Source organism: Haliotis cracherodii, unplaced genomic scaffold (assembly GCF_022045235.1).
Source record: "Haliotis cracherodii isolate W230 unplaced genomic scaffold, xgHalCrac1.p SCAF_4, whole genome shotgun sequence".
In the NCBI taxonomy this organism is placed as follows: domain Eukaryota; kingdom Metazoa; phylum Mollusca; class Gastropoda; order Lepetellida; family Haliotidae; genus Haliotis; species Haliotis cracherodii.
The window spans coordinates 23,621,557-23,693,645 of NW_027266297.1; the positions used below are offsets into that span (position 1 = coordinate 23,621,557).

General features: G+C 39.6%; 1 protein-coding gene across 1 annotated transcript; it reads right to left on the minus strand.

Annotated features, from left to right (window-relative positions):
• Positions 1–3,429: 3,429 nt before the first annotated feature.
• Positions 3,430–58,280, minus strand: LOC139478563 (uncharacterized). Its single transcript, XM_071261096.1, has 2 exons — positions 56,720–58,280; positions 3,430–8,900 (listed from the first exon to the last, which is right to left on the minus strand). The coding sequence occupies exons 1-2, from the start codon at positions 57,041–57,043 to the stop codon at positions 7,074–7,076; spliced, it is 2,151 nt and encodes a 716-aa protein (XP_071117197.1). The 5' UTR covers positions 57,044–58,280; the 3' UTR covers positions 3,430–7,073.
• Between the last annotated feature and the right edge of the window lie 13,809 nt (positions 58,281–72,089).

Sequence of the window (72,089 nt, forward strand, 5' to 3'; positions counted from 1 at the left end):
CGTTTTAAATCCCCTCCTTTTTACTGTCGGGACATATCTTTTTCATTTTCTGTGTGATTCAAGGCCGAAAAAGGTTATATTGTTATTGCGTTATATTTCAGGCGTGTTTTCGAGGTTTTTTTACATGACAATGGTACTTCTAAACGTACATTCTGGCATTACTGAAGGACGACTGCAGCATGTGAATGGTAATCTGATTACCAGGGACCACATCATGTATGGACGTCGCCTCATGGCGATCATTTCCTAAAAGCAAGAAAAGATTATTTTTTTCGATAATCCGATAAAGCACCATTATTTAGCTAAAACACTGCAGATAAATGTTTTGATCCAATCTCATTAAAATCAGATCTTAGTTCTCGCTACCGCTAAACAAAGATCTGAGGACATCCCATTACGGGTCATGTCAGACCGACCTTGCGCGAACTTTGACCGACCAATTGGGGTGACCAATCAGAAGGGAGCTTCCTCGTGTTTTACGGCACTAATTTCATATGGGCGACTACGCTTCGAAACATATTTTGACAAATTCTCGATTACAAATTTGAAACATGAACACCTATCGTGTCTGAACCACACTTTGATGTACAGCCTAGCATCACCTGTATTGTCTGAACCACACTTTGTTGTACAGCCTAACATCACCTGTATTGTCTGAACCACACTTTGTTGTACAGCCTAGCATCGCCTATATTGTCTGAACCACACTTTGTTGTACAGCCTAGCATAGCCTATATTGCCTGAACCACACTTTGTTGTACAGCCTAGCATCACCTGTATTGTCTGAACCACACTTTGTTGTACAGCCTAGCATCACCTGTATTGTCTGAACCACACTTTGTTGTACAGCCTAGCATCACCTGTATTGTCTGAACCACACTTTGTTGTACAGCCTAGCATCACTCACATTGTCTGAACCACACTTTGTTGTACAGCCTAGCATCACTCATATTGTCTGAACCACACTTTGTTGTACAGCCTAGCATCACCTGTATTGTCTGAACCACACTTTGTTGTACAGCCTAGCATCACCTATATTGTCTGAACCACACTGTGCTTGTATGGCCCTGCATCACACATATTGTCTGGACTACTATAAAAAGTAATACTGACCAACGTTTTCCTCTCGGGAAGGGACCTGTTTGTCTACAATTTTGTGGGGATCGTTGTGATTGGCCTTAGATTAGGGCTTTTTTATGCCCTTCCCTATCAATGAGGAAGTCCAGCATCTCACGTATTGTTATCTCAGTAAACTTCAGATGACATTTGCTTTCATTCTTGACAAATTGACCTGTACCTCTGAACATAGATATGTAACTGTATCAATGGTCACCACATTTTCCAACAAAAGTCCCATGGACCAAGGAATGAAGCTTTTCCTTAAGTTTGCAATGTGGGATAGTTTTGTACAAAGTTGAAAAATGAAATGTTTTGACAGAATTGAACCTGGTTCTTTTCTGAGATTGTAAAAGATCAATCAAATCCTCTGCGTTTTTGATATTCCACATGGTATTAATTCCACTTGTCTCAAATACTGTCTGTGACTATAAAGAAAGTCCTTCCTTGATTTTATTAAGGATTATGGTTAATCTGTGATATGTTTGCACATTTGCAATACCCAGCAATACATCTCTCTCAGTACGGTTTTTATAGAGCTTTGGAATCTAGTACAAAAGAGGAATGAACATGTTTTCAGGTTTTAGAGCTAAGTCAAAAGTTGATAGTACTGATGCGTGGCAGATGTCTTCCTCAGTTACTATACTGGCTTTATGTGTGGCATTATTCTTTGATCAAACAATTAGTGTTGAAGCTTACTAATAATGGTTATGATATTGAGGCCTTGTCAGTGGGAACGACTACAAACTCTTCACGCAGGACTTTGGCTTTGGATGACAGCTGGCTGGGACGGAATGGGTTTGTTAAAAGATAGCCCACTTCAACCGCGAAAGTGAGGGGTATGACAATAGTGAAAACCTGATGTCTGATTTGGGAACACGTTGTTGTTAACGACAGTGATATGAGGTATTCTGTTTGTTCATTTTCCAAACAAAGGTTTGATGTTGTTGTTTCATTACAGTGATTGACTGGACAACAGGAGTGAGTATGGTTTTACGCCGCAGCAATATTCGAGCAATATCGTGACGGGGGACACCAGAAATAGTTGCTTTACTGTCTGGCCATGGCCGTCTTTGATTTCAAGAATTAACCTTCAGTTTACGTGAGTTCATTAAAGTTGGAACCGTCATAGTATGTGAGCCAAACTGTATGAACGTTGGAGTTTCATCATTTGTCATATCCCTGTTTCGAAAGTTGTAGATATACAATGTCATTTTGTATGTGCGACCCCATGTTTACACTGACAGCAATAACACGACCATCTGTATCGCGAGAAAAATGTTCCCCATATTGACAGATAATATCAGCGTATGTGAGCTAAAGATGCCTACAGAAACATCCTTGTGTGTGCCTTTTAAAAAAATGAAAGATGATAAAGATATGTACGCAATTTGCTGAATAGAAAACGTAAGATGGGACGAATCGTACTAGGTTGACCGCGGAAATCTTGGGAGGAGAGATAAATTCACTTCAACTATTGGTCGTCAAAATGACGGACACGATCAACGAGGCGGGGAGGATGTCCCAAGTTGTCAATGTACTGCGCTTTGGCGTCGGTCATCATTGTTGAGCATGGCTGTCATCATTGTTGAGCATGGCTGTCATATAATGGTTATTACTAAGATGTGTCGAATAGATGCTGAAGTACATTTATAGATTGATGGAGAATGTTGTTGACTCTCACTGTCAGTCTGGTCACAGAGTGGATAGTTTGTAATGATTGTACATTCCGTTTTGTTCACGAGGATGGGCCATGCTTTCACGGGCATACAGTCAAACGGTGCATGCGAAACACCAAAGTACAAGATTAAAGCATCTAAATTATCTTAAATGTATTCATGCTAGGGAATACACAGGGTCCCCAGAAATGTAGATAAAGTAGTCCGTCGGTGTTTACGTCCTTTCCAGAATACCTGTCTCGTGAAAAAAGTATGAAAGAGAAAATATGGGCGCTTATGGACATCAGTTTCGCGGTCATGTGACCGACCTCTCATTCAATTGAACAGCCCAAAGCTTCACATCACATGTGTATTATATATTGAATGTTGTATACGACAGTCTCCGTAGTCTAGAGGACAGAGCGTCTGCCCGGAATGGAAAGGTCGGTAGTTCGATCCCTGACCGCGCCGTACGAACAGACGTTACAAGACGGTACACTAGCACGCGCACATACATGCACGTTTCACAGGCATACGCATTTTTAAAAAGTATTCATATGAAAGAGCATAAATACATTGTAAATATAACATTCGATATATTCACGTATTAACATAAAGCATAGACAACTATACCAGGACGTACGGAATTTATAAATATAGGTTTTATTCACCAATAACGTGACACACTGATCCTAGCCGCAAGCATATATAATTTCAGACAGTCTTATCACAGGCAAACACATATCACTTTGCGCACAGTTCATCATGTGATCAAGTGCACCTGTATCCCCTCGGGAGAGGAAAGCATTAAAGTACAGCACCATACAAGCCCTAAAAGGAGATACGCCGCATGCGCTATAGGCGTCATGCAACGATAAAGATCTCAGATGTTAATATATGTTCTCAAATTTACATATGTGAAGACAAGTTCATATGTACAAGAAGACATGATCAGTCTGTATTAATTTTCATTCAAAATAATCCGAGGCAAACGTCTCACAATTTTGTACTTTTGTACTAATACAAATTTGTATTGGTCAGAGACTAGGTCTCGTCTAGTGTACATGATGTACGTTTGCTTGTGCGGTCATTTCCCGTCATAACGAAGGTTGGGAGAGAAAATATTAGGTTCAAATCTTGTAATCCAATAAGAGTGGGAAATAAGGTTTCTGTTTATGTTCATTTAACGAAATGATTTTGCTGTTCCCTTCGTTATATTGGGTGCATACATGTAACTTTTGCAGTTAAGAGAAAACATTCGTCATTCTGAAATCGTTGATATAGGTTCAGAATTTACATTTAATTTTTCAGATTGCTGAGTGTACCACTTTCAGTCAGTCTACGCCATATTTAAAGTGGTATATTCAGGCACGGATTTAATCGAGTTGTACAATCCCCGAACCAGACTATCTTATTAACAACGGGTGTAGATTGGCAACATAAACTCTGATTTCACCCATTTGAATCCATTCACAATATAGTTTGTCTACGGCACTCACTATGTGATTTCAGCACTGACTTGCCTAACCTATGCTATGCTAACAGTTGTTTCGCATACATTCGTTAACCTACAAAAAGCACATACAACACACCCTGCTGCGTGCTGAAATCCAACAGCTATATTGACTATTAGAAGAAACGCAACATTCAAGTAGCCTTCAATTCGGAAACATACACAAGGTTCCCTGCTCGATTTTCCCATAAAATAGACGATTAAATATTCCGAAGTAAAAGATTAAGATGAGAGATTTTTTTTCTCAAAATATCAAGTTGACGAAGATTTAAGAAAAGGACATGCATATATTTTTCCATCACTATAGAATTGATAGTTAATGGGCCTTGACGTCCGCATGTGGCATACATGATTTTTTCGAGTATTTATATTCTTTCTCTTCAATTTACAACAATAGATCAAAAGGTTTTCGAGCGCATAACTAGCATATTCGTTGGCACACAGCTGTGTTGCGTTTCTTTTAGTTGTCAGTATTTTGACTGATGAGATGGGCCTTTAAACAGAAATCTGGCAATGAATCATTGACATGCCTGCATCAAGATAAAACATATCTTTAAACATCTTCAAAACACCTTACAAATTTATATTCAGTATTGATTTCACCGTACGCGTACCCCTTCAAGCATTTTGCACCAGACATGAATGCATTAAAATCATCCACATTGGGATATACCTTCATGACTGGTACATTCGTTGATGAGTATCATTTGTCATTTTAAATGAGATTTACAGACACCAATCAATCATATTTCATCGCTTGAGTATGACATAACATAACTGTACTTCTAGTATGAATCATTGGAATGTACACCAAAGTAAATCGACATGAACATTTGTGATTAATTTTATCATCAGCATACAAACATGATGTGACCCTATGCATAACAAGTAACGAAGTAGCTCTAGTGTCTATCATAAATAGAGTGCTGATTACCTTAAACATGAAATGTTTTAAAGTAGGACCTTGTTAATCCAGACGAACCCTTCAAGGTTAATGTGATAGCGGGGCAAAGATATCGATAAAGGTAAATAAAAGCGACAAAACCCTTTCCAAATTCATATCTCTGCCAAAAGAAAAGTCGATTGTACGATCCCGACTATAGCATGTGTTTATGAATCACTTTCAAATAATACTTCGCAACAGGCAATCTCTTACACGTAAACGTTACAAGATATTGCTGTTGTTTGGCAATAAATCATTGCTTGTGAACTGGAGTGTATGTCAATCATAAATGTTTCATGCAGCCATCTGTAGACAAGAGAAGATACCAGAACTGTAGATCATGGCAACTACACTGATAGGCAAAATAAACTATATCCATCAGTTGATTTCATCTTATCTTTTAATTTCAATCACAAATATCTAGTTAGCAATATCATACGAAAAATGGACTGTACTGGCGCTTAGTGAGTACTCGAAGAATACTTCTACATGGTTAGATTTTATAATATATATTTTGATTTAAAACTTTGAAAACTTAAAGAAAAATTGCATAATGCACAACTGGTGATGGGTATCTTTGACATCTAATCTTTGAAATTAATAAAATTTGCTTTTTTTCGGCACAAATTTACAACATTTACATTTCAAACATGGTAGAGATCATGTGGTTGCAAATTCACTTCATTGCAGTCTTCATTGAACAAATTTATTTTACACAAAACTACCCAGCCACAGACTAGATTTTACAAACTGTTGGAGGAGTGGGTGATGATTAAATAGACATAATCAAATTTAACAACAGTTCTTTCAATTACATAAAAATAAAATTCGGTTTAGTACGAAATAGTTTTTGATGATGCGATTCCGTCAACTGATGTGCTTACAAAACTCAATATATCTATTCTGAATCTGTCCAATCTAGTTTAGTATGATGCATAACACACACAAGGGAATCGCAGCATGGAGAAGGAAACTTCTAGCACTATAAGGGATAAATCTAATTTGATGAATTATTATTATAAAAGATACTGTTGCCCACACATACATATAAGTAACGTTGATTGTCTTTTATTTTTAATGTACTCATTGCAACATTTGAACGTGATCAATAATGATATTTTGATTTATAGTGTTCATTGAGGAATACGAATATGTTGAACAAGTATAAATTAATGGTGAGTGAATAGTGGGTATCTTCCATGCCATAATATTGTTTCTTACTCTCAATTCCCATCTTGGTGTATGTTTTAGAAACAGTTTCCAACTGCTGTCCTTAATCAAAGGTGACACTGAAGTTACCTAAGAACAAAACTGAGATGATAATATTAAAAGCATGACCGTTTAACGTATTCACTTTCACTCATACGATAATCACATTACTAGATACAAAGATTAAAAGCATGTTATAAATATTCCTGTTTCTGAGGAACTGTCATGGCATTTGTAATCACAGATTCATGTAAAACCGAAATGCTTGGTGAAACTCAAAACCTTCTCGCTGCTTAAATTCCAAGTTAAGCGAGACCAAAACACAATGTTCTCCACAAGACATGATATTCTTATTATGTCTCACATCTAATTTGCCATAGATCTAGAACTGTTGAGGAAATACGCTAGTGTAACATGTATTGTACATATGAACAGATCCAAACTGGTCCAATATCAATGTACCGTGGATCCATCAAGATACACATAACATTTAATCTTTGAAAAAAGAATCCATCGTCTCTTGTCAGGCCTTAAATGTTCAAAGGTAACTATATTTTAATTGTCCCTTTGTGACTACAGATATCGAAACGAAAACAGAACAAATAGAAAATAATTGTTAACCATGAGACAAGAGTCATACTTCGGTTTGACGGAAAGGCAAAGAAGCACAACTATCAGTCTTGAACAATTCTTGTTTTGCCCCCTCCTCCCTTTTTTGTGTATCACATTCCTTCTCCTGAACCCTGTCACATTCTGATGTACTTTCATAGCCAGATGATCGGCGGGAATGTTTAGCTTTGGAATAGTCGTAAGAGATGTCATTTCGTTTTAGAAATGCAGGTATCACCTTCACTGGTCCATGAACAGGGCTTGGTTCACAACTTGACGCAGTGTCGTCGAAGTCGGTTGAGATCCAGCTGCTGTCGGAGACGATACTATGGGCATGACGTCCACACGGTGTGCTTGGGGGGGAGGTAACGTACCCCTCATCAGAAGCTATGCTGAACTTTTTCTCATGATAAGGAATCTGGAGAGAAGGTGTTTGGTGCTGTTCATGTTCAGTGTCTGACCTTGGCGTGTTCGCGCATGACTGATCACCTTTTTTTTGTTCTTCCTTTTTCCCTTGTTCTTTATCATCGTCTTTATTCTTAACTGATTCTGTTGGATTCACCTTTGATTTTGTTTCAGCTACCATAGAGTCCTTGTTAATAGTTTTTCCATTTGTGGATGAGGAACGTGATGGCGACATTCTGTCATCAACAAACACATTGTCATCGGATTTCTTTCTATCACTTTTGATGCCATTTTGCTGTCTTTGATTGTTCGTGTACGTTCGGGGCTCAACCCGTCTAACATTCTGGAAAGTTTTATATCTTGGGTCGAGAGTCAGATTGCCATCAGAGTACGTCCTTTGGCCATGTCGCCTCTCGGACATTTCAGACACATGGTGCTTCTCATTCTTCATATTCTGTAACGAGATAGAACTGCCAGGAGAACGTTTAGCAAAGTAGTTGTTCACTTTAGGTGCATCCCTACTGAGATCATGGATATTGTTCGGTACACTGTATCCCTTTGAAAGTCTAGAAACATGTATGTCAGCTTCACTTAATGTCCTAGAGTGACCATTATAATAGTGTCCGTTTCCTCTAGGAGACGGGCTTGTTTCAATATTGAAAGAATTCCTCCTTTGAATAACATTTGAAGAATTGGATATCTTCACACTCTGTAATCCCAAATGTGTAGCTTCATTCTGTACCCCATTTTGGACTTGCTTCTCAGCCTTATTGGTTTTATTCTGGGGCTGTGAAGCTTTGAAACCATGCAAAACTGCATGGAGTGGACTAGGCATGTCTTGTGAGACGTTTGCTAAGTCAACATCTTTGAATATACCTTGGTTCTTCTTATTGCAGCCACCTGTCAAGACAGCTTCACACTGAATGCTAGCTCGACGTAACTTGGGTTCAATGTTTTCATTATTTACCATCGGATCCTCGCTGATTGGATTTTGCCTGGCAAAATGCTGGTTATAACTTTCCCAAGAAGTGGCAGAAAAAGAAGAACTTCTCTGGTTTTTCCTAGTATTCGGTATGTTTGAAAGCTGATTCGCAGATATGTCATTGTTTCTTTCATTTAAACTTTCTGAACTCACAGATCTGAAGGCAGAACCAGACAGCAACGAACCCCATGACTGAGCTTTTCGGAGTCTGTCAGACTCGGTGGAAAGTTCGTGTTCAAAAACATCAGTGTCTGTCGTGTTCAGAGGACGTCTATTCCGACATGCTTCAAGACTGAAACTCGAATGTCTTCGATGTCCAACTGTAGAACCTCCCAGGTTCGTGCAGTCTTGTAGTTTTCCATTGGTGAAACCTCCTCCACCGCCGTCGTCACCTTCTTCATTGATTCTGGCCAGACACGTTGAAGACAGCCGTAAGGAGGCAGCTGACATTCTTCTCTGGTTGAGCTGAAATAAAGAAAATAATTTGTAAACAGGTATACAGAGGAAAAGATTTACCAGTGTCCTTACCTTTCCAGGTGGAGTTTCTGTTAATGTTCAGGTGTTTTACATTTAATCAAATTATTTAAAAAACATTGTTAGAACAGCTCTTAACGAAAATGAAATCAGTTCTTTTGAAAATGAAACGGTGAGGCTTTTGGTTTTTAAATGACTAGATTTTACATTTGGAAAGGATACATGGTTTTCTTCAAAGTTGTTTATTTAAATGTTGATGAAAGTTAACTGACTAGGTGCATAACCTTATATTTCTGAGCAGTTAATCAAGGCTCCAGAACAGGAAAAAGAATGAAATCCTGCGACTTCACACGTCTGATGCAAATTCTAGAACACACCAGATTATCATTTGGCAATGATGTGAAAGAAGCACACTTTCAACTCAAAGAGCCAAATATAAACTGATTATGTGTTTAAGTGTGGTAATTCCGGGACTGATTAACAGGGATCCATGCTAAGTACTTCGAAGAAAACCTAATTCAAAATTCTGAAAACCCTAAGATTAGAAGGGCGGCATTGACAAAGCAATACAGACCTCACAATTTGGTGACAAATGCTTTGTGGTTAGTGTGTATTATTTACACTTTTCGTACCATACGATACCGTTTTGAATCATTTTCAGTTGAACATCTGTCAATAACATGTCAATACGTCCTTTGTTTTAAGAAACTTCCCAATGCCAGTAATAGTCAGCATGTCTATCAGAATCCCTTAGGTTGACTGGAGTAAACTGTGACTTGGTTGAGAACAATTTGCATGTTGTTTAAACACACCTAAATCAAGTCATGATTGGTTTCAATATAGGAATATGGTATTCATCTGTATACCATTAAAAGTCGATTAAAAACATTGTGTTCCGTTTTACCTTTACCAGTATACATGCATAAGCGGTAACTCTTTATAGACTAAAACAACATTCAGAATCAGACGCATCTATTAAATCAGTATCTGGATTCCTGTTATGAACAAGGGGAATATTATACTGATTTGCCAGGTTGCTAAAGTATGTGTAAGTTTACATTGAACATATACGTCAGCCAAGTTATTGCTGTCAGTGAAAGTACACGTTTCGATAACACGTTTAAACTGTTGCATAAGAATCAATATCTTGGTCTCTACCCAACCAAACAAAGGAAGAGAGCTGATAGTGTCAACTTGACCGTGATAAATGTTAGAACCTGTTTTGCCAGTTGCCAACCTCTAATCAGTTTTTTCTGGGCCCTGGGCGTATGTTGAGGTAACAGTGACACCATGGGGTGATAGAAGAGTGTAGCTCCTATTCATTACAAGGTGCGCCACAACAGCACTCAGTGGAGGGCATGAGATAAGGGGGACAATGTAGTCTCGTGTGTGAACTGGAAATTAATAGTAAAGTGTTTTCAAGGAATATCCAGTCACAAGCATCGCTTTGTTTGTATATACTGTGCGGTACAGTGTTATGATTGTAAAGAAAATTACGTTATCGGGTATATTTTCAAGGTAATATTTTTTTAATTGCTTGGTTCAGTGCAGAAGAGGTCACGCCGTACTCTGTGGGGGATTTGTGAAGTGACGACGATAAGTGGATGTCTGTGATCGCCAATAACAACCCGAAATAATGAATTACTGTCATTGCACCACACTATGGGTTACATATCAGCGTGGGTGGGAGAAGTATATACATTTACATACACATACACGCATGCACGCAAAAGTACATGCATATGAATACACGCACGCACGCACGCACGCACGCACGCACGCACGCACGCACGCACGCACGCACGCACACACACAAGACATTGACACTCTGGATATTGGAGATCCTATCCTTGATATATGCAAACCAAGTGAATGCAGATTTCTGCCGAAAACGTGTGGTATAGACCACTACTGTTGCCCTGTGGGGATGGGATGGAAAAACAACGCACAGTCGCTAGTCGCTTGAATATCCGCATGGTTATTAATTTTGATTATTTGGCTATTCGAGAGCACAATGTTTTAATTTCTTTCGTGTATACACGAAGGGTAGTAACGGTTTTGCTGGTATGGCAACGTGAATATTAACAGATAACTCGAGAATAAACAGAAACAGCAGCATCAGATGCATCTCTTTTCTTTATGTGGTAAGTGGTCAAGTCTACCATTTCCTTTTTGGATAAATGACAGATGCAGTTTGTCCTATTTAAATGTCAATGTACATTCTTATATATTTTGATAATTTTCTTCAAGCCTTATCCGCACAGGAAAAAGTGAAACAAATCAGTTGATGGTTTGTACAGGTGTAATGACATTTGGCAAGTTCCATACGAAAAGCCGCATCTTAACCCGGATTAAGAGATGTATACAAAAAGAACACTATACCCGTTTGACCTTTAATTCTGGCAGCAAAATATGTCCCCACAAATAGCTGATTTTAGGATAAAGATTAGCTGAAGAAATGGTAACACTGGTACGCTATTAGCGTCTGGGAACAGTACACGCACTCAAACTGTTGACCCTGTAAATCAGCTTCAAAGGACCACTCGACATGGCTTTCGCTCGAAAGGTATATACAGAGGCTTAACGCTGATGAACTCTGGCGGTGCGAAAAGTATCAGCAGTGCTAAATACGTGAAGTATAATAAGAAATCTTAAATTTGTTCATATTCATAATATCGATACACTGACACAGTGTTATATTCACCCCTAAGCGATATTTTATATGAATCTACACCATCGTAAATATTTGTAGTACACAGGATACGTGACATTATTACGAAAAAGAACTAAACAGCTAATATAAAACATCTTAATTAAACATACCCGTAATTCATTTACGTAGATACAAAACGTCAACACCAGAACATAACCAGTCTCGATTATCCGACGTAACAGATTCCATTGGGTGTAACAGGCAGAACAGAGGTAACAAATATGACTGGATTACTGAAAATCAGTAATGACACCAGGTGTTCGCGAAAAGGGTAAGGGTGCCATGCCCTGCCACTCCCACAGTTTGCAGGGGCGGTCGGGTAGCCTAGTGGTTAAAGCGTTCGCTCGTCACGCCGAAGACCCGGGTTCGATTCCCGACATGGGTAAAATGTGTGAAGCCCATTTCTTGTGTTCCCCGCCGTGATATTGCTGGAATATTGCTAAAAGCGGCGTAAAACCATACTCAATCACACGCACAATTTGCATCAAAAAGTATTTGTTTATTACCGGACACTGCACAGCAGCATTCCGGACCCACGACAAACATAGACACGTTCAGAGCTTAAGTACACTTATCATAAAAGCAGAACACCATATTAGGTTTCATGGACAGTCAGAGCTAAGATCGATTATTAAAATCGTTATATCAAAATGTAATAAAGTAGTCAAATATCTTTTTGAGTAGAGTAAAAGAAGTTGGACCTCACAGTGCTTGTCATGATAATCCAATCAATGACTTCGGAACGGTGTGTGTAAATCACACAGCCTGCATAAAAGCTGCATCTGTTAGTCAAATATCTTTTCGAGTACAGTAAAAGAAGTCGGACCTCACAGTGCTTGTCATAATAATCCAATCAATGACTTCGGAACGGTGTGTGTAAAAAGCTGCATCTGTTTTCTAATCGATACCTATTGTAGATTGTAATCCCCGAACCACCCACCAACCTACCATGAAGACAATGTGCCATTGTTGATCAAGACTGACAATGCCATTCATGAAGCTACGTGCTCAGAATATGAATGACAGTTTTCATGAATTTATTTCCATTTTCACGGTGTCATTACATTTGCAATTTCTTTGAAATGTATTTCGTCTCATACATATAAGTATTACACTCTTATTGAACCGATGTTGTCACTAAATGGGACCACCTCCGTAGTGAAGTGAGTGAGTGAGTGTGGTTTTACGCCACTTTTAGCAATATTCCAGCAATATCACGGCGGGGGACACCAGAAATGGGCTTCACACATTGTACCAATGTCGGGAATCGAACCCGGGTCTTCAGCGTGACGAGCGAACGCTTTAACCATTAGGCTACCCGAGCGCCTCCGTAGTGAAGTGGATAGAGCGTCGAGAGTAAGGTAGGTGGTTCTTTCACCTGGTCGCGTCAGACCGAAAGACGTAAAAGGTGGTACTTGTTGTTACCCTGGCTAGCATAAAGGTGATAAAACAAAGATCGGAGTCAGTATAATGTGTCTGTGTGGGATATACATGTTACACTGCGGCATGGTATCTCAGTAGGTAAGCATTATAAAACGGGAAATAAACCCGGACTCCACAAGCAGCCAGCCGTCAAAGGCACCGCGATTCATTGTGCCCAGTTGTGCCCCTTGGGTACGCCAGAATCCTATGATTGTAGGTTCGAATTCCACTTGACCTCGATCATGTCTCTAGGTTCGTCAGAACCATCCACGTCACCAAACTTATAACGTCTGAGAACTGCATCACTACCAACCACATCAAGCTGACACATTGTGCCAACTCACACACTCACTACAAGCACACACACTCACACACACTCACATACACACTCTCACACACAAACTCACTCACTCACACACACTCACTCACACACTCACTACAAGCACACACACTCACACACTCACTCTCTCACACACACACTCACACACACTCACTCACTCACACACTCTCTCTCTCTCACACACACACACACACTCACACATGCACGTCGCTAAGTACGTATCATAACCTTGAACGCTAAACCACATTTCACCTCACCAGTCACTAAATGGAAAATCAACTCATTGGCGAGATCACACATACCACAGAAAGGAACATATCTAAATTAATCTCTTTTATGTCTGGTGGGATCTTGCATAAATATGAACATATTTCTAATAATGCTTCTTCTATAATGATAATAATAAACAGCAAATCTACTCGATGGTGTGGACCGTTTAGCTAAGGGGTAGTCAAACGTTGTAACAGTGGAGCAATAAAATGTATCAATAAAAGCCATGTCTTCAAACGTTTCAGTATGTCTATACATGATTCGCTGTGAAAACAGCATTGGGATAAAATAATATCCTTGTCAAATACCTATACTAGCCTTGACCAGTGGCCGACATCAAACGTGGTCATAACATTCCTGAATTCTTGCTTCTATCGATTCGTGCCTGAAAGGCGTCACTAAGATGATTTCATGTTCAACTAACTCCACTATCGAAGGTATATCCCGCGACCTGCTTGTCTACATACGTGATAGCACCTCAATTCACAGCTGGTTTGTACAGAAAATCCTCTTTCATATCTCCGAACTATCCGCCCAGAGATTGCCAAAGGATTATGAATTCTGAACAAAGAAAATAACAAAGGATCTTTAGGGCTGACTTAAGTTTATCCAAGACCCGACTACCGTGGCCACATAAACAGAATAGACGCTACGGTATTGAAGAAAGTTATTTGGGATGTTCGCTAAGCCGTGGAAATCCACTGTAGGGGAGAATCACGGAAAACTGGTGGCTGTATGAGAAGCTTTGAGAAAGTGGTGCCCACTGCTGATATCAGTGCTCATAACGCCAAATATTGACTTCCATATGTGAAATGTTCAACACATAAACACGTTTCAACTGTAAATATGAAATTATCTAGGGATATTTGACAACAGCAATGGAAACCATGCTAGTTGACACGTGATGTTTTTCGGATTCAAACAACATATGGTGGGGGTACAAATTCTCCATTCGTTCTTTGATAATTTTTAAATCTGAAAATTTGAAAGAAATCTGCAGTTTATTTGGTAAATGTATTCACGATTTTAATGTTTTCCCACGCTGTTGTAGTTGAAATCTCCTCCTTGAACTTTTCAATCACCGTTTGACATTTTACTAGAAAGACGTTTTTATTGAAGCTTATTTATTCCTACAATGTCGAATAATACATCCATGATGTTTATATGCAAGTCAACACAGGGTTCGCAATTTTGTCGTCTTGATAGAAAGATAGCATTATTTCGAAGACAAGCAAATGACAGTGGCATTTCTGAAAAATACAATTTGATTTGCGACAAACTGTAAATGTTTCTTGATCGTTTTTCTCTTTACCAGATTTGGCAATTATTCATAATTTATATTCACAGCAAGTTAACTTCCAAAACTTTTAGATTAGCACCTGAAAAGATAACAACAATTTGATTACGATCGAATATGCAATATCCGTAATTTCATTATTTTTCTGTTTTATATCTATTTGTGTTATTGTGTTATGAAACACTTAGCAATACGCAAGAACATCTATAGTGTAACATCAAGACATTATTTATGTGTGCAATTATAACTGTTCATGTGTACAAAGTAATTCTTAGTTGTCAGATATTACACTTACCAGACCATTATTATATAAATGAATCATTCAGAGGAGATACGTGATCAATACAAGGAGGGTAAGGCGAAATTGGGTTCACTGAAATTGCACTTTTCACGTGTGAGGGAGAGAGAAAGAGAGTGTGTGTGTGAGTTTGTGTGTGTGAGAGAGAGTGTGTGTGTGTTAGAGAGAGAGAGAGAGAGAGTGTGTGTGTGTGTGTACATGTGCGTGTATCTCCGTGTGTGTGTGTGTCTCCGTGTGTGTGTGTCTCCGTGTGTGTGTGTGTGTGTCTCCGTGTGTGTGTGTCTCCGTGTGTGTGTGTGTGTGTCTCCGTGTGTGTGTGTGTATCTCCGTGTGTGTGTGTCTCCGTGTGTGTGTGTGTGTCTCCGTGTGTTTCTCCGTGTGTGTGTGTCTCCATGTGTGTGTGTGTCTCCGTGTCTGTGTGTGTGTGTCTCCGCGTGTGTGTGTGTCTCCGCGTGTGTGTGTGTCTCCGCGTGTGTGTGTGTGTGTGTGTGTGTGTGTGTGTGTGTGTGTGTGTGTGTGTGTGTGTGTGTGTGTGTGTGTGTGTGATAAGATTTTATACTTTAGCCACAATGCTAACTTTGAAGAGACAAGTGAACGAAGACCATGCCTTCATTGTATGTATGCAGTAATAATTCACAAATAGTATCTATTATGGGAATCGAGCCGGGCATTCAACATGGCCAGCGAAGTCGGGAATTCAACACGACTAGCGAAGCCGGGAATTCAACACGACTAGCGAAGCCGGGAATTCAACATGACTAGCGAAGCCAGGAATTCAACATGACTAGCGAAGCCGGGAATTCAACACGACTAGTGAAGCCGGGAATTCAACATGACTAACGAATGTTTTAATCACTAGGCTGCTCTATCAAAGTTCACAAGCAGATTGAACATGTAAACTTACACACCTACATAAAGAGATACTTACAACAGAATTTGAACAAAATGTGAAATGTACAACTCGTGCAACATAGGTCAAATCTCTATTGAAATCAGCACAGCTGTCTGAAGACCCCCCGCACAACATATATTTAATTTTCTCTCTGATCTTTTCTCTGTGGATTTTCTTTTTTATTACCCAGAGCCCTGAAGATATTCGTTATCTCAACAATCTTCATCAGAGGTATGGTGTAGCCATTTGAATAAGTTTGGGTGAGGTCGCTTCAATATTTAGTCTAAGACTTCTCGAAAGATTGGCGCATCAAGCTGACATTTGATACGTTTTTTATTCTATCCTTGAACGACTTGCCACCTGTGAACATATTTCGTCACAGATTGTACATGTCTCTCTGCTGAAGCTATTTATTGGATTATTCCATGTGTTTATGAGCCTCCAAACCCACAAACATGTCCGCCTCTCCTACCGTCCGCAGTTTTATTTCCATCTGTGTTTATTTTTCCGTTTCCTGTTTTGTATGGATAACCTATGGGGCTACAACTCGTGTTCACGGACAACTGTAAGCCATGACGCTCTGAAGGAATAGCCTCAGAAAATAAACAATCAAAAGACATTATATCACATGGGCTACACGTGGTAGTGCTACTGTAGAAGGTTTCTAGTAGATTGGGTTCTCCACGCTTTGACATTTATGAATATGGGAAGTGATCTTTTAAAAAATAATAACAATACATATCGATAAACAGTCATCCCTTAACAGATATGAATTTCATAGGAGTAATATATTATTGAAGGTGGGAATAACTTGTGACATTTACACAATTATATATATATATATATGCGGCTGTGGTGAGATATTGAGTGTGATTGAAGTCCGTTTTCAGTGAGTGAGTGAGTGCGTGAGTGAGTGAGTGAGTTACAACTGCATTGGCACTATTTCTGCCAAGCATGACAAATGAACGCCGCTTTGAACAGTATTTAAGATATCTCTGCGTAGATGCGGCTGTATGAGAACTAAGGACTTAATTCTTGCACTAAACAACACACGCAACAAACTTCAGAAGGCCCTTGTGTTTTCGGTTTATTTGCATATAATGTAGACCAGTGATTAATAGATGTACGCCCCAAACAGTTCTCAAGAGCCCATTAACATTTCAAGAGTACATAACGATATATAAATCGTTCTTCGGGGACAGATAATGTTTGCTCGGGTCTGAGTCATCCAATCAGGAATTTCACACTAACAACTGCAAGAAAAGCACTTATGCAATAACCTGATCCAGCTGGCCTTCCATACTCTCTCGGCTACATATAATGGTGGTGCACTCGACATTCCAATGCAATCCAGAGACAGGCTAAGCCAAATGCTGCATTCTCTTTCAAATGGGCGGACTCCGTGAACTTAAATTGAGAGGGAAAGCAAACAAATACCGCTCATCTTTCCTTAGCTCTACGTTCGAATCTTGTACGTTTACAAGAGACAAGTTGGAGGACGTCCTGTCTATTCACGGGTTCACAATCTTGATTAACAAAGACACACGGGGTGTGCACTAACAGTTTGTGTGAAATGTAGAAGCTTTAAGAAACGTCTTTTCAAAATAATAACATATGTAAGCGGAGACGAACCAACTGGTTTCAAATGTGTAGCTTTTATATGTCATTGATTAAACCCAACACCATTCAGCATTCCACACAACTGTGGAGGATGACTGTGAAAGTCGCTGAATGAACCTACTTTTAACAGATGTGAACAACGACCAAATACACTGATTAAGATACCAATGTGTATGTATACAAGTATATCAGAAGAATATAAAATCATGTTTATTCAATTCTGGTATCATTATCTAGCATCATCACTATTTGATAGTAATTCATAAACACATGCTCATGATGAAGTTGCAATGGTACAATCGACTCTGCTTAAGCAGAGATTTCTAGTGGCAATGGAATGGGTTTTGACTCATATATGATATTTTTTCGTCATGAATGAAATATGAAATTAATGTCAGTGATGTTTACTAACAGGGGGTCGGTGACTGAATAGGATTACGATTTTCATTTTATCAAATACATTTATCGATATCCTAAACTGCGGGGCAAAAGAAAGTATACACCCAAGTTTGATTATGGCAAAAAATGAAAGAAACAAGAAACGGCTGTTTGATGATGACGTATTTCATACAGGTATCATAGATGTATTTTGGACCTAACGTTTGCAGTGTTTCAGCGACTGTTTTCAGCCCTGTGACGTTGTAATAATGTTTAAAAACAATTCACATCCAATTTTCAAGTGTATAAAGTGTTAAAATAATATATGTGTTCATTCTTGCTATCGTTTAATTCTAATTTAAAACGAAATCAATAAATGTATCAAGAACTTTCTTTTGGTAAGTTTGGTTTGCCACATTGCATTGGGGATGGGGCGGGATAGCATAGTGGTTAAAGCGTTCGCTCGTCACGCTTAAGACCCGGGTTCGATTCCCCACATGGGTACAAGGTGTGATGCCCATTTCTGGTGTCCGCCGCCGTGATATAAAAGGAGTATTGTTCAGACGCATACCATGGCCATCGCGTACAAATGGTTTTCATTATTACCTTACATGGCATGCAGGTTTTCACAAAATACCTCTTTCAAATGGCATCCTACTCTGACAGGTGACACTGATAATAGAGACACGTGTTTTCATGAAAATATGGTACCACCCAGAAATGTAGTCATTAGGTATTTACCTCACAATAGGATCACCCTGTTACCCAGTAGTCCACGCTATGAACGAAGGAGAGAGGAGCGCATTTTCAATTTTCCTTTCACAATTGAGCAAACCTCTGAATGTCGTGTTTGTCAAACCATACGGATATTTCTCGCATCAGAGATTCTACACTTAGGCTTTTTGTTGTAACGATGCCAGAAAAGCCACGTAACTTTTTTCTGGTTGTCATTTTGATTTGTATGAATAAGCGACTGTAATCATATATAATGAATGTTTCAGGGATAGTCGGTACATGATCAACATGTTTGGGACGTTCAATTTGGACTTTGAGCTGCGCGAATATATCTGAAAGAATTGTGTCTATTGGATATATGAACTGTACACAATATAATAAATACATATTAGTCTGTGAATTTCTAGCGCTTCGGTCCTGCTCCACCATGAAGCACATGTTACACATATGGTGTCACCTTTGACCACTGACTTTGTTCATAACATGCCTCTGTTCACCAAGCAGTGTATGGGTACCCGGGAGAATGAGATGGCAATGTGACTGTTAACCTTCTAGCGCCTCACAGACAGAGAAGATACGTTTGCGAGAGATGGATAAGGATAATCTTGAGAAACGTCCTGGACACATGAAGTTGAAGGGGGCACGTGTACCCATACGTCTAAGGCGCCGCGATTCGCTGTGCAGAGTTGCGTCCCTTGGGCACCCAAGAAATCTATGATTGTGGGTTCGAATCCCGATTCGCCCCGATTATGTTTCTAGGTTTGTCAGCACCATACCCGTGCTCATGGGTTTCACCGAAGTGGTAAACGTCTGAGACCTGCATCACTTCGGGCTTTCCTCCCACATTAAGCTGACACGCCGTGATATAATGAATAATGATAAAAGCGCCGTTAAACCCAACTCAGTCATGAAGCTGAAACGCTAAATACTTGTTCCCATCTATGATGACAACTGAAATAGTTCAAGAGCAGCAACATTTAAAAACCTATGTATACACACCGGGGAGAAGAGAATAAAAATCAAATGCACACTGATCAATTGACCTGGGTAATAATGTGGCGCTCTGAGCATGCACCGAGTGAATAGAGGCAAAATATGTATGTTTTACAAAGATGTTATAATAGTACATCTTCGTATAGCGATGCCAGCAAAGAAATAACATCTGAAAACTATAATACTGAGACGAAGGGTAATGTCAAATGAATTAACACTTTGCAAGATTTTTTAATAAATAAAAGATCATGATAAGAAAACTCTGCTGAAGGCAACACTATCGTACGATTACGACTGTCATAAACATGTTTTAATGAATCACTATCACATTGTGACGGTATCAGGTGTACCCAAGGTGAACGTACCCTGCCCCACCTGTGGCATCCGTCACAAACACAAAGGTAAGGGATCATAGCGTGTTGGTCAACACTCTTTACATTCCCGGTTTAAACATGTCCTGTGTATATTCTGAAGCAGCCAAGAATGTGTCTACTGTATACAAGTTAGTTTGCATGCTTTAAAGTGTCCCCAGTTACAGATGGTCTTTGTCATTGCACACCTGCATGTAATGATACATGTTCGATATATTTCAGAATAAACAAAAACAGAAAATGCTTAACTTGTCACGTTGCCAATGTGCCAGGGCCGCGAGTCATGAGGTAGCACTTCTTCGTAATTGGCTATCCTACCAAGGATATTAGCAATTTTATGCTTGTGCACAATGTAGATGGTCCTTAAAAGATTCAAGTGTAGCCTTCGTTGAGGTAGCTACAAGTTAACCGCAGGCATGGGCCCGCTAATGATATATTTCAGCTGTCATTACCATGTGTGATCCATAGACCTGTTATTTGAACACCACTTATTATACGATAGATACGTCATGCTAAGATGATATATTGGAATACATATTTGCAGAGTCATATATTTGATTGTTGTTATGTAGATGTAGGTCAGACTGACACATAGTGTTATCAAGTATGTCGTGTGAGAAAAAAGCACTATCATAATTTGTTGACGACGGGTATATCTGTTCAGGGTATTGACAATAACTATTACATATCAAACTGATTTTAATCAATTTATATGGGCGTCAAAGATAATGCAATAGTTTAACTTGTAAGAATATATTTGGAAAGACATGCTGGACAGCTGTTGAAAGAATGAATATAATCATGGTTGTATAATAATGCAAGTGTTATAACACACTAATGTTATTGACATGACGATACTAAATGACCTTATTGTTATCAAACACCCCAAGGTTGATGTAGGTTAAATGTATATCGCCTTTATGAATACATATTGTTATCTGACCCCATCCCCCACCCCAACACACCCCACCCCACCCCACCCCACCCCACCACCCCTATACTCTTTGTTAGTGAGAAGATGCATTTTTTATTAATAATATTCGAATCCCAGTTCCCAGATTACAAGTATGTTTCCAGGCAGCACGATATTCGTTCTGTTGATTTCACCAAAGTGGTAAACGTCTAAGACCTGCAACACTTTCCTCGCACATCAACATAACATGCAGTGATAAAACTCAAGTACTGTTTAAAGCTCACTAATTCACTCAATAATTAAGAGCTTGCTCAGTTCACTGGGTAAAATCGCGACTTGCAATCAGCCGAGCCAACATCTGTATTTTTATGGGTATTCATTGTTAGCCTAATGTCTATTTGTAAAATGTATGGACATTTTTGGGTCGTTCTGATCTCATAAGTGCACCGGCAGTCTTCGAACAGTGGCTATCGCTGTGACAACAGTTTAATGTACACAAGGATCAATATATAAAACACTGCCCATATCTGCGTTTCGGGGATTTGAACGTACTGGATGTTAAAGATATTTCACATTTTCACGGCAGCTCAAATACTGAAAGAGAGACGCTCAACGTGGCTCGTCCTTCGGGTGACCTTGCAAATTACTTAATGGCCGAGCTTGTTTTTCTAAGATTAGATAATTCCATTGGAACATTGGAAACCCGTTGTAGATTGCAGTTAAACCCCTAGTCGCATGACAGTGGTTGCAATGAACCACCCAACAAATATTTGTATAAATTTGCTATCGAATTCTTCACAATTGTTCCTTGATTGAATAGCGGATTACAGCTCGGCGACATCCCCACATGGCACAGCCAAAATATTTTCAAACACTACACCGAGACCTTTCTTTGACTGCGTTGGAATTGGAATTCTTGCCACTGTAAAAACAAAGACGTTTTTCACTCTCGCAGTTCATAAAATGATTACTTTATTTTTTTCTCAAAAAACACATCTCACATCCACGAGGATTTTTTCGAAAGTTATATTTTTTGGGTAAACGTTTCCTGCGTTTCTTTACAACTTGCCACATTTGGTTATTATTCCCCGCAACGAAGAGGTGCGGGGATACAGGAACGGAGTTCGTCCTTCCGTCCGTCCATCCGTCCGTTCGCTTCTCGATGGCGACAAATTGTCTCAAAAAGTATTTAAGTTGGAGAAATGAAATTTGACACACTGATATTACTGTTCACGACCCCAAATGAGTTCGACAATTGGTGTCTTAAATTATTTTTTTTATAGAGTTAAGGCCCTTGGCCCATACTTTTTAACTTTCATCTAGAATATGATGTTAAACCCATCTTACTCACACATCCATGGCGGGATATTGTAATTGTGTTGTATTCTTGTAGTCTATGGAAAGACGACGTATTGCCTATAAAGCTAATTGTTTTACCAGTTTTGAAACTTTAACAGAAACTCATTTACCCTCTTCTGCTGGGATGGGAAATGTTTTACATGAGATCTGGCAGCAAACAAAGTCGATCCGCCTGAGGGTTTTGTATTTATCACACCAACGTGTGGGTAAATGGCGGGGCCAGGAGGGTCAATTGTGCGATGACTGGAATTCAGGAAAGGATGGCTTTTTCGGAAACAAGAACAAAAATACTTCTGGATTATTCATAGGAAATCTGAATTTCGAACACTACACCATTTCAACATTTAAGAACAAAATGAGATCAAGGAAAGTGTTCTTTTCAGTCCTTACATAATTTTGTTTCTGAAGCATCACCCAATCAGCTGCTCACATGAAATTATCTAATTATCATAACTTCGTAGATGAAATAAGCCAAAATATTTGAAATTCGAATCATTAACATGTAAATCATACATTTAACTATGTAAATAGCGAATGTTTCATGCATATATTTATCAAAATACAACTACTACATCGATGGCAACTCGTGAAAACAACTTACGATAAACGTAACATTAAAGACAAAAGATAAATAATTATGTTCTAAACATGTTACACAGGAGAAATTATTATTTACTCACATCAACCTCTTACTCCTTTCTAATTACAACTGTCACCGTTAGTGTGTAATTGTAGAAAGTAATGCATGACCACAAATAAATCAAGAACTCTCATGTAAATGTTAGAGGTATAATAACTCATGTTGTAATGCCTAACGTTGTATGATAACAAGAACCAAAGAAGGACAAAGGGCACATCGCGGCCTGGCTTATCAGTGCTTGAAGTCTTAAACCTCTGAAATGACTTTTACCAGTACAACTATTAATTTTACCATGCAAAATCAAGATTGGCGTTCTCAGCTTAAGTTATATTGTCATTGTCTTGGAATTACGTGATAATTACTGAATACTAGTTTACTATTGCCAAGGCAGCGTTATGCAACACACAGATTCTGCTAGGTCTTGGTATATAGATCTGAATGAAGCACCATGTGAGAATTATGTATTTGAAGATACAAATATGACAAATAACACTTGCCCAGTGAGTCATAATGAAATTGTGTGATAAACAGGAGGTTCTTATTTTCGCCAAAGGTTCTTGTATTTTCAAACAACAAAACCGTACACAAACCTACTGTTTTCTCTTTTATTCAAATTATCATATACCTAACTGAAGCACTACCTATAGGTTATTATGTAGGTTATTGAGCACTGTCCGTGTATCATCTATTATCTATTAACTATTTTCATGTTCACTGTCCGTGTATCATCTATTAACTATCACTGTCCGTGTATCATCTATTATCTATTAACTATTTTCATGTTCACTGTCCGTGTATCATCTATTAACTATCACTGTCCGTGTATCATCTATTATCTATTAACTATTTTCATGTTCACTGTCCGTGTATCATCTATTAACTATCACTGTCCGTGTATCATCTATTATCTATTAACTATTCTCATGAACGCTGTCTACGGGTCATTCATATACTACAAAACATTGTCGTGAGAAATACCACGTGTTTTTCAGATACTGAAAACTGTCCATATGTAACTCATACAGCTTAAACCCTTTAAACGATCGCGCCATTTATGATTCCATAAGCCATTGTAATGAAGACATTGTCTACAAGATGTTGATTTATACTGTCGTGAAAACGTTTTAACAAAGAATGTAGTTTATAGACATTTTCCTGGAAATTTTCATTCATTAACTATAAACTACTGTCATGAACATAATCAACGTTTCACTTATATACCATTAACACAAGCAACAAATACGTTCCAAACACAAGCGAAATCTCCGATAAAAGCAGAGTCCATTGTAAGATTCCGACTTTATCACGAGCATGTGTTTATGAATCACTATAGTGATGATGATCAAATAGTGATGATACTTGGTGTTCGCGAAAAGGTGAGCGTATCCTTCCCCACCGGTGGCACCCGTTACAAACACATGCAAATGCAAGTCAAATGTTCACCTAAAAAGACATGAATATATCCTACAAGTCAAAATAGGGAATTGCATTAACCATTATGATGAATATTCTCTAATCCTAATTTAGTTTACCATAAACCAATATCGTGGACACTGTTCACGAGTAATTCATGAAACTATAAACTAAATATTGTCACGAAGATTATCCACGTATTACCAGTGGTTCTATAAGCGATATTGGTACCAACACTGTCCACGCAAAGCTAATTGTACAGTTGGTAACGCCTGTGTCAGCAGAACGAGGTGACCGTGGTGGGGTCACGGCCTGTTTAATGAAGGTCGTTTCAGTTTACTGTGAAAGGGAGTGCAGGTATGTATGAACTAGTCCCGACATTGGACCTTCAGGTTGATGAAGCTGGCGGACGCATGTGAGAGCAATGTCGTGTAAATAGTGTCACAAACCAGAGGCAGCTTTACACCTCAACAAGTGTGCTAATCGTGTTGGACATTGTAGCCAACACTTTCTAATTGATAGTCATTTGTTTAAGGTCATGTATCTGGTCGGTGGTCAGTTTAAAAAAATACTATGTACCGGTAAATAGTCAGATAGCAGTACAATATCCCTTTTTGGGGCACCGTGTACACACTATCAGCATCATGTGTATCAGCTGATAATAATTAAAATAAGATGACTTGTTGTATAGGGCACGACTCTATACCACAAAACGAATGCAATGCACATTTTCCTTTGTATGCGAATACTTAACATTCTGACGCCCAATTCACCATGGGCAATGATTACTCTTAGGGTGTTAATGGCCTCTCTTAATCGCAATGATTATAAGCGAGTGGGTGAGTAGCGTTACGGCGGGGAACAGCAAGAAAGGGCCTCATATATTGAACCTAGGTAGAGAATCGAACCTACTTCGGCTTGATAAGCCAACACCTTAACCACTTGCCTACTCCTCCGGTTCAGAAGTGATCATTCTATGTCTAATATATACTGTACCACGAAGTGGCACATATTGGTCTCTAATGCATGAATTCTAGAAGGACATTTTCGATACGGCCAGAAATGCTTACCCTTATCACGAACACCTAATGATCCATTCACACAATTTTCACCGCTATTTGGCCTTTTTGCGCCCAATGGAATCTGTTTCGTTGGAAAATCGAGGCTGGTTATTGTCTGGCGTTGACGTCTTGTATTAACATTCACTGTTCCAAATGAACGAGAACATAGGTTGTTGATAACGATAGCTAAGATAAGGGATGTATGGAGTCGAACCCAGGCCTTCGGCGTAACCTAGCGAATGTTTTATCCACTTGGCTAATATCCACACCTAAACGTATTAAAGAGAAGTCGTTATACATACAGTGAGGTTCAGTAGACCATGAAATCATTTGTTGTCGACTATTACAGAACAACTGTGAACATTTTTATCAGAACCACTAAGTTCATATCGCAGGAGAGCCATGACCAAATGCCGCTGGCTACAGTACTTTAACTAACGTGCCCCCGGACCTTGCTCATCGCGGGACTGTTGCAACTTGACCAGATCCAACAGTCTAGGACTCTCTAATGGAAAGGGCGAGACTGCTCCGTCCTTCCCTGCTTGATCGGTCAGATAACCACATAGTTATGGGCGACCGCAGGTGGCGCCAATTATGTACCTGTGATTAGTTTTTGGACCAGTTGTTTGGATTAAGTGAGATAATAACGTTTGTCACATGAGCGTAAAATGGACTTATACTTCTGTTACGGTGACGCATCGCGGTATTTGTAATAGAATACTAGAGGCGATACTGACTTGGGCTGAAGAGTTGCTTGAACAACACAAAGTATGTGTGTATCATAAGTAGGCTGTGGTTTGACTTACACTCTCCACAAGGCTGTAGGGCAGGAGGGCTGATTTCAGCTCTCCAATAATCAACTCCAGATTTGAGCAAAGTTTTAGCAGCCCCAGCCTTTAGTGTCAACTTTTTAGATACAACCGAGCATGATCTTTCCACAACGATTTCAAAGAGCGTCCTTAAGACTCCTGCTCAAAGGTTGTTTGATCAAGGTTACAACATTCAAGGCCTTTAGCAAAGCTTTCAAAAAGATTAATGGTAGACATATGGAGAACATTTACAAATTTGACGCATGAAAGACAAAAATGACACTCGTTGGAATTCCCTTGTCTTGTACCATTATTTCATGTTCCCATGTTGTTTTCAGGTGAATATTTGACATGCCTCTGCATGTGTTTGTGTCGGGTGCCACCGTAGGGGAAGAATACGCCCACCTTCTCGCGAACACATGGTATCATCTCTATTTGATTGTGATTCATAAACACCTTCCGATATAGCCGGAATCGTGCAATGGACCACATTGCATTACCTAGACATAACGTATAGTACATACATGTGAAATATATTACCTGCATTTGTAGCATTGCTATAGTTTGTATTTAATACTATGCATAATATGCCATAGGTAATAGTGTAATGTATACAAACAATAAACACATATACTATTTAAAACTATTTTGACTATTAATACAACCATTTTCACTATACGTTGGTGTATAAACGTATTTAACGTGCTTACAACACATTTCGATATAGCCATGGCGGCATTCTAAATGACATTTCTTTTACAATCAAGAATTCGCCAGTGTGTACATCTAAGACATGTTTACTGGTCTTATTATGTTTCAAGGTGGCCATAATTTACAATCCAATTCACAGGAATACAACACTGTTACAACAAATATTCATATAATTTCTCTGCAAATCTTCCAGCGTGTCAACACATGCGTATAAAACACCTTTGTCTAGCTGCATATAACGTCCAAAATCACGCCAAGCGTCATTCACACGTGTAAGAAAGACCCGCGAGCAAACATAGAATCATGTAGTTGGCTCGTTACTGCAGGATTTTCCTTCAGACCCTCCTTTTCTTTAACCCAAAAGGCTGATCGCAAAAACCGTTAAGAAATAAGGTAAACATGTGTTGCAGTAGAATGTCACAATCATTGAATAAAGCAGGTAGTATAGAGCGCCCTTGTCTGAGCCCTCTATGTACTGCATCTCTTGTCGCTAGTGGTGTACTCCGTTCTTTACTTCATAAGATTCCATAAGGGAATATGTGTGTGACTTCAAGGGCATGCGTTAGTATAATGAACAAGTATTTAGCTTTATCTATTGTAATAGGATGTAAGATCAAAGGGTATGTTCCTTTGTCTGCGGAAAGATAAGTACTGAGATGGATGGCTGAAGTCTCATTACGGGGTTGTGGCGTGGACAGGCTGACGTAACAGTGCTTAACAAGTGGCTGTTTCTTTATTATGACTTCTGCATCAAATTCACTTGGAATTGTTCTTGTGTACAGTAAAAATGTCCATGTCACATTCATGGACTTCGTGGACTATTTCTTGTAACAGAAACACAATGTGACGTGTTTATATGATTCAAGTGAATAGTACGAGAAATTAACGAATTTGAAAACTAAAGAATTACGAGTGAGGATATCAGTGCTTTAATGCATCTGGACAAAACAGAACAAACTTAAAACCGAAAATTCCACTTTCATTGACATCGATTACGTTTCACTATTTTAATGCATGATAAAGTGCAGAAGATTATTTTTCGGATGCAGGTAAAGCCTTTCCGGGCGATTAGAGGCCACGAATGACCCAGTCGTCTCATATCTGCGTTCTTCAGGCGTGGGTTTGAATCCCAGTTCGCCTTGATTATATTTCTAGGTTTGTCAGCAGCATACTCGTGTTCGTGGGTTTCATCGAAGTGTCAAAGGTCCAGGACCTGCAACACTTCGGGCTTTCCCCCAACATCAAGGTAACACACCTCGATATTACTGAAAAACTGCTTAAAGCGGCGATAAAACCCAACTCTGTGCGATTACTGTTTGGGTCGTATTTATATAATTACGTTCCCATGAATAGTTAATCAGGAAATTGTTAACCCGCTTAATATCTCGTGGGACGGTATCCTCAAGATTAACAGTGTGTCACTATACATGCATAAAAGAGAAGCATAAAATAGACAAATATTTCAATTGCAACTCTTCACCCTATAGCAGATATATTCGCTAATAATGGAAATAGGTGTAAACTACACACTTCCGCTTTAAACCTTTAATAATAAATCAATGGTATATACATAAAACACAGTAACATTCCACATCACTGATCGCTTACATATATGATTCTACATTTAATACCCGTCATTAAACATTCATCGGTAGCCTTCAAAGTATCATATTTCCATACATTCACATCCACCTGGCACGGTACAATATTTTCTTCAAATGAATTTACTTTCGTAACTGTGCTAAAACTGCCAAATGAACATGTCAATTAATTTTTTTTGCGTAAGATTACATGGTAACAAAAGTCAAAAATCGTCCCACGTGGGCATTCCGGGGCAAAACTGATACATGTACATTGTACCGTATGTTTGTGACGAGACAAGACTGAGAAGGGGATCCGGTGATTAAGGTGTGGCCTGGCTCAATTATTTACATGGGATATTTCGGATAGTGCGGAATAAAACAACATTGACGCGAAATGCATTTACAATTTAATCTCATTCGCCTGGGGCGTTATCGTTGACCAATATTTGCCCGACATTTAAGTTCAAATATCCTGAAGAGATTTGAGAGAAATACTTGTCTGTTTCGATAAACAACGACACGGAAAGAACGCACAAAAAAATTAATCTAGTGTCAGAAAAGATTTACATCGCTCAAATTGTATATCCGAGTAACACAAGCAGGCGACGGTGCGGGATTTTGTTCAAGGACGCAGGAAATCCTTGACATATTTCTCATTTATGAAAAACACCTACTCTTTTTCATATATATTCTTCTCTATGCCCTAAAGTGATTCCCTCAATTCGAAGGGCTACAGTGAACATTTACATTGCGTGAATAACCAGCTATTAAAGTCAGTAAGCTTTACATGAAACATACACTGCTGTATATAACCTATGAGGTTTTGTATACATGCAATAACGAACCTTACATTAAAACTGTATTAATATATTAAAGAAGTGAAAATAATTTTGTACACTACATTCATAAGTTATCGGTTTCGGAATTTCACCCAATCTGCTCAAAAGAAATTATTCGCAATGAATCATTTCTTTGATCAAATTCATAAACTTAATCTGTTGGCGAAAATGTGTCGAGGTATTAAACAGTCATGATTTCCATTTCAAGATTGTGGGGTTAGTGTATCCAGGCCCACCTACCGCTTATAGCCAATATTGGCTGAAAGGTCGCACGAGCTCCCTCTGTTTACAAGTAGTCCTTTTATATATTATGAGAAAGGCTATTGCTCGCGTGAATTGGATAGTCCTAAAAAGACGGTTCAGTGTACTTACCATCTGAAACGATGTGGTTCTTTGTGCCAGAAATATCCCAGTAAATCATTTATTCTTTTCAGAAGTGAAAGGACAGGCCTCAACGTGCATTATCAGAAATCCACCCAAAAAGCGGGCCGTGATAAAGGTCAAGCAATAAGCCCAAGGGATATAATAACGATTATCTTCAAACAGTTTCGACAGAATAGTTAAAAGGGTAAATTCCGTTTAACTAAAACTTCCTGTAACGTGACATATTAAAGATGAATGTTTTTATCTTGCTCTTTATAGAACGAGACTGGAGCAAGAATGGCACCTTGCCGTTTCTAGTAAATAAAACTATTAAAGGTCCATAAATAATGGATAACTATGTAGGACTTTCCGGGCAATCTCGAGGTGATTGCACGGGTTAGCAGGAGTTTCACATTCTAGTACCCTACTTCCATAAGGTATTGTGTAGAGATCAAATTAAGTTGAATTTTTGTTCATTGCTGCTCCACATACAGCTATGTAGTTTAGAATCTAGTTAGTCCGGATAACCGATTCACGTCCTCCTGTCAAGACACGGATATTGTCAATAAATTGTTTCACTACCTCAGAGCAATATTGTAGTTTGTTAATATGTCATGTTATGTTGTACCAATGTCATCATGTCATTCTTTAATGCTGACAGATAATTTCTATTTCATTATCCTGAACATAAAAATGCCAATCTTTAATAAATTCCTGTTGGACATCTTCACGGGGATCCGCCCTGGACCCCACAGAGAGACATTATCAAGATTGATTAGTCTGGTGGACGCCCAGTACCTGCGGCCAGCTACCCCATGTTCACGTGTCTCCAGGGGCAACAGTGTTGTGTGCGGGGTAGTTAGCTACGTGTCTTGGGGAAGATGTGCCCAGATAGACAATGATGTGAGTTGGGTACCTAAATAATTGTCTTTGGGAAGATGTGCCCAGATAAACAGTGCTGTGTGAAGGGCAGCTAGATACGTGTCAAGGGGACGATGTGCCCAGATAGACAGTGCTGTGTGGAGGTTAGCTAGATACGTGTCAATGGGACGATGTGCCCAGATAGACAGTGCTGTGTGGAGGTTAGCTAGATACGTGTCAATGGGACGATGTGCCCAGATAGACAGTGCTGTGTGGAGGTTAGTTAGATACGTGTCAAGGGGACGATGTGCCCAGATAAACAGTGTTGTGTGGAGGCTAGCTAGATACGTGTCCAGGGGACGACGGGCCCAGATTAACAGTGTCTGTTTCGATCAGCGAATAGCATGCTAGCCTGTCATCACAACTGCAATATCAGAAGTATTCTTTATCGGTTACGAAATGTAGACAAATGTTATGTCTGCAGAACCAATGTGTATATTCTTTGCCTCTTATATCGTGTATTTTCACAATAACGGCCTAATTAATATAATTGTCTTGAAAATGTTTTGATATTTTAATAAATATTCTATCAGATAATAGCTTACCCTTGTCATTGACCCTGACCGTAGGTTTGAATGCCGAACCATACGTTTCGCACTCAGAACACCAAAGTATTTGCCTGTTTCAGCGGTGTGCAATATAAGCCAACACAAGGGACCCGAATAATAAACCACTTAATATTCGCCACACGGTAGATATCGATAGCCAGATAGATGCAGATATTCTAATTATATATTATCCTAGTCTACTCTACAGTTACCCGACCCCATATCATCCTGCATTTAAACTATATAATGAACCTGTCGACCAAAGTTCATGAGGCTAAATATGTCGAAGATGATGTAACTCCCGCTGCGCCGTAACACGGCGTTACTGGCGTCGTGTGATGATATCTAGACATCGTTCATTCGGTTAATTGATATGTCGTGAGCAACTACCTCATAGTACAGGCATGTTGACAACATGGATAAGGTCAAATCCCGATACGTTTCAATACCGACTGTGATAACACCACAGCCTGCCTGGTCTATCTTACATTCAACCCCGTTATTATACCACTCTTTATAACCCCATTTTACTTATTAGTAAAACGCCCATGAGAGATTTCCGTTCTAACTTATTTTAGAACATGTTTCATGCCATAATATTTTGAACTGTGGTGTTTCTATAAAACGAAGGTTGATTGATGTGAACTATGATGTGAGGAGCGTAGAATCATATACACCATGTGAAATCATTCGTGTATATGTTTAGTCGTAGATGTAATCATTTTTTTGGTGTACAACTAAGGATTCGTGCTTGTTGAAACAACAGGCTTGCTTATGCGTTCGGCTATAAGACTTGCACAATGTCCTCCGTTGTGTGGTTGTTTTACTCCACCATATCAAACCAATGCTTCATGAATATCATCTTTTTCATGAAGATAAAGTATACAGTAAACTACGGTTATAACGAACACGCTTATAACGAACTAACGGATATAACGAACTAACTTTTTAGTCCCCACTATATGTTGTAGTTATGCTGTATATATGCTTATAACGAATTACGGTTATAACGAACTAAAATTAGTAGTCCCTTTGAGTTCGTTATATATATATATATATATATATATATATATATATATATATATATATATATATATATAAAACCTTTGTGCCAACAGGTGATAGGCGGTACGTTTATTCTGGCCGTTTATGCATGCCTAAGACTGCCTAATATATGTGAAAATCTATGAAAACAAAACACGTAATCAATAACTTTTATACTCTCAAGCTCACTTAGCACCCTCAACCACATGGACATCTAACATTTAGTCAATCATAGCCATGTACAATCGGCCAGAATAAACGTACCACCTATCACCGATTGGCACAAAGGTTGTAGAACCCACAAAGGCAAACAAGTACCTTGTTGAGATTGAAGTCCCAATTTACTGGTCTAAAATTCCATTTGTGGGTGACACAAATGCCTCAATTCCCAAGCCATTGTTAACTGGCTAGAGTTGTTAGTTGTCCCTCCGCAGGTATGTATTGGACACAACGAAAAGACTTTAATTGTCTGAGATAATTCACAGATAAATAAAATAACGATACATCCCTAATTAACCTCTTAACAAATATATTCACGTGTTTTATAAGTGTCCAGGTGAGAGGTGATGGCCATTTCACAAAAGGAAATCGTAATTGAAGTTAGCGAGTAAAGTAGGTAGGAATTTCAGTTGGTCCTGAGAAATGACAAAGAATGTAGACAGAACGTCAATATGTTGTCCTGACGACAGAAGGTTATGTACAGAAGTGGGTGGTCGAACACTGACAATTGCCCCAAAACTGTCCAAAATGTCTTAGGGTATCGAAAATATCCCATCCATGGCATCAATAGACTTCTAAGTTTACACAAGGTAAACGATTCGTTAACTATATTGACGGTGACAGTAACTAGATTTTTGAAACTGTGAATAGAATTAAAAATTCAATTTGCACCTGCATCTAAAAGGTCACACAGTGTGCATATGGATAATCAGACAACACAGATAATTTGGACGCTTGGGACGTTTTCGTGGTATTTTGTCTGGTTTATTGTCTTTTAGCTGAGCTTGAATAGCTATGCCAAACAGGTATCAACACCGATGTTTTGTTTTAGTTGTTTTAAGAAGAGGGATTTGAATTACACAATTTAGCAATATCTATTCATAAATCATTAGCCCTTAAAAATAGAATGAAGGCACAAGGATACTGAGTAAAATGCAAACCAGCCATGAAAATGAGAAGTTTGACATAAAAGGTATTTCTCAAATTTCTTTTTCATATCTTTTTTCAAAAGAGCGTCAGCATAACTCGTGAAAAATGTGCTGATAAGGGGTAATTTCTTATGATGCTGTTGCATTTGAAAATATCATCATTGCCTTCCATAAACGAAGATAAAACGACAGATTGTAATCTACAGTATTTAATAAAACTCATAACCAATTTTAAACATCCTCATCCCTTACGATGAAAATACATACTGCATATTATAAGCATCAAAATTCAATTAATCAATGCCACATGTGTCCCAGGAATATGTCAGTCCAATCTTGCATCACACAAAACCAAATTCAAAGATAAAATTCACAGAAACAACACTCTGTAGCTTTTTCTTGTCGTCCTGTTGGAGTATATTTTGCAGTATGGATCATTAACACAGATTCGATTTAAGGGAAGACTTCAAGCAAGGTATGGCTACAGCTCTTCCAGTTTAATGATCATCATAAATCCGGCTTCGTGCCTTGACTGCCACAAAAGTAACCACAAGTACATAAAACATAACGTTCAGATGAGAAATCAAGATAAAGTACCTTATTAAGTATCAGGGTAATCAATTTCCGTCAATACGCCATTAAAGCCTTGTACCTATGGAACACATATGCATATGGAGGAATTTTGGGCATAGCGAGGGGATCATTGCTTGACAGATGTGTCTAGAAACATAAACCGCACCCATCCATCACATGTATAACTGTTTAATAGCAGAAATATGACTTCGGAATTCCTGCCAAATTGCTGACTTTTGTGTTCTAGCCCGGTGTCCTATTTTTCTGAATATTGAATGATATGCTTATGGGTAGTTGTAGCTTTGACAGATACTGTACATACACTTTGATGTCGTTGACAATGTGTAACTTCTAAGGTTAATCCGCAAATGGCACTGATTACTTCACTAACAAATATTGTTGGCATTTCTTGGACAAAAATGACTCATACCTTTGTCTGCACCTTTCAACATTGGACACCGACCTTCACGTTTAGTATATACTTGAAATGTGCGTGTGCAGTTCCAATTTAATACATCATTTCTTTATGTTTCCTTTTAAGTTCATAGATAGAGAACGAGTTTCGCCTCGCCCTTTGTTCTCGTAACTGTGCCGTTTTTGCCGATAAGGTACAGTCACACGTGTCTGTCTTAGAGCACAACCAAATACTTGAGTCTCGTGTATAGGATATGTGTATGAAGTGAATAGTTCTTCCAAACGACTCTTTTGGCATAGGCGTCAGTGAAATGTTTAGGTACACGCAGCTCGAGCGACACTGTTGTATGAAGTATAGTTCTAGGACACGTGACCGAAATGACACACAACCATTGGAATAAAGCCTTTAGCTATGTTTTAAATACAAACATAAGCTCCTCTCAGTCCCAAAATTCACAAATTAAAATTCCCACCAACAGTATTTCTTTACTAGAAATGGATATCGGACACCTTAAGCATCATTCATTAATAAAGACGGATGGTTTGTACATGTAAATATTAATTTTGTAGTTTCCGCAAAAGCGTACAAAGTTAATAGAATGCTGTTTCATACAATTAAACATGGCTGTTCTGCTAAAAGCATTATCCTCTTGGTGCCTCTCCACATCTGACAGATTTATTTACTTTGAAAGAACAATGATTGTAAACCAACAGGGCGACGCTTCCACATTCTCACCACCCTTGATGGTACCTATCCGCATCTGCCAGATTACCTTCAAGAACGATGACTCTAAACCAGCAGGGCGGCGCTTCCCTACTTTCACCACCCTTAGGTATATAGTATTATTTTCTCATTACCGATTCACTAAAAGCCTCATTAGCATCGCTTCCTTCTCCCGGATTTGATCACTGTCTACATTGTAATATAGAAGGCCAAACCACTTGTGTTAACACTGCTGGAACTCAATCTAATGACCATGTAGGACACCATGTACACCGATCTGCAGCTAAATTGTTGATATGGTTTGTTCACGGCCATTGTTAGGATAGGACGTAAAGCTGTTGTCGCCACCAATGCAGACAGCGGGAGTTGGCACATAGTCGGGATATTTACCTGACAGGAACCAGAATAGTACATATATGTAATAAAGTCTCGGCTATACATTTGTATCAGTCGAATGAAAGCATATCATGATGGTATTGACGAAGTAACTTGATAGATAATATTTGTAAATCTTTTATGACATATAATTGCAGTGGTAATGAAGACGCATCCTTGAACCGTAAAAAGGTCATAGATAAACGTAAATTTCAAAAATCCCAGGTAACTGCAGGTGATTCTGTGCACATTCACAGTTTCGGATACTATGGCAGGGGGTGGCCCAGTTCGGGTAGATGCAATACACAAATCATTTCTTGCTTTTGACCATCTATTTGGATTCCGGTGCAAGGCAGGTTCACAGAAGGTCATAAATGCTGACTGAAAAAAAGGAGATCGGGTCGTTTCAATGTTTGACCCGACTGAATGTTCTTCATGGTACCCTGGCTGTTATCAATACAGATTTATCAGTTTAATACTCGATTATCCACACATCATCGTGATATACTGTAATACTGATGACTGTGGTGTAAACGATCCATTCACTATTGAGTACTTGAGAAGAGGGGAATATAATATCAGAATACAGTGAAATACACAAGGCCGATAGAGCACCGATTTCATGTACAATAATATCCCCCGATGTGCATGGGGTAGAATGTTTTTTGACACAGAACGACAGGGGGCAATCATTAGCTATTGGCAGTAAGTTATCAGATGCACGGGGTCGTCGACATGAGTGTATGTCGTGTTTTAAAGACAAACTAATGGCATATGTCATACACGCTATGCATGTAGACCTTGTGATGAACATTCAAATGGCATGTTTCAGTTTAAAGAGGGTCTATGGTCGATATTCTAGTGTTAATTTCGGCCGAGTTCTCATCATGGCAATTAACAGCATGTGTAAAACAAAGACATTGTAGTCAAGTAGTCTCTATTTGTTGATATACCTCAAATAATTTGAACTAACGGACAAAATGGTGTTTGATGGACTTGAATCAAATTTGTTCGGACTGACATCTATCCCGAGACTAGTCCCCCTTTAAATTTATCCCACCAATGGTTGTTACACGGGTTCGGTATACGACAAAGTGTAGTTTGAGGGACCTGCTTCAAATATACTCGGACTGCCAAATATCCCGAGACTAGCCCCCTTTAAATTTCTCCTACACTGGTTGTTATACGGTTTGTCCATTTCATAGTAATACCCCGACCAGTATTATACTTTATACATAATTATGTGATACATGTAATGTCATGTTAAAGAGGTTTACCATGCTCTAAGTACAACTGTCCTGAAACTCCTTACAGCATTGTAGGCATATACATTACATGCCCAGTATACATACCTCATCTATCAAATACAATGCTCGGAGAATATATGTCTATAGTGTATTATAGATGGTCTAGCGTAGAGCTTTAACCTTTGGTAGTTCATAAAGTAATATATGGTGACATGAAGAATGAATCATAGAAAACCCTTAGCATATGTACTTTCAGAAGGCTTGACGCCAACCGATGTTTAGTGCACTGCTATAAAATACGGTATAAACCTTGATGTGGTCGTTCACACACGTAAGTAAATGTAGCCATTTACTTTCATCAAGAAATAAACTAGAGAAAATGAAAATGTGATAAGGACTGTGAAATAGATATAAACTGCCGGACAAAATATAGTTTAAAATTGGATTTAGCCAAAAAATTACAAATGTTATCCAACCGTTACTATGCTGACCCCTGTTGTGAGATACTCATTGATATGATGCATGTAATATCGCCTATGATACCCACATCACTGTTGAATAACCATTACGTGTTTGTTTCGTTTTAATCACCATCAAACATTGGTATATACTTCTTTTGCAATTGTCTGGTGACATACAAGGGTTGGGTGTCCAGGTGATATATGAACAGGAGTAAATGTAGGTTTGCACTAAAAATACTTTTATTGACGTAAGTATAGGTGTGCATGTTTGCATTGTATGCAGTTGTAAAACGAGTAAAAAAGTGTGCTGAAATCTGATTGGTTGAAAAATCTGCCATTTAAAACCTGAAAATATGTCGTGTAATGTCCAAATTTGGAAAAAAATGCGCTCCTTTGGCTTTGGTGGAATGGGTACCGCATTCATAAAATAATATGTAAGATCAATATTTAACCTCAATTGTGTTAATTTTTCCTCACTTTCTGCTGACAGGGCCTATTCAGTTATAACGGTAACATATGGCCGTAGCAAAATATCATGACGTCATAGCATAACGTATGTATATTATGTTACTTCGAAAATAAAGTGATTTTCGCTTGATACTGAGTACTCGACGCTTACTTTTTCATTTCTAAATAAAAGTTCCCCGTATAAAATACTCATGACACCCGCAAGTCTGAAAACATAGGATCTTTATCTCTTAATTACGGTTTCGGAAATAAACCCCTTCAATACACGATGCAAATATGAGTCATGCCACGGGCTAGTTTTGTGGTCTGCCTCCTAACACGACGCTTTGCATCATATCATATGTACACACTACAGTCCAGATGAAATTGATATATTTCAACAGGAACGTTAGAACACGGATATGGCCTTGTCACTTGATCTACCCACATAAAACCGGTTACACGTCGTACACGGTTCCTTTGTGTTGCGCCTTGATACTCATCTGTAACAACATGGCGAACACATACAGTCTGAGTCAAGGTTACGCTAACCTCGCCGAGCAATACGATACAATAATACATCATTGTTGATACCAATGTTTCTTTACAATAACAGACCAGAGGCGGATTTCATAAACAAACATAAGTAAATTTTCGTTTTTCATGCATTAAGCATCAGTTGTTATACAAACACGTTCGCATGTGATTTATGGTGTCAGTATGACTTTGATAGCACATCTATCATATTACTCCTTACATTGTCAAATCTAAACAAGGACGGGCATTTTTTTGTCAGAAGGTCTCGCCGACCCTACATTCTACACTTACAGAAGATATCCGATTTTATTTTCATAAAGAAAAATATTATGAATGATCTTCTGTGTTATGATTATACGAAACAATATCTAGACAAAGTAAGGATAAGAATTTATGGATGAACAACTTCTTTATTACAATTAAGAGCGACGTTTCGGTGTAGGCTCTAACACCGTTATCAAGCAAGTGAAAAATATCTAGACAAAGCTGTAGAAAATATGAAATAAAACGAGTCTCGAGTATCCGCCGAAACAGATTCCTTTTGGCGTAAAAGACAAAACACTGGTGAAACGTATATGAACGGACCACTGAAAATTAGGTTTTCGCGAAATTGAACTTCATAACAGATGTAACCGACATTGTAATAGCATGATCCTATCTAACCTAGCTGTGACCAGACCATTTGCTCAGGTTCATTCACCCGGAGCACATTTAAATCATTACTACTTTGATATTAACGATTATAGACTGCGAAAAGAATACATTACTTGCTAAAGATACGACCATCATCGTAAAAGCATTAAATGATAACATAAATCTCCAGGAAGTTAATCTATTTGTGTGGCTGTTAATTAGCCACCATGACTTGTGTCTTTATTTATTTATTGCCAAATAATGAGTGCCCGTCTAATGCTTAGAGACGGGAGGTTATAACGATAAATAATTTACAGAACAAAATGGCCAACTGTCGTGTCCACAAACAATTCTCATCTATCAGTGTGTGGCACTGGTATTTGCAGTCGGAGTATGCGCGTGCAGTGTTGGTATATTTAAGCGTTATTATTGTACGTGCATTGTAGTATATGAAGAATGTACATACATACATACATACATACATACATACATACATACATACATACATACATACATACATACATACATACATACAACACATACATACATACATACATACATACATACATACATACATACATACATACATACATACATACATACATACATACATACATACATACATACATACATACATACATACATACATACATACTTACATACATACATACATACATACATACATACATACTTACATACATACATACATACATACATACATACATACATACATACATACATACATACATACATACATACATACTTACATACATACATACATACATACATACATACATACATACATACATACATACATACATACATACATACATACATACATACATATAAATATTCTTGACATAGTGTTCGCCACATTTATCACATTCGTAAGGAACTTCGCGACAATCACAACACGATTAATGACACCTGCGGGTGTCAGTGCAAAGTACAAAGGTACCAAACCACATTCCCCAACAAGCGTGTCCACTGATAAAATCAAGAATATTGTCCCCAATACCAGGGTCAAATATCATAATTTTTTAGAGCAGTGTACGTGTTTGATAACTTAACGAAATGATCAAAACACGTGTTCTTAACCCAACCTTAAGGTTGTGATTTTAATCTCTTGCACAATGTTAACACACATTTGTAAGGAGAACCTAAGTTGGCGTGATGCAAACGTTACGATTGGGAGTGTAGTGGTATTTCCATTCTCTCATTACAGATTGGGCTTTGACGAAGTGAAACAGTATTCCTTAACCGATGATTGCGATCGGTCAGGGACGTTTGACAGTGTTGATTATACTTGGAAATTAGAAAAAAATATACTATTGGCAAAAAACACAAAAATCCAAAATTGTTCAATTACTAATTAAAATTACAGAATGTAAAACAGTTATGTAACTTAGGAATGTTTCTGTATCATGCAAGTAAGTTCACATGTGAGTTAATTAAGTATGTGTATTTTCCATCTGGAACTCGTAACATATTCTTATTTATTACTACATACCCTACACAAGGCATTATTACATTTTTCAACAGTAGATTTATATACTGATCAGCTGTAAAGTTTGAGGTAAATATAGATTTGAATTCAACTGACTACATTGACTTCTGTTGAAGAGAGAAAACACAATCCGTGTTTAAATTATTATTTATTTTGTTCTGAAATAATGCAACACTTTTTATATAGTTTCAAAATTAAATTTGCAAAGACAATATGAAAGTTAAGGACTGTGAATATACCAAGTACATGAGTAATGAATACAATATAGTTACATTCTTTACATATTTGAAATTCCTGTCAGTCGGGAACCCACCCGAGCTTGTTTGTGTATATCTATCATCTTTCTTTCTTATAGAATGTTGACAAGGTACTCGTACTCCTACAAAAGAATTTTATTAAATAACAACAGCATTGTTCAATACAAGAGAAGTACATTTATGTATTGTTCAGAAACTACTGTAAAATATGTCCAGACATTACGACAAAATAATAACAATCGGTACGTTTGGTGTGTTTACTATAATTGCATCATTTTAACAAAGAAAAAGAATGTATATGTAGGCATGAGAGAGCATCTTAGAATTTAATGTCACAGACGCTACAATACCCAAAGCAATAAGGAAGATACGTTAACCATTACAGAATTTAAGAACCACTTAACCGCGCCATTATAAACTTTAGAATAACATCATATAAAGACATAGTCTCGCTACCCTGGTCGGGTTACGTAAGTTATTACGTATGATACAAATCCAGCACCCGCTAAACCATTATTTCATGGGCACGATGGACAGATAATATCGGATCTGCAATGCTAAAGGATGCTTTACGATAGGTAAACCGTACATAAGAGTGTCACCCGTTAGGATCGTGAATCTTATTAAACTACCTTTTGTATGATAAATGGGCACGGGGTCACCTGATCGTCTATTCATCCCGTGATGGGAGATTCACTTGACTAATTTCACTAAGAAATCATACCAGTGTGAAGAGGGGTCTTTGTGTACAAGGGTATAACCTGTGTCGTGATAGACATTATCCGTGTAAGGGGAACAAGCTGGCATCTTAAACACAAGTAGAATCGCATATCACCAATGAGAGGTCCTCGGGGTTGTTTTCAGACGTATAAGTCCGTGAGTTGGGCCAAGGTCGTTGCGCGTTGTGGTTATGGGAATATTGATATCGGTTTTTAACTTTACATAACACAGTGCTTCACAGAACATCTAATTGCCTTCTTGACCGACACAGACCTATAAATCGACATGGTCTAAACTTATAGTTTAATAGGTAATTAGAATGATATGTATTTGTTACAATGACTGCAAACTGTCTTGATTGCCTTCTCAGCGAATATTTATTAAAATAAACCTCAGTTAATTCATGTAGTCATGTTCCATGGATAAAAAAGATCGCTCGAACGCGGCGTTGCATACACAAAGAAATTTTCATATTCATAATAAATCTCAGCTAAAAGAAGAGTCCATTTTACGATTCCGACTATATCATGAGCAATACATCAAAATACAGTGATGATACAGGGTGTTCGCGAAGAGGTGAGCATATCCTGCCCCACTTGTGGCACCCGTCACAAAACACATGCAAAGGCAAGTCAATTGTTGACCTTAAAAACAGGGTCGTCATTTCCACCCGATTTCACCTCATCTCACCACAATGGATAACGAAACATCATATTGCATTTATTCACATTTGTATGGAACAAATGGTATATAAATTCCATTTCACCTATTCTATTTTATTCCATTCCATTCCATTCCATTCCATTCTTCCATTCCATTTCACTCCACTCCATTCCATTCCATTCCATTCCATACCATTCCATTCTATTCTATTGCACTGCACCGAACTGTACTTTGTGGTATTTTGTATCTTTTATGATGGCATTAAATTGTACTGTATTGTATGGTAATGTACATGGGCGTGTGGCTTATGTACGAAATAACCACAATGACGCTAATTTAGACCCACTGACGAAACATATTTTCCTATTCAATAGGGCAGTCATCAGAGTGTGTCTGGCTCCCATACGGTACCAGGCATTGTTGAGGTCGCGGTATATACAGTCAGCCAAGCTCGATCACCTCTTCTCTACTATTAGTACTTGAAGGAAACCCAACACATAGTCAACACGTCATAAACATTCCAATGAAGAATTATAGACGTGTGTATGTATGCATTATAAGACCATTTACATAAATATATGTGCTTGGGGGCAATTGGTATTCAATATGCCACAAAACCATTTACACATATATGTTCAGATCTAGGCGGCAATGTGTGCACAATATGGACAATATTGACCGATTTTTCCACTAAATGATTCTATATAATCACAACTGTTTGTCACTCACAAGGAACTGAACTGTGTATGGAGAGTTCAGTCACTTTTTCTGGTCTATTTGCCGAGTTAAACACAACATAAATTGACTCAGGGACCTCATAAATATTTGTTTATATCGGTGTATCCCTCGTAGTGTTTATCTTCAGAACTTTAGGGCACCCCTCACATTGACGGGACACACTATCCTCTTAAGCCCACGGATACAGAATACGACGTGTATATCTCCACGATTAGCTGGCTTCGGCGTCGATGATGACGGACAATATATAAGTGATCCCATGGTTGATTTTAGCGTACAGATAATGAGAGGTGGATGTAGGTCATGAAATCAGGCCGAAACATGAATAAGTTTAACATTTGATTAAACACTTGTAATCAGTGTACATGTTTGCGCATAGTCAGAGAACCTTTTACACACTTCTTCTTCAAACACCGGTTCGTGTCTCGGCTCGTCCGTCTCCGGTTTGGTTGTCGCCTTAGAATCTAGGAATATTACAACAATGCGGTCGTGAAACACAAATAAATCGAGCTTGAATTACTTCACATATCATTTAGGATAAGTTTTTTTCCTCATATTCCCGACATATTTTGTCTTTATTTATCATTTGACTTCATTTGAAGTTGGGTTAGTCGAAGTATCGGATGCGCGATGTTGATCCTCTTCATCATTATAAAAAGTAATGGCGCCACATCACCTTTCATATACCTTCAGGGTTGAAGGGGTAGCCCAGTGGATAAAGCGTTCGCTCGTCATGCGACCCGTGAAGATCCGGGGTAGAATAGGTCTTCAGCAACAAATGCTTGCCGTAAAAGGCGACTATGCTTGTCGTAAGAGGCGACTAACGTGATCGGGTGGTCAGGCTCGCTGACTTGATTGATTCATGTCATCGATCCCAATGGCGTGGATCGATGCTCATGATATCAATCACTGGATTGTCTGGTCCAGACTCGATTATTCACAGGCCGCCGTCATATAGCTGGAATATTGCTGAGTGCGGCGTTAAACAACAAACAAACAAACCAATTACGACACGCCAGAGCCTTGGGTTCATTTCCCTACATGGCTACAATTTGTGAAGCCCACATATTGTGTGTCCCGCGCAATGATAATTCTGGAAATATAGTTTACATATTTTTATATATTTTTATAACTTTGTGCAACAGTTACACTTTATATGAGTAAATGAGTTGAGTTTTACACCGGCAATAACACCACGGGGGCCACCATCTCACGAAGCAACGATTTAACCACCAGGCTAACATATAGTGTGGTGTAATCCCTCTTTCCACTCACACATAATGCCATTTATATTTGATGGTTCTGGCATTTCGAGTTCACGGTGTTTCTCTGTGTGTATCCATATGAAAGGTTACTTTACACTTTAAATTTTAAAATAAAATATCAAACACTACTGATTTTACATTTCACGGGTCTGTTCGTGTTGTGCTTATACAGTCACCAAAACGCGAAGTGGAAATACACAATTAATAACAAATTATATTCTCTTGTTTCTTTATGAACCCAATCTATCCTTGTATAGTACACTTTTTAGTATATATACATATAAAAATACATGTTAATACTCATGTGTGAGTAATTGTCTTTCTAAATATTGATATTTGAATCACCGGTGTCGTGCTCTCTGGCACTCTGCACGCTACATGCAAGAGTGTCTACACACGAAACACAGAGAGCAATATGAAATATTTATATTTGTCATATACCTGTTCTTCTTACAAGTTTCGTATTTACCATTTATCTCAATATATATCAGTCGTAATTTCCACGTCAGTAAACACGTTGAATTATTCACTTCTCGAACGTCGCTTTTCCGTAACAGCGATATAAGTATATACAGCGTTTCTCATGACTGAATCATGACTACGTACCTGGCGAACCTTATGGCAACGTACTAGACTGCCCCAGACATGGTGTAGGGTTAAAACGATTTGACTTTTTCGATTTTTTATGGAAATTGTAACAGGAAAACATATTTGATATCTAAATATCTGCCGCAACTGTAGCAACAATCTAACAGTACGACGTCACAGAAACAAATCTGAAACTTTTTAAATTTAACCTCGCAAGGTATAAAGCACTGAATGACATTTTGTTAGGTCTTGGTTGTTTGAAAGTGACATTAGATATTAGGTAGCTGAAGTTGTAGCTAATTGTGGACGTAGGCGAAGTGGTAGTAGTCAATGTGAAAATGTTGATACAAAAATATGCTATTATAATTGTTTGTAATAAATGTGGACGAAGGCTTAGCTGCGGTGATACCAGATGTTAGAGCAGTGGTAGGAGCAGCATTAGTCGTAGTAGCGTGGCGTGGCGTGGCGTGGCGTGGCGTGGCGTGGCGTGGCGTAGCGCAGTAGTGCAGTAGGGAATAGTAGGGTAGGGAAAGGTATGGTGACTGATTATACTAATTATACTGATTGAATGGCACTACAGTTGCAATATACTCGTAGAAGTAGTAGTTTCGCGGTTCACATGCCAATTCCCGTAATCGTCATAATAAATCATAAACGTCTATGAAGTGGTTCTAGTTATAGGTAGATGTGAATCTCCTTCAAGCAGTGACCCTAACTTATTGATGTTTGATGTAGGGATCAATACCCCCTTAATGCTTAATACTAGGCTTATGAAGTTGACAACTTCATACATAGCTTTACCCATATCAATGTCTGAGAATGCGATGAGGAGGGGGAGTGTCCCCATCCATCTTCCTGAAGTTACAGACTACTGCCACCCTCGTGCGTCGCCCAGCACGTGGCAGGGATCAAACAATACTATCATTATACCGCCTCATCCATTATAAGAAATACTTTGTCCAAACACACATCTACATTCATGTTCCTGTAGTTCCTCTGGACGTTGTCAACTGGGCCTCCTGAACACACACTTCTGTGTTTGCCTTGGGTAGCCTACTGTCGGTAAGGGCTGCCTGCTAGTGGAGGGACAAACAGGCTCAAGGATCACTCCAATCCAGTTTTATGAAAAGGGTCATTTGTGGCCGTATGCGTTTGAGGATCTTCGAGCGATGGGGAATTTATAGCCTCCAGGGAGGGCAATTATTGATGGCATATCGACAAATAGGCTTTGTAAATTCCCCGAACATGGCAATCTGAATGGAATTTCGTACCCTCAATGGCAGTTTGTTATGAAATTTGGGATTCTGTGGGCAATAACATGACAGTGTCAATAGGCGTTACACACAATGTCAATATTAGAAGTCTTCCGCGTAAGACTGGTATATAAAAAAGTATATACAACAGGGTGTCTATTTAATCATAGAATGTGTCTGGTAGGGAGGGGAAAATCTGCTTTGAAGAAGTCCAAATGTTTATTCCTGGCCTACTTTACATTAATGCAAACATAAATATGAAATCCACTCTCACGTTCAGTGTGTACCTAGTATGAAAGCATTGGGTAAATCAAGGGTAACAGAATGAAGATTAATATCAGCTGTAGTTGTGTATGCATTACCAAAGAAATAATTCTACCATTTAGCGACATAGCCTATTTGAGATATGAAGCAGGGCTCTCAAAGGGTAACATTACAAGGGTGGGTACCCTGCGGTCGTGACTACATGTTTGCATCAGCGTTGATCTCTAATGGGTTGATAGGACATATACACTTACATACTCAGCGTCATTGCATTTCATAACCGTATATCGACGTCATAAGTCCATAAGTAAATTATCAATGGCATTTATATCTCTCCACATATCTAGGACTCCATATGGGCTAAAATCAACAGCTTTACATTTACTTCATAACAAGAATCGTAATATATACCTGTTTACTCCAATTCAAATCGGTTGACCATACTAAACCATATATTAAAGGAAGGAAAGTTCAATACAATGATGTATATAAGTAGTGTTACATGGTGGAAATCAAGTACTTCTAGCTATACGACTGCAAACAATAGATGTCATCCTTTTTATGTGCAGATAACAAGAAAGGGGCGAGAGTTTGGGATTAATATGGCGGCAGACTGGCCAAGACGCCATGGTTGAGATAAAGTGTTACACATAAACATTTCGTAATATAAGCTTTCATTTGTGCTCTTATCGCTACGAAAACGACCTCCTTGCTAAATACTGACATGAATTACAGATTTATCCTATTTATCGGGTAAAAGGTATAGATGTGGATTAGATTCAATACGGATGTAATATACTTTCATAGATGTTTGCATCCGTGTCAGGTGAAAAACATGTCTTTTTGTCTCTGTTCTTACGTAGATAAACAATTTGGGAATGTAGTTACAGGTGATTATTTATATAATTGATGCTAAAGCATGGAAGCAAATCATAACAGTGCGCACATCAGAAAGAAAGGTGTATATATTCGCGTAACTAGGCTCATGCAACTAATACATACGGTGTATATAACAATAAAGCGCTCCAGTTGCAAATATGTTCATTCATAAGCAATTTTACAGCATACATGTAATAACAGGTGCTTAACAATTTGTAACCGAATCTGTGTCCTTACACGCCACACAACCCATCTGTCTGTACTGTGTTACAAAGTGGTTCAATATGTTTGAATCAATAGCAACGAAAAATCAACAATGCACGAAGTTTTTTTAGAACCCATACACAAAGACGGGAACAAATGACAAATGACCAAACCAGTACCACATCACGACAGGTCTCAAATGTTTTGTTGTTGTAAAACACAAAAGTAGACAATTAGCATAAATACAGTGGGAGCCAGCATACCTCCCTGCATACCACCTGTCATTCTCCCGTCACCGACTGACCTCGTAAGCCACAAGCAAAACACGAGATGATATTGACATACTGATATAACGGCCCTAGGAAAGGACGGCCACAAGGTGGCGGATATGTGTTAAGACAGGCTAGGTTTATCTCTGTGGTTAGATCAGTGGTCACTTGTTATTGAAAGAGTTTAAACGGTATCCATAGAAAGATATCAGAAAGATCAAATTTGCTGTGTCTGAGTGTGCTTTTAGCATACCTTTGTTACAAACTGGAAAACAATGACGACTTTGAAAGAGAGGTTTTTTTTATAAATACACACACTTTGGCTTTTATATTAGTAACATATACATGTAACACTTTATAGATCAGTGTTGATAGGTAACACATTAATGTTGTTTCATCAGCACTCCAGCACATTAAACTTCTTGTACCTTTTATCTTGGTATTTCAGTATCTTGAATCTTGAAGGTCATATACTTATATATCTGTGGCTGTAAATGACATACCATGCATCGTCACAATTCCCCCATCAAAAGGCACCCTCGGGATGAAATACTTCGCTGTAGGTAAAAAATACATACTCATGCGTCGCGTCACCACCCATTCAGAAGCACCACTCAGTATCATTAAATATATATAACCTTGGTGTATATACACTTATACTTTCCCAAAATATCTCTCTAGACCTACCTAACCCAATGATGCATGTGCATTCTTGTTACACGCAAACGTTAATCGCAAAAAAGATAGAAGGTATCCCTATATGCCTAGGGGCCTTTCTCTGATAATATCTGGAGACATGATGTTTATTTTGATAAATCATAAAGAAAACGTTGAACCGGTAACACATGCAACCTTGCTGAACTGAATTGTTCGATGTATATGGTCAAATCTACATGTAATGAAATTCAGGGGACCTAAAACTTTATGTTTTACAGATACTTTGAATACATGTCTTGATGATAAGAAACTCTGTAACATGATTTGGATTCGTGATAGCAATATGTCCGACATTTGTCCAACATCGTCCTATACGATTTTAAGAAAGACTGTTTTAAAGAAAGCTGTAATAATGAAAAGCAACCATCTCTTGTAAAGTACAACATTTGACATGACACGGGGAACCTTTTGAAGACAATTGGACACACATCTAAGCGTCAATCTAACACGCTGACTTTGCTCTGTTAAGCAATATCAAAGTAGATTTCGCTCCATAGCGCAAGTAAACCAAGGATGTGTTAAGAACGTGTTTGCCCAACCATTGCCAAACAAACGCAATTAATCCGCTGCGTTCCACGTACAAAGAAGCATTGTGAGCCTCCGTACAATTAGGGACTAGCTTTACGCAACACGATGGGGACCATCGCGCTACTTTCTAGCTTCCGTACTCTAAAATTGATTTTATTTGCCAAGCTGATGAGAACCGACATGCCAGCCAAAGTCATTGACAACAATCAACCATGAAGTGTTACCTTGAAAACGGGTAATTGTGTCCTAGATGGGCTCAAATGTCCTTGGTGATGTAATAAGTATCTGACATCTACCCTAGTCTTACGTGAGAGTGCGTTAAGAGCGCCAAACGAGCGTGAAATTGACTATTAGGATAATAAAAATGAGATCTAATCAGCTGGGTTTACTTACATGGTAGTACCGGTGATGGTTCACGCCCGTCGACTGTTTTCGTGTTATTTAATTATACTTTCCATTGAAGGTGAACAAGGATCAGCCAAACTAGCTGTCCTGGCAAGCTAAATAGTTCAAACACCCTTATATGTGAACAGCCAATGCTTTTTTAGAAAGTGGTCAAATGAAACATATGTTATATTTGAGAATGTACTTTGTTAGTAAAATACAAATTCTGGTACTTTGTACTTTGTTGGGTTGAGTCCAATGCGGGATTCGAACCCACACGCTTAGAGTACGCACACAAGGTTAGGGGCCAAACCAAAAATGGAACTCCGACAACTGGTAGTCTGGATCAGGTACTTTATTTACCCCTCTGATATGTGTAACGTGGCACGGCTCCCATGGCCTATCACATAATAACTGTGTGTCTGGTAAGTTGGATTATATTTTAGTTATATAGTATTATTTATATCATAAATATAACAGTCAACAAATAACCACACATAAACAGGGACGACGTCGCAATTTATAGATGATACTAATTACGTCAAGGCCGAAATGCGGACCAGTTCGTGGAGTTTGATCTCCCTTTACCACGTGATAATCAAGGTAGTTGTTGCAGGTAACTAAGTAATACTAAAATAATGCCAGCAACCATAACATACAGCATACGATGTCGTATGTTTGAAAAAATAACCATGACACGTTTCTGGTTTTTGCTTTCATAAAAGGACAGGTTCAAATATAAGACGCGAGACATATGGATGACGTAAAATTGATCAAACATTACGAAACGACACTAACTGCTTAGCTAAGAACAGTTCGTAATGTTGGCCATTATTCACGGCTCATAACTCTATACACATTAAACCACCACAAACATGCCTTTCGCATTTGCATGCCTTTCCCACAGTTTGTGAACCTGTGGATCGGATTATTTGAAAAACTATAACTCCAGGACAAAACATAATGATTGTTAAGTTCTAGAAGTAGTTAACAACGAAGTGTCAGTCACGTCCTTGAAGCGATATCTAAAAGCTTTTAAAGCATTAGTTAACTGCTTCTACTCTTCGTGTCCCTGAAGTAATTAAGACGTACATGTATAGATCGCAGCGATCATCATACACACTTATTGTAGCAGAAATTCTGCTCTGTTAGCATAAACTGAAGCGTAAATGTTTCATCGACTTGTTTTGCTAGTGGTGCACTTTAGGTAAAATTAGAAGGTGAATAATGATACCCAATGTACGTCATGCACAGAACGGGAACTAAGGCCCATTAGCCTTAATAGGAGCATTCTCTGATATATAAAAAGTTGTTACATTTTTTCACAAATAATGTTCTGGAAGGTGAGGCAGTCGCTCACATTAATAAATGATAAGGGAATAATACACAATTTGATAATGATTAAATATTGTTCCAGTAAACTATTATTCCAGTTACAAAAAAAAATATTTTTCTAAAAACACAATCTAAAATAGCACGTCTGTGTGCAGATGAATCTAGACATCTCCTTCTATGACGTGTTCACCAAAGTATAAAACATCCTACACCTGAATAACTTTGGCCTTCAAGCTGATACGTCATGACATGATACGTAACTCAAATACTGCTCAAAGAGGTTTTAAACCCAACTCACCCACTCACTCATATCTATATAACCAGTGACTGTGAACAACTGCATATTATTTATGCTCATATATATACGTCAACTTTGGGCGATTATCGTCCAGATCCGGGTTTATATAGGCTCAATGTGCCCGAAAGTCAATATTGTATTGACCACATCTAATTGAAACTGGTGTAAATGCAATATTAGCCTACCGCTAATCCTATGGATATTCCGGATATTCACATGTAGAAGAATTCCCGACTAACCACGTCTGGCACTATCAAACAGGTTCCAGATCTATTTCATCCTCTTATTAACGCCGAATCCACCTGTCCAGCAAAAGCCTAATACTGATTAATCAATACGAGATGAAACTCGTTGACCGCTGAGTGACCTCTATAATAATCCCACTAATCCCCTTACAAGTGTCTCCCCATCATGATATAATCACTATCTAACACTACCTTAACTCTGATCTCTCAGAATACATTGCCAAGAAATACACCTCATTAAATGGACTTCTCGTTATTTAAATCACATCGACATATATCAATAGAACACTGTCACTTGCAGTTCAAATGCAATAATGCGTGTTTCTACACAGCAATGTGCGCAATATATTCACATTTAACGTTAAACGTAAAGAGGAGACAACATAACCTTGTCTGACACCACTGTTTTAATAAACAATTTGAAATGATGACTGTCTTTGTCCAAAAGAGTATGCGCATTTAATATATTCACATTTAACGTTAAACGTAATGGGGAGACACCATGACCTTGTCTAACACCAATGTATTTTTACTATAAACTGATGTAAACCTATTTTAATTATAGTACATATGAGAGTATGTAACAGAATCATCCTATGGTCTGAGGCGAAAATGCATAACACAGATAGTGAAGAGATAAAACTGACCACCCATCTTGAGTCTAAAATAGATGTACGCCTCGGCTACCCCTGTAACAAGTGTGTATCAGTGCCCGCACACCTGAGCCCCGTATTTAGCGTCCCCCAATTATCCTGGGATGTAACTGGACTGAACAGGTGCCCGACAGGGGTGAGATAATGTATTATAGTGGTGGTGTTCACTGTGACATTTGTGCCGAGAGGGCGGTGTTAAATGTCCGAAGGGCAATTATTTTGACATTTTGTCATCTGTCTTGTTATTCCAGGATTAGGGGTCTTAATAAAATATAACATACTTGGGTTTGAATCGTTCGTTTGAATTGGGCTGATTAGACGTGGATCTTATAAAGAATTCAAAGTTACGTGAATGGTTGATACTTGTGCTGAAGTGTTTCCAGATGAAACCTCCTAATATCCGAGTCTATTTTAAAATAACAAATCCATGTGAATAAGACAAATGTTATGGACACGAACCACATGCACGTGGAGGTGTTATGAATATGCAAATGGCCAAAGTGGCCATAACAGTTAGGTATTATTTGTCAGGTATTTCAATGACAGGATTAAACACCTTTCTTAATCCCATAACCATACGTTTACCTCCTATTCGTAAGTACTTTCACGTGCATCATGTCAATTATGAACTAAATTCCATGCACGTGTAATAATGTATTAAACTGAACACGAATGGAGATCTGATATCTACAACGTGGTATTATTGGCTGGTTGTATGTCGACATACCCCAACGGCGTGATGATTTCTCAAGCTATCAGAAACTGGTGTATCTGACCCTGACGTCACAATGATTTCCCGTAACATCGGATCACCGTGCCATAAAGCATATAACAACTATTGAATATATTTCAGAATACAGTAACATACACCGTCATGTGCCTCAATGCAAACAGCTGGTTGCTTGAAAACTGCTATTGTGTCAATAATTTGCATTTCATATTTATCACGGGTTATGTTTATGTTAAGTAATACTCACTGAGCATTGTTATTTGTGCTACATTCTGATTGTTTTCATTGTTTAAGATGTTCATAACAACAATATTTCCGGAAATAATTTACGATGGTTGTTAATCGTTCTAACAGAGACTAAACTGACTTCTCTTTAGATAAGAAAACCCATATAGTCTTATTTTTTCTATGGACCCGTGAAAATTCAGGGTAGAATGGGTCTTCAGCAGCCCATGCTTGCTGTAAAAGGCGAACAATCTTGTCGTAAGAGGTGACTAACAGGATCTGGTGGTTAGGCTCGCTGACTTGGTTGATGCATGTCATCGTATCCCAATTGCGTGGATCGATGCTCATGATGTCAATCACTGGGTTGTCTGGCCCAGACTTGATTATTTACAGACCGCTGTCATATAGCTGGAATATTGCTGAGTGCGGCGTTGAACAACAAATAAACAAACAAGAGGCAAACTTTTTCTATGAAAGATATTATGGGTAATATAAAAAATAATCGAATCGCAACTCGGAATAAATGATTATCTATCCCTCCTGAATTAATGTTGAAAGTTACAAAACTTCACACGAGGCAGAAAATCCGTATTTCCTCGCATCCTGCGGGGTAGTTGTAAATACTGTCTTATTACAAGTTCATGCATGTAGAAGTAACAGAGCAACCTTTTCATCTTATAAAAATACCCAAGAAAATATCAACGGTCTTGTCGATTTGACATATCTCTCAGTGACAAAGGAGGTGCGGATGGCGACATTCATTTCACGATTTCTTTACATTTAACATCGTAAAACATAAAAACCAACCAAGAAAAGGCTAGGAAAACTCTCCCTAACCCCCCAAACCCCCACAAGCCCTTAGATTTCCGTCTGTTTGATGACACCTTAAAGCTTAAACTATCTGTTTTCCCTTTCATGACCCATGTCGTCAAACAAGCATAACCCTGCACATACTTTCAACACCTTCACAGGTCACTCTTGACCAACACTGACCACAACACTATCGTTACCTTAAGACTTAGCAGTGGCTTCTAATCACTTTGACCACCTTCTAGCGATTCACAGCTTTTAGTCAAAGAATAGTCACCAAAGATCGTAAGGTGATTTCACTAGCTTTTCGTTCCAAACCAAACATTTCCTACAAAGCGTTATAACTACTCTTCGGTGGAATTTGGCTTATTGGCTTGACTATCTGGCTTGGTAACAGGGTGGTGTTAAAGGGTTTTGGCAAAGGCCGGGCTACGTTAATCCATGCCTAAAAGTGACTGGGTTTTGCAGCAAGACACCAACATGTCTGGCATATTTCTTTAAGCTGTAAAGCTACCGATCCACGCAGTCTGCTACGTTTCTACATGATCTGTCCAAGTCGGTCGGTGTATCCCCGCCCGATGACTTACAAACCTGAGTAAACTCTCTTTTTTTCCACCGGACGAAGGCGAATTTTATTCTGTTTAAGCACGTGTCCTTACTGTAAAAAAATGAAGACTTTGAGATTCGTGATTTATGCTTGGAAACAAGCGGGAGTTTCATCTTCCCGTGATGACTCTGTACTTGTGGTCAGCAAACAATGCAGTAGCCTTACACATGTTCAAAGGAACACCGGCACTTATCAGCTGATGAATGAAATATTTCAGTGGCTATTTAGGGTCACTGCTGTTCGTATATTAACTGACGGAATGCAGCGGAAGACCAAGATGTGCGGATACGATAGGGGGCGTCGTTCACAACTACTACACAACATCACATATGCCACTGCTTTAATGAACGATATCTCAAATAAAAAAGGCAAGTTATACCACAGAGTGTGATTTGTCACGTCTACCTTCATTATGTCATGTGGGACCCTTTCCCCCGACTTCAAATCAGGTAAATATAATGGTTGCTCTTTTAACATAGGATCTTTAAGACTGATTCAAATGACCAAGCTGATTTGTTGCAGCAATATCGCTTGTTCAAATATTTATAACAATAAAAAACGAACTAATCTCCATGAAAATATAAGTTACGCTTGCATGTAAGATCACATGCAAGCGTATGTGTAATCGGTGTGTGTATATAACCTTATATCAAACGGATATAATAGGTAATATATAACATAAATGTGTGGAATGAGCCAAGGGTATGCACTGTGCCCGTAGAGGTTAGATGCTTAATCTAACTCCCAAATGAAATAAAACATGCTTAAGTCCAAAATCCCCTAATACAAATTACATCTTTTGTCAATAGAACAAAACAATGTTTAGACAATGGAACTTGACAAATTAGAACTCACATCTACTGTAACAAAACAATGGGGGTTTAGCCTTTTAATTACAGTATTATAAGCTCTTAAATCTTTTCTATAGCTTTACAATGATCGGATATACAGCCAACTTCAGGGGATCCAGCGGCATGTAAACGCTTGACAAAATCTGAACTGGTGCTACGGGCACACGCTGGGATCTGGTGGGTAGTTTCAGTAAGCTCTGTCATTCAATTGAGCTCTCCCCCTTTCTTTGATCGGCTCGTGTTGGAAACAGTGGGTCTGTCATATGTGAAGTCAAGTGGGACAGGCTGGCCCCTGATATATGCATACCGCTCCCCCTGTGTTGGTCGGGTGGCTACATGCACTCTCTGGGGGCGTATTTGTAGAAATTACTATCTTCCATTTTCTTTACATGGCTCGTGTTTCAATCATTTGATAGTCATATGTGACGTCCACTGGGACAACCGTACATACTTGCCATCTGATATAAACATATTATTTTATCGTTTTCCCTGTGCTGGTTAGGGAGAAATGTGCACTCTACGTATTTGTGTGGAAGCTAAGCTATGACCATGTATCAGTTCATGTGTAGAAATCGACAGGCCACGTACATGACAATTATATATATATAGAAATTGGCATGTTATTGACATCAACTAGTGTATATGCAATTCTAGTATATTGACAAGTGTTGGCCTATGCCGATAAAATGCTATGCACGTATAGATCCGGCATGTAAAAGCTAACTGACAAATTACATATATTCATTAAGATATGTGTACATATGGAATGAACCAGTCAAGCATACGTATATGTAAACAGTTGAAGACCTATGCACATACTTCAAGTAAATGTAGAAATTGACAAGCAGTATACTTGCACTAGCACACATGTACCTATCCACTGTACTTGTCTACGTTATATATGTATTTAAACACTTGACAACGTATGTACATATACGTGAACTAGTATTTATGCATTGAAACTCGTCGAGTATATACGGGTCAGTAAACACTTGACCTATGCACATAAAATTTTGGTAAATGCAGAAATGTACAAGCAATGTACATGCACTAGTATCAAGTGCCTATGAACTTGTATACGATATACATGTGTGTAAACATTTGACAACATGTGCATATATATTAATATATATGTAGAAATTAACAAATCGTTGTCTTAATACCTAACGATTTAACTCGCAGTGTCCCATGTTGATTGGGATGCAGTACTTAACGTGGTATGCGAAACTATCAGTTGCAGCGCTGCATACCTCACATACCAAGCTGTACATTGCTAGTACATTGGTTCAGTCTGTCAGGCCATTCATCATACAACCCTACTGGATTTAAATACACGTACAATTCTTGTCCAAGGAAATCTAAACTACCGACTGCATTCATGAACAGTCCATTGAAGAATGGGTCTTCACATAAGGCACATACATACATCCATAGAAATCGAATAGATCGGATACTGTGTAGCCATTATTTTTATGTCTACGACAGTAACAGTCCACGTTTTCCGTACACCGCATGTCTGCTATACTGTTTGTTATCATATCATGTTTATTTCATTACGAATTCCTACCAGTGACTCATTGGTACCACAGCTTCCGTTCATGATACTAACTGTCACTGTCAAATATAGTTATTTTGTTGAAAGCCAACCTGGTCTGAAAGACAGTATACAACCCTCTGGTACCGACTGTCAATGACGTGGGTTTATTTCAAGTAACGTGTGATGCCTACCTGTGGTTGGCTCTGGGAGAAGCGTCCGTTCTGAGACGACGTTGACGACGACGATGATGGTTTCCTCTGCAACGCCGTCGTCCGAACCTCCTCCATCTGCTTCTGCTGCTGCTCACGCAACAGCTTCAACTCCTCCAGCCCCTGAGCACTGGCTTCCAACCTCGCCCTCATCCTCTCATTGTCCGTCCGCCTGATGATGGGTACCCTCACGCTCCCCGGGAGCTCACTGAGGGACCGGCTCCTCCTCATGACGGGTACCTGTCCGGGTGGGGCACCAGCCCGGGGGATAAGATCCTTGGCTTGGTCTTTGGTCATACTTGTCATGACGCCCTCACTGGGTTCTGGTTCATATGTGCGTGTGTGTTCATACACTCACGTCCTGTGACCAATTACTTCAAAAACGTGATTACAAGTTCCGAATGAAACGTCATCTACTGTAAGTTGAAACGCTCAAATAACTCTGCAAAACTCTTCCCCCCTGCAACACCAACTCTCATAATTACGCGTATTATCCAGACGTGGAGAGCTGAGGGACAATCAAATCATTGTCGTAAACATCCGTTGTTACAGGAACACAAAACATGTCAAACTTTAAAAACGCTAGTCTCCTTGACATGCGTTAGGCAGTGTCTTGTTCGGGTCCGGTTCATCAATACACAACCCCGGACTCAGATTGTCACCTACCTCCTGGGACCGTCTCCCTGTGCGACTTTCAAAGCCTTCACGTTATACAACCTCCGTTACAGCCTCCATTTAGGTCTGTTCAGTCTTCAAGGGTTAATAATTAATTCACAAATCACAGATAAGAATCACCAGCAACTATGCCAGATATGCCAGTAATTCAATCACGTTAAGATAAGCTGTGATATAATCGAACAAGCATAGACAGTTCTTTGTGACCATAGATTCCAGATTAAATAAAACACATACGTAGTGTTTGCCACAGACTGTCAAGAGACAGGTTTATCCAACCACCGGGACTTACATATGTTTATGTGCCCCCCTACATGGGGTAGACACCATCACAGACGATCACAGACGACTACGGTGTTGGCTATTCCACGACATAAAGTTCAATCCAGCTCGTGTTTACCGCCCCGTCAGGTGAGAGACTGCATACATGAATCATTCCTCTTTTACCTACACACAACGCATGGAATTCCTCAACACAAAAGGCGTTCCGTTGAACCACTCCAAATGATCTCGGGTACGGGAATAAGTCACGTTGACGTCATAGCTGTATTTCAACCAGTTAATAAAAATCCTTTCTCCACCCATAAGTAGTCCGATTCAGTACAGACTAAACTCACACTCCCAACGCAAGCCCTATTACTGTCCCTTTGAACAACTCAAGCACAGACATAGCTGATCAGCTGATCTCAACTCTTCAGCCCACGTGTCGGAGGAGGGAGGTCCTCTGCACCACTGCAGGCGCTACTGTTGCTATACCCACACGCCAGTTCACGGAACGCCGTCTACAGCTTCATATCGAGACGAGTTCTGACTGCATTGGAGGACGGTATTGACACAGCGATTGGCAAACTGCAGTCCGCGACCGTCCCACACAACTGATGCTTAGCCGGGCATTGGAGTATGACTGGGCCTAATGTAGGTACCCCCAGCACACAACCCTGCCTCACTCAGCTCTCGGTCTCGTCTTCGGTAGGACTCGCTTACTCGGTGTCTAGGCTACATGTCAATTATTAACAACGAACCTCAATATCAGCCTATCTCGTGAACTTGTTTAACCGCCACCACTCTGAAGTAAATGTTCGAGACATGTATTTGTATTTTAATATACTATTGGTAGGTATTAACAGGCTTTATTAACGATATACGTTGTTTCAAAAATAGTTATAATGCCATATTGAGTAGTGCTGTAAATAGTCGTAAGTCTATCTTCTCCGACCTAGGTTACCTCAGTACAAGTTCAGACACACTATGGTGACAGTAACCTGTAGATACCTGTACATAGATTAGATATCGCAGAGTGAAGTCAAGTTGCAATAAACAAAGATCCTAGGGACCCTGGTTACTAGAATGGACCCAATATTACGTTCCTCTGTATACTCATTATTCCATTTAGATTAAATTATATCAATAAGTGTCCTTAAATCTGCGATATTTCCTCAGAGTCTGTCCGGCTCCTTTTAATTGAAATCAAGACATATATATCCCTGGGTGTTAGGTTCTTCTGGTTATGAAGCGGTATTGTATTATAAACATGTCATATGTTGTGGGCGTTGTGTCCCGTACGCCTTCACTTGACACCTACGTTAGAGTAAACAGGTGGATACTGCCTTGAACTTGGCTATGTTTATGAGAAAGAATAAACTAAAAGACCTATCTTTTTCATCCTCTTATGCTGATGGTCTCTCCTGTGTTGCCTGAATACTCTCTCTCTCTCTCTCTCTCTCTCTCTCTCACCCCTCTCTCTCCTCACCCCTCTCTCTCCCTCTCCCTTTCTCTCCCCACTCTCTTTCCCTATCCCTCTGCCCCCCCTCTCTCTCTGTCTCCCTCACTATCTTTATCTCTCTCCCTCTCTCTCCCTCTCTCTCCCTCTCTCCCCCCTCTCTCCCTCTCTCTCCCTCTACCTTTCCCTCCCCACTCTCTCTTTCCCTATCTATCTGCCCCTCTCTCTCTCTGTGTCTCCCTCACTATCTCTATCTCTCTCCCTCTTTCTCCCTCACTCTCCCCTCTCTCTCCCTCTTTCTCCCTCTCTCTCCCCTCTCTCCCTCTCTCTCCCTCTACCTTTCTCTCCCCCTCCCTATCCCTCTGACCCCCACTCTCTCTCTCCCTCACTATCTCTCTCCCTCTCTCCCTCTACCTTTCCCTCCCCACTCTCTCTTTCCCTATCCCTCTGCCCCTCACTATCTCTCTCTCCCTCTCTCTCTCTGTGTCCCTCACTATCTCTATCTCTCTCCTTCTTTCTCCCTCTCTCTCCCCTCTCTCTCCCCTCTCTCTCCCTCTTTCTCCCCCTCTCTTCCCTCTCTCTCCCTCTACCTTTCTCTCCCCACTCTCCCTCTTTCTCCCTCTCTCTCCCTCTTTCTCCCTCTTTCTCCCTCTCTCTCCCTCTCTCACCCTCTTTCTCCCTCTATCTTTCTCTCCCCACTCTCCTCGCTCTCCCTCTTTCTCCCTCTCTCTCCCCTCTCTCTCCCTCTTTCTCCCTCTATCTTTCTCTCCCCACTCTCCTCGCTCTCCCTCTTTCTCCCTCTCTCTCCCCTCTCTCTCCCTGTTTCTCCCTCTATCTTTCTCTCCCCACTCTCCTCGCTCTCCCTCTTTCTCCCTCTCTCACCCTCTTTCTCCCTCTATCTTTCTCTCCCCACTCTCCTCGCTCACCCTCTTTCTCCCTCTCTCTCCCCTCTCTCTCCCTCTTTCTCCCTCTATCTTTCTCTCCCCACTCTCCTCGCTCTCCCTCTTTCTCCCTCTCTCTCCCTCTCTCACCCTCTTTCTCCCTCTATCTTTCTCTCCCCACTCTCCTCGCTCTCCCTCTTTCTCCCTCTCTCTCCCCTCTCTCTCCCTCTTTCTCCCTCTCTCTGCCTCTCTCCCCCTCTCTCCCCTCTATCTTTCTCTCCCCACTCTCCTCTCTCTCCCTCTCTCCCCTCTACCTTTCTCTCCCCACTCTCCTCTCTCTCCCTCTCTCACCCTCTTTCTCCCTCTCTCTGCCTCTCTCCCCTCTACCTTTCTCTCCCCACTCTCCTCTCTCTCCCCTCTCTCCCTCTCCCTCTCTCCCCTCTACCTTTCTCTCCCCACTCTCCTCTCTCTCCCTCTTTCTCCCTCTCTCCCCTCTACCTTTCTCTCCCCACTCTCCTCTCTCTCCCCTCTCTCCCTCTCCCTCTCTCCCCTCTACCTTTCTCTCCCCACTCTCCTCTCTCTCCCTCTTTCTCCCTCTCTCCCCTCTACCTTTCTCTCCCCACTCTCCTCTCTCTCCCTCTTTCTCCCTCTCTCCCCTCTACCTTTCTCTCCCCACTCTCCTCTCTCTCCCTCTTTCTCCCTCTCTCTCCCCTCTCTCCCTCTCTCCCTCTCTCTCCCTCTACCTTTCTCTCCCCACTCTCCTCTCTCTCCCTCTTTCTCCCTCTCTCTCCCTCTTCCCCCTCTCTCTCCCTCTCTCCCCTCTACCTTTCTCTCCCCACTCTCCTCTCTCTCCCCCTCTCTCCCCTCTACCTTTCTCTCCCCACTCTCCTCTCTCTCCTTCTTTCTCCCTCTCTCTCCCCTCTACCTTTCTCTCCCCACTCTCCTCTCTCTCCCTCTTTCTCCCTCTCTCCCCTCTACCTTTCTCTCCCCACTCTCTCTTTCCCTATCCCTCTGCCCCCCCTCTCTCTCTGTGTCTCCCTCACTATATCTATCTCTCCCCCTCTATCTCCCTCTTTCTCCCTCCCCCTCTCTCTCTCTATCTCTCTCTCCCTATGTATCATCTCCGATGTTCCCAACTTTTTAAAATATGTTGTATAACAGGAATCTGCAGCTACCCTTACATACTGTGTTCATTTTGTCGTATAACCTTTAATATCCATCAGCGATGACGCTATACGTACACACCAGCTAGCTGTCCGGTCTGGTTAGAAGACTGTCCGCTTCAGCTACTTTGTTGAATGTTGCGGAGAACTATATCTAAATTCCTACAGCTCGTCCTATTGAAAACATACACACCGGAGGAAACAGCGAAATACCACGGCTAGGACCCTTGCAAACAGTTACAACCAACTTTTGAATAACCTTTACATTGGAGCACAACTCGGAACAAAGAACAGTTTGTTAACTTGTATTTCTTGGTGTGTACCTATCGTCCTTGTTTAATGGTAGCCTCGGATTAATACCTCATTAATCACTTGTCGAGTGTGCGTGTTTCTTACACCGTGTTGCACCTGTTGATTGTTCAACACACAAACCTATCGCTGATTGTCAGGTAGACGGCGCTTGCTTGTTACGAGCAGTGACACTTACTCGCCGTTATCTATTCTTATTACCTATATCCAGCTGGCGGAGGAGTAGATTGTTATACCAGGGTTACCTCCCTTGGACTGTGATTGACGGGCCCTATCGACGCGGGGATCATAATTTGATTTGCGGATGTATTTTTGTCTCGTAAAACGTTTTGTGCAGTGAATATAAATTTATAGCTTTGATTTACTGCAGGTGGGATTCTGAATTCCTGTGGCATGAAGTCACCTAGGAATTTGATTACTCTGCAAACGGACATAGCAAAAAGTGAAAAAGTAAACGAAATTATTTTTAACCCTGCTAAATGAAGTAGCTTTTAAGCGCCCCAAATCATACTTGCATAGTAAACCTATAGACATAATTAAACACGTACGAATTCGTTTTTTAGTGATTAAATAATATTGACAAAGAACGACCACGTCCGATAAACTTTGTTTACTGTTTCATTAAGCTGAAGGAAATTCTTTTAACGATGCAACTTTTTATGTGTGCTTAAGAATGTCAAAGAAGATATCATCTTATCTCAAGGCTTACATTGTGATTTGAGGATTGAAGTTATTCAATTTACTCGCGTGTTGTTCTTGCATTTCGAAAAAAAATCTTATAATTTACATGTATATACAGGGTACACGATGATGATCATCATCATGTTATGAAATATTACTATCTTTTACGAACACAATAACAAGTAGTAGTAGTAGTAGTAGTAGTAGTAGTAGTAGTAGTAGTAGTAGTAGTAGTAGTACAAGATAGACACAATTTTATGGATAACTTGTTTGATAGGCATTACTTAGAAGTTGGCTAAAACTAGTAGTAGTAGTAGTAGTAGTAGTAGTAGTAGTAGTAGTAGTAGTAGTAGTAGTAGTAGTAGTAGTAGTAGTAGTAGTAGTAGTAGTAGTAGAGCACCCACTTAGGGTCCGCATTTGAAAGACTGTCGAACACATGGCAAATTTGCTGATAGCGTTTCAGTGTTTGCTACGCATGAAAAAAATCGTTTGATAAGCTGTTAGTTATAGATTCTAGGCGTGTCATTGTGTTGTATCATACGACTTGCACCATGGACGCCAACACGAGTATATTCTTGTACTCAATCAATCAGTTGGGCGTGTGTTAGTGTCAATTAATGGCGTCCCCGGATCACATGTGGAGACTTGTGTGAACCAACCTACCCTGCCTTCAAATGTATAGTTTTAACACTTCCCTTGCTATATCATGTAAGCGCAGAACTATATTATGTTTTATTGTTTAACGCTGCACTCAGCAATATTCCAGCTATATGATGGCGGTTTGTAAATAATTGAGTCTTGACCAGACAATCCAGTGGTTGACATCATGAGCATCGATCTACGCAATGGGGACACGATTACATGCACACGTTCACCTGTACTTGACTATTGCTTTGGGTTGTGTAACAAAACACGATTTAATTGTCATGCGTTTTAAATAACTCAGGATCACTCCGAGTGCATATGTAGGTTTATCGCCGTTTTAAAATATTATTTAAAGAGGGCTAGGCTCGGGCCATTGGCAGTCCCAGCAAGATTGATTGGGGTCCTTCAAATCCTACTTTGTTCGCCTGAATCAAACAACACAGGTGCACATAATGATAACCTTATCTACATAAAGACACTGTCTCTTTTTCATACAGTTAGATACCCATTGGTTGGACTCAGTGAGACAGTGAGGTATTGGACTAACTAGGAAAAAACCTACAGCTGTGACGAAACAGTTCTAGTTAGAGCATTCTGCTCAGAGCGGTGTACTGGGCTCACCGTGTAGGTGCAGATATGTGCACTTGTAATTGATAGTTTATTAAATGTGATTACAGCTAACATGTACGTGTTTAATCCTCTTTCCCATTACCAATACAAGCAAGCGAGGTACATTTGGTAAGCGTTATCGGTATGGTCGCAACCTAAACAGGATATGGGCACCAGAGCATGGAACAATGTCCATCTTACTGAGTGAGTATCGTTTTACGCCGCTATTATATTAAAGCAATATCACGCCGATTAACACCAGAAATAGGCTTCACACATTGTACCTATGTTGGAATCGAACCCGGGGATTCGGTGCTTAAACCGCTAGGCTGCCCCACCATCCGAAAGTCCTTCTTAAGGCCACGATGTATGATTAAGTTTCGTGCGAGACCATTACCAAAATGACGCGAGCAAAGGAAGTTTTAAACTATGTGCGACGAGCACTTGGCTTACAAGTTTCAGTTATATTGGGATTCGAACCGTGTCTTCAGCATGACGGACAGAACGTCTGAGCAATTCCGTAAAGTTTTGTATAATCTCTACAGTTCGGTGATTTATTAACCCAGTGTGAATCTCAACATATCGAAGGTCCACCGAATCGATATCTGCCGGTCAAAGACAGTGTACAGTGTTCTACCCACGTACGTGTGGCCCATATAATCGCTTTCTGTTTTTTTAGGGTTGGTGGTGGGGCTTGGGGGAGAGGGTGGTGGGGCTTCAATTACTTTGAGTTGCTGGAACGGTTGGGGTTTCTGTCGATGTACTGCTATGTATTATTAAGATGTTTTAGCTGAGACTTAAATAAACTAAATATTTCATAATAGACCCCGAGCACCGTGTTTATTATCCCTTGTCAACATTGACTGGGTCTCTATTGTATTGAATTTCTAAACGGACAAAACATATCAACAGGAAAATAAATTAAAAAAAACATTAAAATAATACTCGTATCATAGGATATTCGCTGTTGCGCGGAACCCTAATCTAACAGAGGATCCAAACAATAAGTTAATCTTAAAACGCCCGTGGTGTAGCAGTTGTTTCCGCCAACCGTCCGCTTCGGTTGGTTACTTGCTAATCTCAATGGGGTCTTTTACGGTCGAGGCGGTAGGACGTTTGGTGTGAGAAGTTAGCCTACAGGTGTTTATACACGTAATTATTTGATAAACCACATCAAGGGCGTTAAGCCTTGCAGTAGTGCCTGGTCATATCTTCATCAGCGAGTACTGTCAACTGTAATTTCCTTGTATTAATCACCTCCACCCCGGGCGCTGATGCATGAGGGCCCCTAAGGGATATCATCGACCCACCCTACGACCCCCACACTTGGAAAGGGGTAGATTTGTGCTTTATTACATAGTTAATCATACCCTTGAGAATGTTTACATTTAGACATTGTACACTGACACGCTGTTGAAATAGAGAAAAGTAAGCAGTGTGTATTTAGTCATTTTTATGTCTGTGTGTTTTTAATTTTTTATTGTGTTGTACGGGTGGCGACAGGCTAACAGTGTTTTTCACCAATTACAGCGTCTAGACGGAGACTGAAAACTATGATGATGAATCGGAGACACAGGGCATGCTGTGTGTGAAAACGGTTCCACCAGAAGCGTTCGTAAAATCAACATCATCATCAAGACCTATTCATACAGAAGATGATTAGTTTATTTACGTGTCACATATTGCTATATACAGTAAAACGAGTCCGATACCATAGAATGACCTATGAGGCACTAAAGTAATTGAAATGATACTAAATTAAAATATAAATATATATGTTACACAGTAGGATACCCATATATTAGCCCCTAAAACATCATTCTGCGCACATAGCAAATAGTACATGGTACTTGTATAACGTAATCCACACAGTTAACGTTGTACATAACTGCTGAGCCCAGTACTTACTTACTTAAATTAGGAATTTAACATGCGCTTTCCGACATATGCGTATTTCGCAGGCCATTTTGTGTTTGGTCGAAAAGGGTGTGTCCGAAAAGGTGAGGCAACCTAGGTGGGGCTTTTACGGGTTGCCTACTTAATTTGGGAAATTGGAATTTTGAAATATGGCATGCAAAAGGTGGTGGGGGTGGGGGTGGGGGGTGGGGCTTTTTGTGTGTGTGGGAGGGGGGGGGGGGGGGGGGGGGGGTGTTTGTGTGTTTTTATAGGTTTAGAATTTTAGGGTTTATTGGCAGCTTGTTTGTTGTACTTTTGTTTTTTTAAATTCGGCCAAGTAGGCAGGTCTTGATTAGATATATGCCTTGTGCTTTAAAGGTTTGTAAGTCATTTAGGGGGTTTAGTACCTTTGCAAGTGTCATTGCAACGATACTAAACCCCCTAAATGAATTACAACTTAAGGGACTGAGCCAAGTAATACGCAAGCGGATTTTCTAGGAGTACCGAATCAGAGTCAAACAGCAAATGCATGCAGTGCCAGACTGTAGACACTAAGGTTGACTTCACTCTAGTCTTTTCAACCCGTCTCAGCATTGTCCTTTGGGTCTCAAAGGGAAAAAAGACAAACTGACCATCACGGTGTTTGCTTCTCATTGAGATTCAGGGCAGCGTCCTCCCCATCTCCTACGTTGTGATCATCTTGTTTTATAACTCATGGTTTCAATCTAAAATCACAAACTTACCCAAATACAGGAATCATAACTGTAAAGTCATGAGTGCACGTGACGGGATGCCCACCCATGACTGATAGATGACTTAAAATCTCCCGGGTAGACAACCACAGAGGATACATAAAGCTAACACACGGTGAAGTCATCTCTAGAACATCGACATGGACATGATGCTACATATGAGGTGCAGCTGTTTACATATGTTCGGCTCTGTTCTGCCAGGTGTAACAATTTTTTTATCCAGAGCCAAGTCCTTTAGTTTTAATGTAAAACTTATATGAATTATGGGTACCGTATTCGACGTAATAAGCGCACAGGGCGCTCTCAAAATTAGAAATAGGGGGTTCTTATTAGAATATTATATTGGTGACAAAAAATTCTTATTAGAATATTATTTTGGTGACAAAAACAGAGTTGAAAGAATGTAAATTTCGTGGTTTATGCTGACAGCCTGACATGTTTACATACGACAGATACATTTTTTCCAGAATTTAATAGCCCGTAATTAAGGGTGCATATAACACACGAGTGCGTATAATACACGAATAAATAAATCTTGTGTATATTGATAAATCGGAAGGGGTGCTGATTGGCATTGTTCCCTAGCCAATATATTAGCAAATAGTGGGCGCTTATTAAAGCGGGGCGCTTATTGCGTTTAAATTATTAAATCTCTCATCGTTCTTAAAGATGATGTGAAAACGAGTTAACTGACCACAGGTACAGTGGGTCGCCAAAGCCCATGGTAGCGGATGCACACCGATGGCGATTAAGTGTCATTTTAAGGCGCTTCAAGTGTTTATCTTTACTATTGAGTGAGTGCGTGAGTCATACGGTTTTACGCCGCTTTTAGCAATATTCCAGCAATATCACGGCGGGGGACACCAGAAATAGGCTTCACATGTCGGGAATCGAACCCGGGTCTTCGGCGTGACGAGCGAACGCTTTAACCACTAGGCTACCCGACCGCCCCCTTTACTATTGAAAGTTCGAATTCTATCGAGAGTTTGTTTTATGCTATGCGATTTTTACCGATATTGCGGTCACATACTTGACGTTGCGCACAAAAACGTTAAACAAACTGTTGGGAATAGAACCTGAGGCCTGCATTCAACCCACCAATATGACCTGGTCCCAAGGGTTCATACATCAGAGTGTCACATGAGTTGTCTCCCTGTCAGTAGCACTTTGACAACCGCCGCAAGACATGGATGGTAGTCCTGCACCATGAAAGTGGAATATATTTATTTTATACAAAAAAATCTAGAAATGCATACAAAAGCAAGTCTAGCCAGCTCAAGCTAGCTCTATTCTGAAATCAGCATAGGGATTTTTTTTTATTTTTAGAGTCAAGAAGGATATTGTGTAATATAAGATTTCAGAGACTAAATGTTAGTCTACATGGATGGATACGTCTTTTATTGTAGGATGTCGTGTACAAGCGGAAAACAAAGACTCAGGGTCATGTTGAAATGTATAATTATTGGGGAGAAATGTGAAAATAAGAAAAAGGGGACCTTCGCTTCAGTTACCAACACAATATCTGTAGTGTGTTACCTTGCCACGAGTGTATGACACTTGAGTGACAAGACAGCTTTCGAAACTGTAATCTGTGTAAATATATCCTTGTCCAAATAAGTGATAGAGGCGTAAAGTTAAATGTCTGAGTCCTCCTATGTTCCAATCTTCATAGATCTAAGTTACTAAATGGCATACCTGGTGATTATGAATCGTCTTCAGTATTTGAAGTACCTCTTCAGATTAGGTGTAACGATGTACTTTAAATTGTTTGACCATCTTGTTAACGCTATTCATGAGCCGTATATCGAGGATGTCACATTTTCCCTGAATGAATATCAACACAATATGCCATACACAATATTAAACAATGATAATAAAATGGCTTAACTTTAATCTCGTCGGTGCCGTATTATGAACAGGAAGAATTATTAACAGTTCACCCAAATCCTAATAGATTGACTTAAGGATTGTACACGACAGTCGTAAACGGATACTGTAATCCCGCTGTAACGATTCTGTAACTGTTTCGGTACATCATGATAAACGTTTGTGAATGAAAGGCAATTATAGGATTACAGTTGGATGTGCGTTATCCGCGACTTACCTACGTGGTGTCAAGTAGGGGGCGAGATTGGACGCCCGTCGTCAACTTAGTACCTGGTCTTAGGGCAGGTATTTTCTCCTGCAGGGTACAGTGGGAACAGACTATATAGGGCGGACTGGTTTGACTATAAGTCACACACATTTCCACGCAGACAGTAATGAGATACGGACTTAAAGGGATATTGTTTTACGAATGAGGAGCTTTTAAAGATAAGCTTTTACTGGAACTTTTCAAGTGTTCATGTGTAAATTGTTATAGGTACTAACGTCAAAGGGACGTTTAAACTTAATTTATTTTATCCAAGGTTCCTGACGTGAACAGTAGTATTTACTTTCAATGAGGATTTGTCACCACTTCGCTATATCCGGCTACGTCATATAGACGCTATATCGCCGATGTATTGCCGATGCGACGTCATTTTTTAACTCACTCACTCGTTATAACGGCATTTATGGCTATTTTTGGTACTTTCAAGACAGCTATTGTGTTTGTTTGTTTGTTTGTTTGTTGTTTAACGCCGCACTCCGCAATATTCATGCTATATGACGGCGGTCTGTTATTAATCGAGTCTGGAGCAGGACAAGTACCAATCAATCAAGTGATTGACATGAGCATCGATCGGGGATAGATCAACCAAACCTGACCATCCGATCCCGTTTGTCGCCTCCTCCGACAAACATGGGTTGCTGAAGACCGATTCTGAGTCGGATCTCCATGGGGGTCACATCTACTGTGAATGCCATTCATGCTGCAATGAGCGAGTGCTTTAATCAATGTCAAGACGTGGGTATAAAAGGGTCACCATGTTCGGAGATAACCAAAGTATTGCAGTGTTGGATTGTGATAAAAAAATGGAGTATTTCCACTACAACTACTGAGACCTGCATCACTTCGGGATTTCCTCCCACATTAAGCTGACCGCCGTAATATAACTGGAATCCTTTTAAAAGCAGCGTTAAACGCAACTCCCTCACTCACCCCAGAACAACTGATGTGAAAACGATACATATAATCATAATGGCAATCATTTGAATTGTTTTGCTTTGATAATGAAGATCATAGAAGCAAATTCCGCCGAGTTATCAAAACACAATTTTGTGTGAAGGGTAAGTTTTAAAGGGTCATTTCCACTACATCTGCTGCGGGAATTATGCGTATTCAAAGAAATGTTGCTTTGATAACCTTTAGCTTTATTATAAGGTCTACAAAGCACCAATATGTACAGAATGGTGCCGATGATGTATCAGAGGGACCTCTAAATTGTGAACGTTCACGGGCTACGCGGGGGCACGGGTGGCTCAGTTGTCTAAGGTGCCGCAATTCGCTGTGCAGAGTTGCGTCCCATGGGCACCTCAGAAACCTATGATCGTTGGTTCGAATCCAGGTTAAACCGAATATGTTTCTAGGTTTGTCAGCACCATACCCGTGCTCGTGGGTTTCACCAAAGAGGTAAACGTCAAAGCCCTGCATTACTTCAGGCTTTCTTCCATCGCCGTGACATTACTGGAATACTGTTCAAAACGGCGTTAAAACTTGACTGACCGTACTGACCCACTCACTCACTCAAAAGCAAAGTGACAAGGTCCTTTTCAAATCATCTGGTAGTTCCATCGGAATACTATGTTTAATATTATGATGTTTATGTATCCATAATAAGCCGTTGCTTTCACTACTGACATCGGAAGATATTAAAACTGACCATTTCTGTCAAGACTTACTTATGTACAATATCACGGCGGGGGACACCAGAAATGGGCTTCACATACTGTACCCATGTGGGTAATCGAACCCGGGCCTTCGGTGTTACGGTCGTACGCTTTAACCATTTGGCTAACCCACCGCCCCTATGAATTTGGGACACACGGACATCAATATTGGTAAATATTAATATACATAATTGGCAGCCTGGGTGAAAGCTAGGTATATAAAAGTAACTGTTTTTATGAACATATTATTTAATCTAATTTGAGGATGTATTTCATAATGTTACTACATTTAAGACGTATTTTCATCTGGAAACGTAGAAAATTAAATACGACTTATTGCATTTTCGTGCATGCAAGAGAGTTTCATGTTATGATATAGTTGAATTTCAAATTGCCATTGTAACTCGCTGTCCATAATTGACTAAATATTTTTCTTAAAAACGGTGAAAATGTAAGGAGAATCGAATCCTCTGTGGAACTTCCCAAGAACGTTTTGAAAGTGAGGTGAAATTACTTTATTACCCGTTAAGATATGAAATTGGGTTTAACGTCGCGTCCGAGATTAATGCACTTTATAAATTGCACTGTGTGTGTGTGTGTGTGTGTGTGTGTGTGTGTGTGTGTGTGTGTGTGTGTGTGTGTGTGTGTGTGTGTGCTAGCCCGGACTGATGCCGTTTTATAGTGCTTGCTTGCTCACGGAGATACAGTGTACTGACTTCGAGCCGACCAGTCCTTCTTTTAGCCCCTTAATTTCGAGCGCCAGACAGGGTAAACGTCTTTTCTTATGACGCCACCGGGGATCGAACCTTCCACTTCTTCTTAGATTAGAGATAGTTTGTCATTAGATAAAGGCCTCTGTAGGGCCCTAAAATCTTCAGGGGGCTTAAGTGTACAATGGGAGGAGCTGATATGATCACGTGACACTATCGTGGGCAAAACTAGTTGACGTCTAAAGAACACATTTCTGCGTCTCCATTATTCTTGGTTGTTGTGCGCTGCCAACTTCCCTTCATATTCTCTATAAAGAAAAGTCATGATTGTATTGAGTTAAACTGATGGGACACACACCTCTGGCTCTGACGGCCGGCTCCCCTTGCTAATCAGTCAGTGTCGTTCGGGGGGATATGTCTCCCTTCTTCTGAACACGATCGGCCATTTCTGCTGAAAATAAAATTTCGACTACGGAAAGGGGCGAGGTTTGCCGAAGATCACCGAGAGCATGCGTGACATTGACGAAGCACCCGTAAAGACGGTGATGAAACACCCGTAAAATACTTGACGCGTCCCCTGTTTCTGGCCTCCTCTCACTCGCAGAACGACTGGAGTCAGTGAGAGAGGATGAGTGACGTATCAGTTATAGCACGGCGTGTCAGGTTTGTGTCGGAGGAAAGACCGAAGTGATGCAGGTCTTTGATGTTTATCACTGGTGGAACCTACTACCACAGGTATGGTGCTCACAAACAAATAATCAAATTATGAGTTAATTTGGGATTCGAACCCGATCATAAGATTCTGGCGACTAAACGACTCGGCGTATCGCGGCGTCTTAGACAAATGGGTGAAATCCCGGTTGTTAGGTAAGTGTCTGTGTGGGTGGAAGCTAGATATCAAACAGTAACATTTATATGAACATATTGTTTGATCTAATACTATATCTCACACGAACTTTCCAAATCTTGTATACGCTCTTTGTCCTCACTTCAATCTCAAGCCGAGTGGCTACACTCCGCGTCCCTCTCACCGAAGGACCGAATTAGATATGAACAGACCATTCTTTTTGTCACTTATAGAGATTTTGCTGAAACATTCCAAAATTCGTCAAATCTCCCCATCCCACATCTACCTCTCGCTATTCATTCCACGAATAGACACAGCTTAATGCAATAACTTCATCGTATTAAAATCTTACATATAACAGCGAATAACAAACCAAATATACAGTTGAGAAAAAAGAGTTTGTGAGAATTGATAAACTATTGATAGATAGCCTTAAAGCTTTCACACGCGCGCACCTGCGTTCTGCCCATCCTGCAGAACTAATGTATAAAAGGCAAGGGAGGGAGTGACTCACCCCGCCTCACGCCTCACCATACTCAATCACTACATAACACATTGGTCCCATCACTGAAGCACTGCCGGGGTATATTGGTCAGGCCACCTGAGCCTACCTCCTGCCGTATGTCTGCTTTCATTACGCGCAATCAAAAGTGA

Bases quoted from the DNA above. Each gene is read 5' to 3' on its own strand.
- LOC139478563 (XM_071261096.1), bottom strand. From the start codon at position 57,043: ATGACAAGTATGACCAAAGACCAAGCCAAGGATCTTATCCCCCGGGCT. The intron at 8,901-56,719 runs GTAGGCATCACA...TCTTTATTTCAG, and splicing joins TCTCCCAGAGCCAACCACAG to CTCAACCAGAGAAGAATGTC.